Source organism: Pristiophorus japonicus, chromosome 20 (assembly GCF_044704955.1).
Source record: "Pristiophorus japonicus isolate sPriJap1 chromosome 20, sPriJap1.hap1, whole genome shotgun sequence".
NCBI classification, from domain to species: Eukaryota; Metazoa; Chordata; class Chondrichthyes; family Pristiophoridae; genus Pristiophorus; species Pristiophorus japonicus.
The window spans coordinates 13,872,615-13,931,962 of record NC_091996.1 but is presented as its reverse complement, the minus strand read 5'-3'; the positions used below and the strand labels follow the sequence as shown (position 1 = coordinate 13,931,962).

The window sequence follows — 59,348 nt, the reverse complement described above, 5'->3', positions numbered from 1 at the left end:
GATCACAACTAATGTCGTCTCACAGGGCACCGAACTGGTCGTTAAATCGACGTCCCGGTGACAGTGGCAAACCAAGCAAAGCGCACAATTGCCTCTTTGCAAAACACCTTCGGAAATGTCACTATGTTAGAGACGCTATACAAGTGCAAGCTGTCATGATCCGAAGGAACGGTCCCCAACACTCTGGTAAGTAGTTGGGAGGGGGTTTGGAAGGGCCTCGTGGATGGGAGAGGAAAGCCTGGGGCAGGGAAAGCTTGTGGTTTCCTTAAAGGGCCCAAAGAAGCACTCTGGTCCCACAAGGAAACTAAAAAAAAATAAAACCGCGTACCTCTTCTGGCCGTGGCCCACCTTGCCACCAGGTTGGCTTGCACGGAGCAGGCTTCCGGTTAAAATGGCGGTCAGGCACCGATGACGTCAACACAGCCTGGCCTACGTATTTAAAGCTGGCTTCTGACGGGTGTCCCTCTTGCCTACTCAGAAGAGCAGATCAAGATCGAAAACCCACGAGAATGCAACAGGATCGCATGGGCCATTTTAACTGCCCATCCGCCTGGGTTTCTGCCGGACAGTCAGGGTTAAAATCAGCCCTGTGCTATATTACAGAACTGCTTATTGAAGCCAATGTACAATGAAATAAGTGCCCGATTTGAATTGTTGCCTTCCAGCTTACAGTCTGAACAAGTTCCTTAAAAATCGATCATTGTTGTTGCTGCCTCAAAGACCACGATGAATTCTTTTTTAAAAAAAGACTTGCATTTATATAGTGCCTTTCACGACCACCAGACATCTCAAAACGCTTTACAGCTAATGAAGCACTTTTGGAGTGTTGTAATGTGGGAAAGTGTAATTTGATTAAATCTTTGAACAGGAAACACAAATCAAAATCAGTGGACAAACAACAATAAATTCAGTTAGAATACTAGTTGATAATTTTTAAAATGTAATTGAGTTTAGCGACAAAATTTGCTGATGATCAGGAAAATCTAACTAGTTGATGTGCAATCTTGGTCTTGAAGGCAGCACGCCGCTGCGATTTTGGGCAGGATCAAGGTCTGTGTTGCATGATCTGCAGTCGCCGAATTCTGCAAATAACAAAGGGGGGAAAAATATTATTTTCCTCTATTTTTTTAATCATTATTTAAAAAGTCCCAGGGGAAAGGCACAGTCCCACAGTGCAGCGCACCATACTAGCTCAGCCTGAGGACTGAGTGCCAAAATCCTGCCTTCACCATCTTTGCCCACACGTGCGTAATGGCCACTTGGTGAGGTACGGCAGGTAACTAGTGCCCCATGGAATGAGACCTGATCAATGAGCCAATGCTTTAAGGAGAGGAGACAAAATTGGCAAGGAAGGGAGGGGGAAAAAGAATGGCAGAGAGGATGGGATGAATCAGCAAGAAGTAGTGATTAAATGATGCCAAGTCTGAGATTTAAAATCCTGAAGATTACGTCAAACAAGTGTTTGACACAATGGCGGAGAAATTCGGTGATGCCTCAGTTGGGGCGGTGTCCCGGTCGGAGCGGTAAATTTTGCGCTGGCAAATGGTTTGCTTCTGCCGCCGCAAAATTCATAAGCTGGGCCGGAGTTTGGAGCGGGATGCTAAGGGAGATAAACAACCGGCCTCGGAGCGCCATCACAGAGGCCTGGGGGGGCGGGGGGGAAAAACCTGAAAAAAACCCCACTAAAAACATTCCCAAAACATCGCTCACGCTACCACAACATAAATCACAAAAATGTTTTTTTTTTTTAAATGACTTATCTCACTGCGGCCGCTACAGTTTGGAACGGCAGCTTTCACAGGTGCTCCCACCAGGGCGCGCTACGGAGCGCTAAGGGTCAGGTGGCAACCATAAACAGAGCCGGTGTCGCAACCAGGGGCGTGGCACACCATCTCGCCACTTCCGGGCGGTAATGCTCCGTGCCCCGTCGATTCCGGCACCGACTGTCCCGGCGGAGCGCTGGATGCTGGCCACCCGGGCGCAAGTGCTTTCCGCCGCCATTGCCGCATCTCAGGGGCGCTAAGAGGGGCGGCAGACGACGGAATTTCCACCCCAAAGACTTTGCAACAAATTCCAGGTTACTTTCAGTCAGTTGAGAGTTTTAGGCAAGTGTGCTGGGGGATACATCTCCTTCCGTTTCAGGCATTCCTTGTCAGAATTTGGCACCCCAGGTCAGGTACAGTTCAGTTCAGATGCAGCGTAAAGCTCTCTTTACATTGCCCCAAACAACGTGCCTTAGCCCCAAACACAGAAGAGAACATCTGACAGCATCAATGTGACATCATTCCAGCTCCCACACTGGCCATTCTGTGCCTTCTCCAAGAGAGTTTGAGGGTCAGTCCTTTGCCGTAGGCTCATGCCTCTTCCTAACAGTGTTTCAAACCACAGAATGATACTGCACAGAAAGAGGTCATTTGGTCCATCGTGCCTGTACCGGATCTTTCACAGAGCTACCCAACTAGTCCCACTCCCCCACTCTTTTCCCCATTGTCCTGTAAATTTTTTCCCTTCAAGAATTTAACCAATTCCCTTTTGAATGTTATGACTGAATCTGCTTCCACCGCCCTTTCAGGCAGTGCATTCCAGATCATAACAACTTGCTATGTAAAAAAATGTTTCCTCATGCCGCCTTTGGTTCTTTTGCCAATGACCTTAAATCTGTGTCCTCGGGTTTCCGACTCTTCTGCCACTGGAAACAGTTTCTCCTTATTTGCTCTGTCAAAACCATTCATGATTTTGAACACCCCCATCAAATCTCCTCATAACCTTCTCTGCTCCAAGGAGAACAACCCCAGCTTCTCCAGATAAATGAAGTCCCTCATCCCGGGAAACATTCCAATAAATCTCCTCTGTTCCCTCTCCAAGGCCTTAACATCCTTCCTAAAATGTGGTGCCCAGAATTGAACATAATATTCCAGCTGAGGCCTAACCAATATTTTATAAAGGTTTAACATAATTCCTCTATTAATAAAGTCAAGGATTCCATGTGCTTTTTTAACAGTCTTATCTGTATGCAAACTCCCAAGTCTCTCTGTTCCTGCACCCCACCTTAAAATTGTACCATTTAGTTCATATTGCCCCTCCTCATTCTTCCTACCAAAATGCATCACTTCATACTTCTCTGTGTTAAATTCCATCTACCATGTGTCTGTCCATTTTACCAGTCTGCTTATGTACTCCTGAAGTCTGTTACCATCCTCATTGTTTACTCCATTTCAGAGTTTCGTGTCATCTACAAATTTTAAAATGATGCCCCAGTCCAGGTCATTGACATATCAGAAAGAGCAGTGGGCCCCAACACCAACTCCTGGGGGACACCACTGTAAACTTCCCTCCAGTCTGCAAAGAAACTGTTGACCACTACTCTCTGTCCTGTCCCTTAGCCAATTTTGTATCCATGCTGCCATTGTTCCTTTAATCGCAAGGGCTTTAATTTTGCCAACAAGTCTATTATATGGTACTTTGTCAAACCATTATATGATGTTTTGAAAGTCCATATGCTCAACATAAATCGCACTACCCTCATCAACTCTCTCCATTACTTTATCAAAGAATTCGATCAAGTTAGTCAAACACGATTTGCCTTTAACAAATCCGTGCTTTCATTTATTAGCTCATACTTTTCCAAATGCCAATTAATTGTCTCTAAATGTTTCCCCAACACTGATGTTAGGCTGACTGGACTGTAGTTTGCCAGGTTCATTCCTCTCTTTTTTAAACAGGGTCCAACATTTGCAATCCTCCAGTCCTGTGGCACCACCCCTATATTCAAGGAGGATTGGAAGATTGTGGCCAGAGCCTCTGTAATTTCCGTTCTTACTGGCCAATGTTAATTCACACAAGGCCTTTAGAACCAGCACAGACAGAAGCACTCTTAGAAACATACAAAATAGGTGCAGGAGAAGGCCATTCGGCACTTCGAGCCTGCACCACCATTTAATGAGTTCATGGCTGAACATGCAACTTCAGTACCCCATTCCTGCTTTCTCGCCATACCCCTTGATCCCCCTAGTAGTAAGGACTTCATCTAACTCCTTTTTGAATATATTTAGTGAATTGGCCTCAACAACTCTCTGTGGTAGACAATTCCACAGGTTCACCACTCTCTGGGTGAAGAAGTTTCTCCGCATCTCGGTCCTAAATGGCTTACCCCTTATCCTTAGACTGTGACCCCTGGTTCTGGACTTCCCCAACATTGGGAACATTCTTCCTGCATCTAACCTGTCTAAACCCATCAGAATTTTAACCGTTTCTATGAGATCCCCTCTCATTCTTCTGAACTCCAGTGAATAACAAACCCAGTTGATCCAGTCTTTCTTGATATGTCAGTCCCGCCATCCCGGGAATCAGTCTGATGAACCTTCGCTGCACTCGCACAATAGCAAGAATGTCCTTCCTCAAGTTAGGAGACCAAAACTGTACACAATACTCCAGGTGTGGCCTCACCAAGGCCCTGTACAACTGTAGTAACACCTCCCTGCCCCTGTACTCAAATCCCCTCGCTATGAAGGCCAACATGCTTTCTTAACCGCCTGCTGTACCTGCATGCCAACCTTCAATGACTGATGTACCATGACACCCAGGTCGCGTTGCACCTCCCCTTTTCCTAATCTGTCACCATTCAGATAATAGTCTGTCTCTCTGTTTTTAACCACCAAAGTGGATAACCTCACATTTATCCACATTATACTTCATCTGCCATGCATTTGCCCATTCACCTAACCTATCCAAGTCACTCTGCAGCCTCATAGCATCCTCCTCGCAGCTCACATTGCCACCCAACTTCGTGTCATCCTCAAATTTGGAGATACTACATTTAATCCCCTCGTCTAAATCATTAATGTACAATGTAAACAGCTGGGGCCCCAGCACAGAACCTTGCGGTACCCCACTAGTCACTGTCTGCCATTCTGAAAAGTACTCATTAACCCCTACTCTTTGCTTCCTGTCTGCTAACCAGTTCTCAATCCATGTCAGCACACTACCCCCAATCTCATGTGCTTTAACTTTGCACATTAATCTCTTGTGTGGGACCTTGTCGAAAGCCTTCTGAAAGTCCAAATACACCACATCAACTGGTTCTCCCTTGTCCACTCTACTGGAAACATCCTCAAAAAATTCCAGAAGATTTGTCAAGCATGATTTCCCTTTCACAAATCCATGCTGACTTGGACCTATCATGTCACCTCTTTCCAAATGCGCTGCTATGACATCCTTAATAATTGATTCCATCATTTTACTCACGACCGATGTCAGGCTGACCTATCTATAATTCCGTGTTGTCTCTCTCCCTCCTCTTTTAAAAAGTGGGGTTACATTGAATCAGTTCCTATGGAGTGGAGGGTAGCCAGAGTCTATGGAATGTTGGAAAATGACTTTCAATGCATCTGCTATTTCCAAGGCCACCTCCTTAAGTACTCTGGGATGCAGACCATCAGGCCCTGGGGATTTATCTGCCTTCAATCCCATCAATTTCCCGACAAATATGGATTTCCCTCAGTTCCTCCTTCTTACTAGACCCTCTGACCCCTTTTATATCCGGAATGTTGTTTGTGTCCTCCTTAGTGAATACCGAACCAAAGTACTTGTTCAATTGGTCTGCCATTTCTTTGTTCCCAGTTATGACTTCCCCTGATTCTGACTGCAGGAGACCTAAGTTTGTCTTTACTAATCTTTTTCTCTTTACATATCTATAGAAGCTTTTGCAGTCCGTCTTAATGTTCCCTGCAAGCTTCCTCTTGTACTCTATTTTCCCTGCCCTAATCAAACCCTTTGTCCTCCTCTGCTGAGTTCTAAATTTCTCCCAGTCCCTGGGTTCGCTGCTATTTCTGGCCAATCTGTATGCCACTTCCTTGGCTTTAATACTATCCCTGATTTCCCTTGATAGCCACGGTTGAGCCACCTTCCCTTTTTTATTTTTACGCCAGACAGGGATGTACAATTGTTGTAGTTCATCCATGCGGTCTCTAAATGTCTGCCATTGCCCATCCACTGTCAACCCCTTAAGTGTCATTCATCAATCTATCCTAGCCTCATACCTTCAAAGTTACCCTTCTTTAAGTTCTGGACCATGGTCTCTGAATTAACTGTTTCATTCTCCATCCTAATATAGAATTCCACCATATTATGGTCACTCTTCCCCAAGGGGCCTCGCACAACGAGATTGCTAATTAATCCTCTCTCATTACACAACACCCAGTCTAAGATGGCCTCCCCCCCTAGTTGGTTCCTCGACATATTGGTCTAGATAACCATCCCTTATGCACTCCAGGAAATCCTCCTCCACCGTATTGCTTCCAGTTTGGTTAGCCCAATCTATATGCATATTAAAGTCACCCATGATAACTGCTGCACCTTTATTGCATGCACCCCTAATTTCCTGTTTGATGCCCTCCCCAACATCACTACTACTGTTTGGAGGTCTGTACACAACTCCCACTAACGTTTTTTGCCCTTTGGTGTTCTGCAGCTCTACCCATATAGATTCCACATTATCCAAGCTAATGTCCTTCCTAACTATTGCATTAATCTCCTCTTTAACCAGCAATGCTACCCCACCTCCTTTTCCTTTTATTCTATCCTTCCTGAATGTTGAATACCCTTGGATGTTAAGTTCCCAGCCCTGATCATCCTGGAGCCACATCTCTGTAATCCCAATCACATCATATCAGTTAACATCTATTTGCACAGTTAATTCGGATACTCCTTGCATTAAGACACAAAGCCTTCAGGCTTGTTTTTTTAACTCCTTTTGTCCTTTTAGAATTATGATGTAGTGTGGCCCTTTTTGTTTCTTGCCTTTGTTTACTCGGCCTTCCACTATTGCTTTTTACCTTTCTACCATCTGTTTCTGACTCCATATTACTTCGCCCTGTCTCGCTGCATAGGTTCCCATCCCCCTGCCATATTAGTTTAAACACTCCCAAACTGCATTAGCAAATGTTACCCCCAGGACATCAGTTCCAGTTCTGCCCAAGTGCAGTCCGTCCCTTTTGTACAGGTCCCACTTCTCCCAGATCTGGTTCCAATGTCCCAGGAATCTGAATCCCTCCCTCTTGCACCACTGCTCAAGCCACGTACTTATTCTAACTATCCTGCTCCCTCTACTCTGATTAGCACGTGGCACTGGTAGCAATCCAGAGATTACTACCTTTGGGGTCCTACTTTTTAATTTAACTCCTAGCTCCCAAAATTCAGCTTGTTGGACCTCTTCCCACTTCTTACCTATATCGTTGGTACCTACATGTACCACGACATCTGGCTGTTCACCCTCCCTTTCCAGAATGCTCTCCAACCGCTCCGAGACATCCTTGACCCTTGCGCCAGGGAGCCAACATACCATCCTGGAGTCTCGGTTGCGGCCGCAGAAACTCCTATCTATTCCCCTTACAATAGAGTCCCCTATCCCTATAACTCTCCCACTCTTTTTCCACCCATGGTGCCATGAACCTGGCTGCTGGTGCCTTCCCTTGGTAAGTCATCTCCCCCAACAGTATCCAAAACGGTATATCTGTTTTGGAGGGAGATGATCGCAGGGGACTCCTGCACTACCTTCCTGCTCTTGCCTTGTCTCTTGGTCACCCATTCACTATCTATCCTAGCCCTTACCTGCGGTGTGACCAACTCACTAGATGGGCTATCCACAACATTCTCAACATCGCGCATGCTCCAGAGTGAGTCCATCCGCAGCTCCAGTGCCGTCATGTGGTCTGTCAGGAGCTGCAGCTGGACACACTTTCCGCACACATAGTAGTCAGGGACACTGGAAGTAGTATAGGCCGGATTTTAACCTGCATCCCAGAGATGAGAGGTTAGTGTCACTGAAGCAGCCTTGAGCCCACGTTACATCTTTTCAGAGTGAATGGAGATTTACCTTATGCAAATGACTCATTTGGGTTGGCGCTGATTTGCAAAATGGTCTGAGCAAACCAAGACGCGTTGTCTTCGACAGCTGGCCCACTTTGTCAGCGACGTTGGGAGTCATTGGCTTGGGCCGTGGAACCAGACCCAGGTCACCTACTTTATAGTGGGGCAGGATGCCCGGTCCTTTGATGAGAGGAGAGGCAGCATTATATCTGTGGAGAAAAGGGGGGAGTGGGACAAGATTTGTTACTGAAAGTGCTATGGGTACATGCAAATTGCTGCCAGGCAAAGAGTACCGACACAGAACTATGTAAAAAGGTGCCCCCAAGACTGGGTGGATAAAGGCAACGCAGGAACATAGGAGCAGCAGTAGACCATTGAGCCTGTTCCACCATTCAATGAGGTCATGCAACCTGACTCCATGTACCCGCCTTTGCCCCATATCCCTTAATACCTTCGATTAACAAAAAGCTCTGATTTAAAAATAACAATTGATCTAGCATCAATTGCCGTTTGCGGAAGAGAGTTCCAAACTTCTGCCACCCTTTATGTGCAGAAGTGTTTCCTGATTTCACTCCTGAAAGGTCTGGCTTTAATTTTTAGAGCCTCTTAGTCCTAGCATTCCCAACCAGCGGATATAGTTTCTCTCTATCGACTCTATCTGTTCCCCTTAATATCTTGAACATTTAGATCAGATCACCCCTTAACCTTCTAAGTGCTCGGGAATACAAAACGAATTTATGTAATCTCTCCTCGTGGCTTAATCCTTCACAAAATTAATTGGCATCATTCTGGTAAACCTACGCTGAGCTCACTCCAAGGCCAATATATCCTTCCGAAGGTGTAGTGTCCAGAACTGCTCACAGTGCTCCAGGTGTGGTCTAACCAGGGATTTGTACAGCTGCAGCATAACTTCTACCTCCTTGTATTCTAGTCCTCTAGATATAAAGGCCAGCATTCCATTAGCCTTTCTGATTATTTTCTGTACCTTTCTGGTCAAACACTGGGCCATACAGGCCAGAACATCTCGGGTTTGAGTCCTCTACTGTGCTGAGTTAGCTGACCTCAACTGGAGCAGTAGTTTTACAGCACCATTGGTCTCAGCCCCCTTGAGCAAGGGCGAGGCGGGTGAAATCAGACAGGATTTCGGGCTCCTGATTGCCATCAGTGACTCCTGCTGAAAAGTGTATGTGTATAGATTTTAGGATCGCACCGAGGTGTGATGCCTTCAGCAGCTAAATAACCTGCTGACATGGAGGCAATTTTAACCTAAAGCACCCGGCAGAAAACAGACCGATCGGGTGCAACGCTGGTTTCACACCCCGCCCAACTTTACTCTAGATTGAAATAAGACTTGCATTTATATAGCGCCTTTCACGACCACTGGATGTCTCAAAGTTCTTTACAGCCAATGAAGTACTTTTGGAGTGTAGTCACTGTTGTAGTGTGGGAAACGCGGCAGCTAATTTGCGTACAGCAAGCTCCCACAAACAACAATGTGATAATGACCAGATAATCTGTTTTAGTGATGTTGATTGAGGGATAAATATTGGCCAGGACACCGGGGATAACTCGCCTGCTCTTCTTCAAAATAGTGTCATGGGATCTTTTACGTCCGCCTGAGCAGACCAGGCCTCGCTTTAATGTCTCATCGAAAGGGAGCACCTCCGACAGTGCAGCACGAGCATGCGGGGGTCGGGCGCAGTCAGCGGAGGGAGCATGCGGTGGGCCAGTCCCACCCACCCTTTCCCAAAGCGACTGCCGTGGAAGCAAGTCTTCCTCGATTCCGAGGGACTGCCTATGACTGACTGATGGACTGACTCCCTCAGCACTGCACTAGTGTCAGCCTAGATGTTTGTGCTCCCTTCCCTGGAGTGGGATTTGAACCCACAACCTTCTGATTCAGAGGCGAATGTGCTACCCACTGAGCCACAGCCGACACGACAAAGGAGACAGTGGGGAGTATTTTCAGGCAGGGTGTACAAAACAGTTTTCCACCAATGTTCCTGTAAGCTGTGCTTCGTTCTGCGCAGTCTGTTTCTTTTAATGCACGGTCTCTCGATATTTCTACCCATGCACGGTGTTTACAATGTAAAAGACGGTGAGCGACCTGCGCGGGACCCTTCAGATTAAATCGCGGCTTAGCAGGAACGCGGCTTTCCACCCGATCCCATGGGTATCCCACCCCACCCCGACGAGTTAGGTTAACGTTACCCAGTCACTTTCAAGGATCTAGAATGACTCACTGATCAAAACTTCCTGCACCCGTAGACTGTTATCCCAAGATAAATCAGCACCTTCAGCGGTGGAGGAAGAAAATGGGCAACGAGAAACAAAATGACTAAAATCTAAGAGTAGTAATTACCTCAGATAGGTTTTCAACTGCTAGTCTGGGAACCTAACACTTTATTTCAGGGAGTCATTTTTAATTGCATATGCATAGGGTAATAAAACTATATAAATAAATTAGAAGGCTGTGTTATTTCCTTAAATTCACTTACAATTACCAGTTCTAATATAGGGCCCAAGTTTCCACATGATTCGCGCCTGATTTTTAGGAGCAACTGGTGGAGAACGAACTATTTTAGAAATCGCAATTCTCCACATTTTTTTTTCTGCAGTTCTAGTCAGGTAGAACAGTTCTAGTTTAGAACAGAATTTTTTCTTCAAAAGGGGGCGTGTCCGGCCACTGACGCCTTATTTCAAAGTTTCCACAGTGAAAACGTACTCCAAACTAAAGTAGAATGGAGCCAGTGAAGATTTTTGTAGAACTGAAAAAACCTGTTTACACATTAAAAAATCAGGCGCAGGTTACAAATTAGGCGTCCAGAACGAGGTGAGGGGAAGGGAACTCATTAAATTCGACAATAAATCCTTATTTATACTTATACAGATATTATACAAATAAATCCAACCTGAATAAACATTTATAAGCCAAGAAAAGATTAAATAAACCATCTTCCTACCTGTGTGAAAGTGCTTCTGCCAGGGAGAATTCTGCAGCCGTTCGTGTCGCTGAGCAGGAGGGGGAGGGAGAGAGGGAGGGAGAGAGAGAGGGGGGAGAGAGAGGGAGGGAGAGAGAGAGGGGGGAGAGAGAGGGGGGAGAGAGAGAGAGGGAGGGAGAAGAGAGGGGGTGGAGAAGAGAGGAGAGGGGGGGAAGAGGGGGGAGGAAGAGGGGGAGGAAGAGGGGGGGGAAAGAGAGAGAGGGGGGGTCGGGGAACAGGAGCGGGTGTCGGGGCGGGGGCCTCGGGTCGGGGGGGGGGGGGTGGAGAGAGCGGGTCTCCGGTCGGGTCGGAGGGGGGGGAGCGGGTCTCGGGTCGGGGAGCGGGCCTCAGGGGGGGGGAAGCGGGCCTCGGGTCGGGAGCGGGTCTCGGGTCGGGGCGGGGGGGGGAGCGGGTGTCGGGTCGGGGCGGGGGGGAGCGGGTGTCGGGTCGGACCGGGGGGGGGGGTGGAGCGGGTGTTGGGGCAGGGTGGGAGGGGGGAAGCGGGTGTCGGGGCGGGAGCGGGTGTCGGTCGGGGAGGGGGGGTGGGGCGGAGCGGGTGTCGGGTCTCGGGGCGGGGGGGGGGGGGGGGGAGCAGGAGCTGGCCGTGGGAGGAGCCTCATTAACGCAGCCCCAGTGAGGCCATTCAGCCAGGGCTAGGGGCTGCGTGCTTCGGGCCCCTCCCACACAGTTCGGCGCCTGGAGCTACTGCACTTGCGTGCCGACTGTAGCGCGCATGTGCAGAGGTCCCGGCACTGTTTTCAGCGCCGGGACCAGGCTCTGCCCCCCCACAGCTCGTGCTGGCTGCGCCGAGGGCCACAGGACCTGTAAGTAGGTGGAGAACACCGAGGATTTTTTTAGGCGCCGTTTTAGGCGCGAAAAACGGGCGCCCAGCTCGGAGGGGCGCCCGTTTTTTTTCTTGTGGAAACTTGGGCCCATAGTGTTTTTAAAAGGATTGCACGTGTGCTCTCCCCGAGAACGCAGTTGGTAGAAACATAGAAAATAGGAGCAGTAGTAGGCCATTCAGCCCTTCGAGTCTGCACTGCCATTCAATATGATCATGCTTGATCCTCTATCTCAACACCATATTCCCGCTTTTTCCCCATACCCCTTGATGCCTTTTGTGTCTAGAAATCTATCTATCGCCCTCTTAAATACATTTAGTTAGCACACAATGTGTAACTGAACTCAGAGGGCTGTGAATCTTTGGAATTCTCTACCCCAAAGGGCTGTGGATGCTGAATCGTTGAGTATATTCAAGGCTGAGCTGAATAGATTTTTGGACTCTAAGGGAATCAAGGGATATGGGGACAGTGCAGGAAAGTGGAGTTTGAGATTGACGATCAGCCATGAAAGGGGGAGGGGAGGAAAGAACAAAAGGGAAGGTCTGTGATAGGGTGGAAGGCAGCTGGTAATTATTCCACTATTCACACCCCATCTAGACTCATCTTTTGTTTCCTAACTTGTGCCATTACCATCTCAATTTGGCCCATCATCACTTTTCTCTCTCAAATCTCTCCTGCCTTCTACCCTATCACAGACCTTCCCTTTTGTTCTTTTCTCCCCTCCCCCATTCACTCATTCACTGCCCCTTGCACTTCCTTAAGAATCTGTTAATTTCAAACTTTTGCCAGGTCTGACGATGGGTCATTGACCAGAAACGTTAACTGTTTCTCCAACGATGCTGCCTGACCCACTGAGATTGCCAGCATTTTCTGTTTTTTATGACCCAGCAGCTTCGGGGCAAGGAAGAACATTGGAGGGAATCTGGATGTTAAAATGAGGATGCAGTGAGTAATTAAATCAATGAATATCTTTTTAAAATCACAAACCAAATGCGGGTAGAAAATTCTAGCGAAATACATGCTGACCCTTGTTTAATAGTTAGACTCGATACATAACGTACCTCCCCAGAACGTTCGCAGGTTTGTGTTCTAGGAAAGGCAGCTCGTCTTTAATAAACTCGCCCAGCGAAGGCCCAAGTCCGAATACGGCTGCACTGTTCAGCAAGAACAGCAGTTTCTGCATCATTTGGCCGCGATGAGCGTACAGCAGCACCTCAGAATCAGTCTTTTCTAGATTGGTTGCAGGAAAGGTTTCGTCTGCACATTTTGTACTTTCCTGCAGAGAAAGGGCCCTGCACAATCAGAACATGCTCGAGAATATATCCATTCCCAATTCTAGAAATGTTCATGCCAACAGTTGCTGAGGGTTCAAAAAGCAATCCAATCACCAGTGTAAGAAAACTGGGATAATTACAAGAATATTCAGCAAAAGCACCAGCTAAATCCTTAGCCAATTATCAAATACGTCAGACAACAAAGTTGCGAACTAACAAATTGTTTATTAACCTTGGAAGCGTTGAAAACATTGAGTCTGCAAATAATTAGTCAACAACTTGAATTTATACAGGAGTAGTATGAGATTAAAAACTTGACACTGAGCTGCATAAGTAGAAATTAGCGCAGGTGACCAAAAGCTTACTCAAAGAGGTAAGTTTTAAGGAGCTTCTCGAAGGAAGAAAGAGAGACGGAGAGGTTTAGGGAGGGAGTTCCAGAGCTTTAGGCCCAGGCAACAGAAGGCACAGCCACCAATGGTTGTGTGATTATAATCAGAGATGCTCAGGTGGGCAGAATTAGAGGACGCAGACACCTCGGGGTTTGTGGTGCTGGAGGAGATTACAGAGATAGGGAGGGGCGAGGCCATGGAGTGATTTGAAAATAAGGATGACAATTTTGAAATCGAGGCGTCGCTTAACCGGAAGCCAATGTAACAAACTAACAATTGTTTATTAACCTTGGAATCATTAAAAACATTGCAAGTAATTAGGCGACAGGGTTAATTGACAAAATAAATAACAAAAGCTGTTCAATAATATTGCTGAGCATTAACTGCTTGCTGATTATAGTTGAGATAAGTGATTGAGATGATATAAATTTGGTGAGATTAATTTAGGATTAGATGCTTTAGATAGCTGACAAGTTAACAGCGTTAGACAGCCAATCTATTGAATAGATTCAAGTGTCTATGGGCTGGAGTTTCGGCTTTGATGTTTTTGGGGTGATAATGGCGGCGGGGCGGGAAAGTTAGCGCCCACAAATATATTCCCAAATCATTGCCCACACCACCACAACACAAATTGCAAAAAAAAATTGAGAGAAAACAATCTCACTTACCTTAGGGGTTGATTACTTACCTCTCTGCTACCGGTAGCGTTGGACCCCCTGATTCCCCACGCGGTTAGTGCGAGGTGCGCTTTGGGGCACACTGATCGGGCAAGAATCAAAACTCGCGCCGGCGTCGCAACCAGCAGCGTTGCATACCGGGCGCAGCTCTTTCAGACGGTGCTGCTCAGTGCCGCCGCTAAACCAGACCTGAGGATCGCTGCGGAGCGCTGGAGGCTGACCGCCTGGCCAAAACACCTTCCTGCCGCCATTGCCGCTGCTCCGGGGTGAAAAACAGAGTGGATGAGAGCTGAAAATCCAGCCTTGTTTCCAGAATTTATACGACCTTGTCCTTACGAGCTGGCATGGATGAACTGGTTGCCTCACTTTCCTCTGGGTGGATGGTGTTAACCTCAGCATCAATTTTAACTCCAGCTGGATTATTCCCCGCTCAGGCCAGAGTTAAAATGACACTCGGGTCTCAATGATGTCATTGGGCCGCAACATGGAGATGTAAAGAAGGACCCTGTTGGCTCCGGCTGCATCTCTTTGCGGCCTGCTTAGGAAAGCAGATTAAAATTGCAGATCTTGTGATCATTGCGGCTTTCGGACAGACAAGAGCCAGGGCGCTTTTAAATGCCCACCTGCAAGGTTTCTGCTGAGCGGGTAGGGTTAAAATCGCCCCCGAGATGTCAGAGTGACTTGAATGGAAATAAAAACGGGGAGAGATGTAAAACAGGCTGGCGATTTGCTATCGCTCCACTGGGTTTAGAAGAGGAAGTGGGAAAATTGAATGCCAAGTGACATAAGCTGGAGCTCACCTTGCTGCGCTTTCACGTGTAAGGACATGGCTTTGTGCCAACAGTTAGCAACAGGGCAACATCCTTCAGGACAAGGAGTAGGGCAAATCAGAGAGTTGGGAGAGAGTTATTATTCACTCATGCCCTGGCCAGCTAGGGACAGGTTCTTTCATTCTCTTGTTCAGGATAAGAGGCACAGTAAGGAAAATTAAAGTGAAAGGCAGAAAATCTTAAGGGTTTCAATTTACTTTTGCGCTAAATAACAGTATTAAATTCCAACATTGTTTTTTAATGCAGTCATTAACTTATTCTGCCTTCACATAAACAAGCACACTCAGGAGTGTAGCACGAATAACTAGCATGCAGAACATAGTACATGGATGAAATGAAGCAGTTAGAAGAACTAGTTAGGCCACAGCTAGAGTACTGCGTGCAGTTCTGGTCACCACATTACAGGAAGGATGTGATTGCACTAGAAAGGGTACAGAGGAGATTTACGAGGATGTTGCCAAGATTGGAAAACTTTAGCTATGAGGAAAGATTGGATAGGCTGCGGTTGTTTTCCTTAGAATAGGAGGAGGCTGAGGGGAGATGTAATTGAGGTGTATAAAATTATGAGGGGCCTAGATAGAGTGGATAAGAAGGACCTATATCCCTTAGCAGAGGGGTAAATAACCAGTGGGCATAGATTTAAAGTAGTTGGTAAAGGATTAGAGGGGAGATGAGGAAACATTTCTACACCCAGAGGGTGGTGGGGGTCTGGAACTCACTGCCCGAAAGGATGGTAGAGACACGCTCTCTTCCTCAGGCGACCGAAGGCTGCACTGGCACACTGAAGGCGGTGTTGGACCTCGTCGTCGATGTCTGCCTTTGTTGACAGTAGCCTTCCGAGGTATAGAAATTGGTCCACATTGTCCAAGGTCTTGTCGTGGATTTTGATAACCCGGGGGGGGGGGGGGCAGTGCTGTGTGGCGGGGTCAGGTTGGTGGAGGACCTTTGTCTTACGGATGTTTAGTGTAAGGCCCATGCTCTCGTACGCCTCGGTGAAGGTGTTGACTATGGCTTGGAGCTCGGCCTCAGAGTGTGCACAGACGCAAGCATCGTCTGCGTACTGTAGTTCGATGACAGAGGATGGGACGACCTTGGAACTGGCAAGGAGATCTGCGCAAGGAGTGCGTGGCAACCCAGGCACCCCACCCACCCGTCCCTCCAACCATCGTCTGCCCCACCTGTGACAGAGACTGTAGGTCACCCACTGGACTCTTCAGTCACCCGAGAACTCATTTTTAGTGTGGAAGCAAGTCATCCTCAACTCCCGAGGGACTATCTAAGGAGGTACAGGCAGAAACCCTCATCACTTTTAAAAGGTACTTGATTGTGCACTTAAAGAGCCGTGACCTACAGGGCTACGGACCTAGTGCTGGTAGGTGGGATTAGGCTGGGTAACATTTTTTCGACCAGCACGGATACAGTGGGCCGCATGGTTTCTTTCTGTTTCATAATTTTCTATGATTCTATGAAGCACGTGACTGGAGTAAATAAAAGGCTGCCTTTTCAAAACTGCCCAATGTACAACTGATGCTCTGCCACTTGGTGGCACCAAATGTTTTTCTGGACTTCCGAACCAACGGCATTTTATTTACTCTTTTTTGGGGGTGGCGAGGTAGCAGAAGATGAAAAGGTGGGAAAATACAATCCCATTAATAAGCATGGCGGAGTGATTTTAATAGGGTCCGATAGGTGCAAGCATTTGATCAGCGAACATTAGTGAAACCAAAAAGAGACAGTGATGAACTTGGGATAATCACGAAAGGAGTTTAAAAACAAGATTAGAAACATTTCTTTGCAGTGAAGGGATTAGAATGTGGAATTTTCTGCTACAAATTGATACGGTTCCGCAGAAGAGATTATATCCTGGTGTTTCCCCAGGGATCTGTACTGGGCCTCAACTTTTCACTATATACATAATATATATATATTCAATGTGGGGAAGTGTGAGGTCATCTACTTTGGATCTGAAATTAGCTGCTGAATGCGGGTCTCTAATGTCGATTAACCTAACCTAGGGGCCCCCTTTTAACCTTTTCGCACGTACAGGCAGAGCGCAACAGGGAACTGAAAACCACAAGGCGGTCCCTGGATAGTACAACAACAACAACTTGTACCTAGACAGTGCCTTTAACATAGTGAAATGTCCCAAGACACTCCACAGGAGTGTTACAAGGCAAAAATTTGACACTGAGCCACATAAGGAGAAATTAGGGCAGATGACCAAAAGCTTGGTCAAAGAGGTAGGTTTTAAGGAGCGTCTTAAAGGAGGAAAGAGAGGTGGAGAGGCAGAGAGATTTAGGAAGGGAATTCCAGAACATAGGGCCTAGGCAACAGAAGGCACGGCCACCGATGGTTGAGCGATTATGATCAAGGATGCTCAAGGGGGCAGAATTAGAGTAGCTCGGAGGGTGTGGGGCTGGAGGAGAATGTGTGAATGTTTAAAACTGTATAGAGACATTGAAGTTGAGAACGTGGGAATTGTATAGGGACAGTATAAGCTAACAAAGAATTCATGGAGGAATAGCCATGACATCTCAGACTCGAGACTGCGAAATGTTACAACACTAACACATATTGAAACAAAACCCACAGCTTGCAGAAAAACCTCAAGGTCTTATTAAATCATGTTATTAACCTGAAACATTAACAGAAGGTCTTTGTTTAAAATCGGACCATGCTTGGGTCGGCTTATGAGTGGACAAAGGGAAAGAGGGATCAAAAGAGATGGGCTGAGCTGGGATGTTACTCTGGCCCTATCTTGTTATCTTTTGCCGAAAATGTATAACCATCGTCCCTTTACAATGTAACGTCACTTTGTCCGTAGGAAGTGAGTGCGTTCGAACAGACTTGCATTCCTTCTGTCTGATAAAGTCCCCGATCGGGATTTGCTTTTTAAATAAAAGCTTGCTTTGTTTAAAGCACAAACGGTATTCGTTTCAGTAATTTTGCTGAACCAGATTGAGGTAAAAGAATCCAGGAATCAACATTTGGTGTCAGAAGTGGGATCTCAACGGACGACTGCCGAAAACTTGCGAATTAAGAGCCAGACTAGCCTTGGACGAGACGAGGGGAAAGTGGCCACTGGAGTGAGTATGATTTCAATACTGCTCCAGTTTCCCCCGGTTTCAAAAGTCTGAGGAAAGTTTAGCCACTCGCTGGTTCTCAGGTAGTGTCTGAACGAGATCCAGGACAATCTGGTGAATAACTTTCAAACTTAGAATAGGGATAGAGATAGGGAAATTGCGCGATGACGCAAACCAAGCGGTGACTTGGAAAGATAGGTTATAGTTAGAGCTAGATAGGGATAGATGATCAATCATGGATCCAAAAATTAATAGGAAAGTAAAGAGACTCTTGTGAACGTCTGTTTAAATGAGAAATGCTTCTGTGATTTTTACTGTAAAAAAAAAAGCCGGGGAGTTGTGGTTTGTTTTATCTCCACCTACTTTTTCAAACAGAATGAAAGTTTTTTTAACCCTTCGTAGTGTTGTCCTGTATGTGGGAAGTTTAAGAGTGTGAACCTTATTGAATTACGTATATTCGGATAAGTTACAGAGCCAGGAAATGCACAAAGGATAGGTTTGTTGAGTAAAAAAAAAGAAAAAATTACATGGTCCCGGTGGTTAAAAAAAAGGATTTAACATGCTCACTTACTTGTCGAAAGAAAACATTCAGAGAAGGCACAGCAAAACAACTGAGATGGATTCAAAAGGATTCAAAAAAAAAAATTATATTAAATAACACGACCTTGAGGCTGAAACAATTGAGATAACGAAAAGCAGTCCACAGCCTACGTGCCAGACTTCTCTAGTTATGGAAAAGACAAAAAAAAAAGTAACGTACTAAATAGGTGCTGGAAAAAAAATGTTCTGAGATTTTAAAATTATGAGAAAAGTTCCACTGCAGTCTAAGAAAAAAATTACTCCTGTCCAGTTGGCAGAAAAACTCCATTAAATTAGGGCTTTCATTAACTGATTGGATTTAAACTGCGCAATGACGTGAAAGGATAGGGAAATTTGGAGACTAAAAGAAATTAAATAAGGCTCATAAGAAATCAAATTTGGAAAATTAGGCTCATAGGGAATTAAGTAAGGCTTATGGGTAATTAAATAGAGGATAGGTGTTCAAGTCAGGTGTGACGTCGACCTCGTATATCACTTGGCCCGTCTAGGCACTGATTGAATTTAAATCACGCAGCAACTCGAAAGGTAGGGCTGACGCAGACATGCAGCGGCGCGAACGCGTAGCGACGCGAGCGTGCGGCCGAGTGAAGGAGGGCTGACGCAGACGCGCAGCAGCGTAAAACGCATAGCGACGCGAGACGTGCGGCGGCGCGAGCGTGCGGCTGAGTGAAGGAGGGCTGACGCAGACACGCAGCAGCGTAAAGCGCGTAGCGACGCGAGACGTGCGGCGGCGCGAGCGTGCGGCCGAGTGAAGAAGGGCTGACGCAGACGCGCAGCAACGTAAAACGCGTAGCGACGCGTGACGTGCGGCGGCGCGAGCGTGCGGCCGAGTGAAGGAGGGCTGACGCAGACGCGCAGCAGCGTGGAACGCGTAGCGGCGCGGGACGTGCGGCGGCGCGAGCGCGCGGCCGAGTGAACGCAACGACGCGAACGCGCAGCAACGCGAACCGCGGGGTGATATCAAAGTCAGTGCTGGTTTCAGTAAGTCTCTGTTTATTTTAAGTATTTTAAGTGTTTTAAATCGCGCGGCGATGCGAACCGCGGGGCGATGCGGAAGTCAGTGTTAGCTTTAGTAAAGTCTGTTTATTTTGAGTTTGTTCAAAGTCAGTGTTAGTTTCAGTAAAGTCTGTGTTTATTTTAAGTTTGTTCAAATTGCACAACGACACGAACGCGTAACGACACGGTAATACGAGGGGCAGCGTGAAAATGGGTAATCAGTTGGATAAAACAACGGATGCGGATAGTCCGCTACAAAAGTTATGTGAGGAATTCCCTGAAAGAGCTGAAGACTTTAGAAAATTATCAGGAGCCCTGAACAAATTATTAGGAGATGACCAGTGGCCTCTAGGTGGCACTAGACGCGTAGAGGTAGCAAAAAAAAGCACAGGGATTGTCAAAAATTAAAAGATGCATCACTTCTGTCAAGTTGGCAAATAAATGCTATTAAATTGGGACTCTCATTGACAGAGGGAACACATGTTAAAACTGTAGATGTCTTTAAAAAAAAAAGAATGTGCGCACGAGAAACTTACTAAGAGATCCTCTGGGACCTCTGAGAAAGATATTGACCGACTATGTAGTCAAATGGCTGGCTTTGTGTTAACCGAGGCTGATGATGGAATTGATGAGTGGTCATTGGCTCAGCGCCCAACGGCGCCTCCCGCACCCCCTGGCCCCTTGCTCCAGTCCTCTTCCCAACACCCTCCACCTTACACTCCGGCAAGAGGAGTTAAAAATAATCCCATACCACCAAAGCAAAAACCCAAACTGACTCCTCATCCTCTGATAGCGATTCAGATCCCCAGTTTACAAGCAATATAGCCGAAAGGACCAGATCTCACACTCGAAAGGGCAGAACTATATTTCGATTTCAGTTTAGAATGCAGAATCAAGGGATCTGTGGGCCTTGGTAAAGCAAACCTTGAGCCCAACTGAACACACCCGATTTACTCATGATGCATTGTTGGTTGCTCACCCTAACGATATCCAGGATCGCCTAAACGCTATTTTCAATTCTCTCACCACGACCCTTCAGAAGCCCATCAGTATGGCCACAGTATTAGAAACTAAACCCAAGCGTGAAGAAACTGCCGATTGAAATATACGGGAGTCAATCAGGAGATAATGCCTTCAGGGCAGGAGAGAATTCTCCTCAATTCTGCGCTATCCTACTTCAGTGCCTGCCCTATTCAGTTGCTCACGCTATCCGGACAAATAATTGGGCAGATAATAGTAAAGCCCAGATGGAAAGGGCGGTTAAATATTATTGGCAGGAAAAGAAAGGAGAGGGGGGAGGTGCGCCCCCAACCCGGGTCAAGACTGAATACGTGACTAGAAAGGAAGAGCCGCCTCGGGTGGAAGGACCAAAACCCGACCCAAGGGGTTACCAGATGGAACCGCAGTATTGCGTGCAGGGTTGGGTGGATAAACAGGGATACGGTTATATCAAACACCCAAATGGCCCGGGCCCTGCTAATTACAGACCGCCCTACTGTCCCCGGCCTGGTATGGGAAGAGGTCGGGGCTGGGAAAGACGAGATGGATGCTTTATTTGTGGGCAAGAAGGACATTGGAATAGAAATTGTCCCTCCCGTCAGCACGAAAAAAGGAGGAGGAGGAAGAGGAGGGGGGCAAGGGGGGAGAGGACGGGGATCTTACACTAACTTCTCCCAGAACAACCCCTTTGGCCAACCGTCCCCCGATTCGTGTTGACTACGCAGGGACCCTCCCCGGATGACGAACCGATGATATTGTTAAAAATTCGGAATGAGTGGCAACCATTCTTGATAGATACGGGAGCCTTCATGTCTTCTGTACAATCAAAGCTTAAACTCCCTGCCTCTACTGAAACACAGGAACTTTCAGGATTCCTGGGACAAATCTCGACATTCCCGGTGTCAGAACCGGTTAAAATGGGTTACCAGGAAGAATCGGTGGAAAATCGATTTGTTATCACAACCAATCTGGACTGTAACTTGATGGCTAGAGACCTCCTCTGCAAATTCCAGTTGCATTTGGAGTGTGGAGATGATGGGATTATTGTAAAACAGGGACCCTTAAGCGGCAGTATTATACCACTAGAACCCCTCAGTGGTGGTCTCAGGGTGCCTGCGGCAGGTCCAATCACGTGACCCTAGCATACGATCCCAGTGGAAAGAATCAGGACCTGCAGAACTTTTATCAGGATCACGAAGGGGAAGTGAAGGAAATTCTATTAAGGGCTAGAGTGACTGGACCGGAAGGGAAGGCAGATTTTGTGGAAATGGACAGCCCCCAACGGTGGCACCACATATTACTCGTGAAGTATTACCTCCCCACCACGCTAAAGATTTGGGAGTTATGGTGCGCCAGGCTATAGACGAGGCTGACCCTACCAGCCGGGATGTGCAAATTGTAAAACATGGCCGAACAGTCCAATTCCACGGGGACCCCGAGAAGGTCTTAACGACTCTGCAGCATCATACTGGCTCTGACATACCTGACTATGTGGATCCTCATGTGTGGGCAGAGGACCCCTCCCAAGTGGGTTATCACAGGCAATACCGAGTATCCACCGAGCTTTGGAGGCTAGCCGAGTCGAACCAATTTGCCAGTTTCCAGTCCCTAGCACGGCTAAACAAATGCGACAGTGTTTGGGGATGATCAATTACTGCAGATCCTGGATCCCTAATGTTGCCCTGATGACTAAGCACCTCACCCCGTATACAAATAAGTAAGGCAGCTTTGAAATAGAAACCGTAGACGTCCAAGCCTTTAAGGAACTAAAGACAGCCCTGCTGCAAGCTCCGGCTTTGGGCCGGCCCCTCTATGACCGGCCCTTTCAACTGTATTGTACAATTCTGAAAGACTGTGCTACCGTTGTCTTAACGCCTCTCACTCCGTAGCTGCCCTCCTAGGCCAACTGCAGACTCAACACCTTACCATGGCCAGGCAAAGCAGATATGAGATCTACTTACTAAACAATCCTAAGCTGACCTTTCGGCACTGTGCTGCAATTAATCCGGCCTGTTTTCTTACTGAGCCACCCAAAGATGAGGAAGAACCCAGTCATGATTGTTTATCTTTAATTCAAGAGGCCACATCAGTCAGGGAAGATGTTGACGGAAGTTCTTCTATTAATCCAGAAGGTACACGAATCTCAGGATACGCCATAGTAAACCAGGAGAATCAGGTCTTGGAATCTGCCGCTTTTGAAACCGCCTATTCTGCCCAACAAGCTGAACTATTCGCCCTCACCCGAGCCTGTATCTTGGCCAAAGATCTCAAAGTCAATATCTATACCGACTCTAGGTATGCCTTTGGGGTGGCCCATGATTTCGGACAATTATGGAAAAATAGGGGATTCCTAACCTCACAGGGGAATGAGATATCCCATAAACAGCTAGTATCTGATTTGTTGCAAGCCCTCATGTTCCCCAAACGCATTGCCATTGTCAAATGTACTGCCCACACTACCAGAAATTCTCTGGTTGATATAGGGAATCGTTGTGCTGACCAAGAGGCTAAACAGGCCTCTCGTGACCAACAGATGGTAGTGCCCAAAATGATGAGTCAGACTAAAAAAATCCTGCGAAGGATAAGTTAGCCTCGGAAAAACCAATGCCAACCATCCAAGATGTTATAAAAGCACAGGAGGACGCTCCTGAAAAAGATAAACTGTTGTGGAAATATTATGGATGTACTTATGACAATGTTTCTAAACTCTGGACCACTCCCGCAGAACAGACTTGCATGTCTGACGAGTTGGCTCTATGGGTTATTGAATGTATGCATTTTGCTACTCATTGTGGAGCAAGGACCACGAGTGACACACTTTTGGCTACTTGGTGGCACCCTAAACTCCAGGCGCTCACCCAGAACATCAGTAGTTGTTGCCTGGTTTGCCAGCAACATAATCCAGGGAAGGGAGTCCCCTGTGATTGGGGTAAAACGCCCCTACCCGAAGGTCCCTTTGAGACATTTCAGTTGGACTACATTGAGTTGCAAAAAGTTCAGTGTTACAAATATGTGTTAGTAATAGTAGATGTGTTTAGCAGATGGATTGAAGCCTACCCTACCCTGGACAATAAGGCTCAAACTGTTGTTAAGGTGTTAATGAGGGAAATTGTTCCGAGATCTCAGCTCGACTGATGACCACCTATGTTCTTTCTCTGACTCAGGCTCTGCGACTAGCTCACAACCAGGTTCAAGATGCTCACCCAGACCTCCCAGTTTTACCCGAATTGTCCCTCGTGGCACCAGGGAAGTATGGATTCGGAAGGGATTAGAGCCACAATGGGAGGGGCCTTTTCAGGTGTTACTCACTACCCCCACTGCAGCCAAGGTTGAGGGGAGGGGTGCCTGGGTTCACTTGCACCACTGCAAGCTCACCACCCTCTAACGAACCTATTTTACTGGTTATTCTAACTCCTGTTTCTGTTCCAGACTTCCTCTTCTCCATAGCTGAACAAGGCCGTTGGCATCCCAATTGGAACGTGGACCAGTTTGAACTTTTACCCGTAGTGATAGACAGCCAGCTACACCGACGGTGACCTGAGAAGAGAGACGGGAAAACTGAACTCTTTTAATCAGCAAAATAATTGGACTATTTATCTGAATCCTGAGCCATAAGATTAAACTGTCTGTATGCCACAGTCTGTATAATAGTGTTGATATATGACAGTTTCGGCGCATGGGAGGGGAGACAGAGACGAGAGCTCCATGTAAACACCTTTTTGTACATGTCTTATGTTTATGCGCAAAATGGGAACTTTTCTAGATGTTGGGTGTGTTCACATTCCCTATACATTCCCTATACATTCCAAAGGGGGAGTTCCTCTAACCCTAACTGATGGATTCAGAGCAAAACTATCACGAGAGGAGGGGGGCCAATACAATACTGCTGAAGCTCTGGAGGGCATCACAGCTGAAATGGTAGCAATAAGGACCGTAGCATTACAAAACCGAATGGCCCTCAATTACCTGTTAGCTGAGAAAGGGGGAACGTGTGCCCTGATAGGATCTGAATGTTGCACTTACATTCCTGATAGTTCAGAAAACAACCAATCTTGCTGATCACATAAGAAGGAAGGTGAAGAAGTTATCCACACCAGCAGAAGGATCTAGCTGGTTTGATTGGCTATCAGATGGATCTTGGAGATCCTATCTAATTGTGGGTTGCCTTAACCTTTGTTGTAAAGTAATGATGGCAAGGTTAGCAAACCCTCTTGTGGTCAAGGGCTCCCGAGTTATGATTCAACGAACTAAAGAACTACTTGACACTAACAACAATATGATTCAGGAAATAGAGTGTGAACGGATGAATGCGATACTCCTAGAATGATCCTATGTGTTATCATGGAATGATAAAAGGGGGGAATGTGAATGTTTAAAAATGTATAGAGACATTGAAGTTGAGAACGTGGGAATTGTATAGGGACAGTATAAGCTAACAAAGAATTCATGGAGGAATAGCCATGACATCTCAGACTCGAGACTGCGAAATGTTACAACACTAACACATATTGAAACAAAACCCACAGCTTGCAGAAAAACCTCAAGGTCTTATTAAATCATGTTATTAACCTGAAACATTGACAGAAGGTCTTTGTTTAAAATCGGACCATGCTTGGGTCGGCTTATGAGTGGACAAAAGGAAGGAGGGATCAAAAGAGATGGGCTGAGCTGGGATGTCACTCTGGCCCTATCTTGTTATCTTTTGCCGAAAATGTATAACCATCGTCCCTTTACAATGTAACGTCACTTTTTCTGTAGGAAGTGAGTGCGTTCGAACAGACTTGCATTCCTTCTGTCTGATAAAGTCCCCGATCGGGATTTGCTTTTTAAATAAAAGCTTGCTTTGTTTAAAGCACAAACGGTATTCATTTCAGTAATTTTGCTGAACCAGATTGAGGTAAAAGAATCCAGGAATCAACAAATGCAGAGATAGGATTGTACGGGAGTAAAACAATGTAAAAAGTAAGCTTTGAAGAGCGTCCTTAACAGACTGTACATCATGCCAAACAACTTGTTAAAGGACCAGAAAACGAGCACCATCCTGATCATGCCTACACCTTCCCTGCAATAGTCCTCGACAGCCAATAAAAGGAAACAGCCAGCACTAAGTGGAATTCACACAGAATAGCAATGCAGGAAATAGCAATGTGGACACAATGTGCTGGATTTTGTGTGGCCTGATATATATTGAAACAGTAAAGAAAACCCATTTAGGGGCATTGCTCAGATTGTATACTGCCACAAAAGGACTTCCTCGCACAAAGCATCGGCAATTTTTTTCAAATTCAACTTTACCCTATTTAAAACCGTAGGAAGAAAGAGAAAAATTTCACCTTTTGACATTAAGAAATGCTCGGAAAGTTTGCCTGTAATAATAGTATTTTTTTTATTAAACTATTCCAGTAAGAGACTGTTTTTTGGGTCCAACCTCTTACTTCCACTTCAGAATATCTCCAGAAAATATTAGTCTGCCAGCTATTGTGTGAAGGAATAGAGGGATGGTTATTTTAGCAAAGCACTCAAGGGTTAATGAATGAAAAGCCTGTCTATTGAGGATCGATGTGGTGTGCGAAGAGGGAGGGACAAATCAGACACTGCCCACTATCTCCCCGTGCTTATTTATTGAGGCTCCAAGGCCTGCAATGGGACACTTCCAAACAGCTGCAACCTATTTCACGCAAATGCTAAGCAGGGAGCCTGAATCCAGTTGCGCAACACAACAGCTAAAACCTGGTAATAGCTGCATTCTTGCAGCAGATGTGAAAATGGTCAGTGTCTACAAGCAGGAAACTGAAACCCTTCCTCATAGTTGGGGGGAGTGGGGGCAGAAGAAAATGAGTTTGAAAATGGGTAATCTCAAACGATGCATTGTGCAAGTGACTACACGCCCCAAAAGTACCATAATAGTTCCTTACATGCTACTTTACAGAAACTGCATTATGGGCTGCATTATGGGCTGGTAACAGTATGCAAGCTCCAGCTGTGCTAGCCTTTAACCTCATGAGGGCCTTTCACAGTTGCCAAAGTGCAGATGGTTCCGATTACGAACCAACTCGTGAAAGTTTTGGAGCTGAAGAAATTAATGTTCTAATTCCAACAGGAAGAACCGTGTAATTATCCCCCTGTGCAGGCGCTGAGTCACGCTACCATATGGTTTCTAGGGCTCTGGCAGCCCTTCGGTACCGAGTCTAAGCTGTGAGCTTCAACAGCGAGCGTCGGCAGTCTATTTATTCATGACGAGCCCCCTGCCAAACCCAACCTCTCACATCCATATGCATTTTTCTGCAGGGATCGCTGGAGAGTGATCAGGAGCAGGAGGCCTTCCCTGGGCTAGGGATGCTGAGGCCATTTGTAGCATTCTGGTCAACTAGTGCAACTCAGTTCAGGCCATGGATCAAACGTGGCACTTTCCTACACATCTTGGTGGCCTCTACTCTGTACCTTGACACACTAGTACTGCCAAGTTCAAAGCCCGTGACATGGATGAAGCAAGGGCCCAAATATACATAAGCAGCAATCCATGGTGCAGCTTGCTGGGTATAGAAATGACCCTCATCACTGGACAAATAATAGAACATTTCAAAGAATGTCAGGATTCTCACAGCAAACAGCAATAATTCAGGTTTCGAAATGGACCATGCATTTAAAAAAAATTATTATTATTCATTCACTGGATGTGAACATCGCTGGCAAGGCCAACATTATTGCTTATCCCCAAGTGCCACGTTGGGATGGTGGTGGTGAGCCACTATTTCAGAGGGCAGTTAAGAGTCAACAACATTGCTGTGGGTCTGAGGTCACATACAGGCCAGACCAGGTAAGGATAACAGATTACCTTCCCTAAAGGACATTAGGGAACCAGATGGGTTTTTAACGACAATCTGATAATTTCATGGTCACCATTACTGACACTACATTTTTTTTTTAATTCTAGATTTATTTAATTAACTGAATTTAAATTCCCCAGCTGCTGTTGTGGGATTTGAACTCATGTCCCCGGATCATTAGTCCAGTCCATCCAGTAACATAACCACTGTGCTACCATACTCCTGTAACCAGAGGGCAGCTACAATGACTCGACTCTCAAAATGGAAGCAATTGTCTTACCTGCAGGGCATCCTTCAAAGCATAGGCAGCATCGGACAGGACTTGCTCCACCTGTTTCCTGTGCTTTTCCTGTTGCTCCATGAGCGTCCTCTGATTCTCCAACTGAGATTGCTTTGCCTCCAGCTCCTTCTGAAGGCAGGTTATTTCATTCCTGAAGATTATGTGAGGGGAGATTATAGCAAGTGATCTTTGAACGTAACTACTCAGGCACAAGTTTCAGTAATCCCCATTTCCTGTGGTCACCACGGCCCAATCCTCCTCCAATCACTAGACTCCAGCACTCCCCTAACCAAGGGAGCTTAACTCTCTCCCACTGGGTCCCTGAAAGGCACAGAAATCCATTACCATGTTTTAGAGTCACTGTTTCTGCTTGCTCACACTCGTAGGAACATACCCCACTTAACTGTGTCCAGGGAGCTTAGGCTCAGATTGGATGGGCAAAATTTAGGGACCCCCCATGTGAGTGCTGGCGTTAAAGCAACTAATACAGCAGAGCTTACTAGCGCAGAGCACTGGTCAACTTCCTGCAGCCAGTCCAGATAGGACCATCCTAGCCGTTGGGCCACTGGCTTGCAAGATTATCTGAAGCCAAATGCCAACATTTCCAGTTCCCAGTGACAAGTCGACAGCTCCAGGTCCTATTTATAAACCAGGCTGACTGGTCAATCAACAACAGTGCCCTGGAATATTGCAGATCTGACGAGCTCAGTATATTGGAGTACGGAGTCAGCTACAGGGGGTTGACTTGGATCCAAACTTGTACAGCCAACGGAGACATTGTTGGTGCCACACCTCAACTCCCCATTCCACAGCAGTCATTTCTTGGTCATGAGACAATTGACAAACACAGGTTTGAACCCTTGTTGAGCATAAAATGCATGGGTTTAAGCAGCCAACAGGTCCTAGGAGTTCATCAAAAGTGGCAAGGTGAACAGCACAACACAGCGTAAAATGTGTGAATGCATTGCCACCATTCTCCTAACCATGACACTTACCATAATCACATCAGGCTGTCGTTTCACCTATTGGACGTGCAGAATTTCTGCAGCCACTGCTTACCTGTCTGCAGTCCAATCCTGGTAGGTACTGAGCGCTGCACATACGAGTTCATGTGTTCATACCTGGCCTCCAGCAGCTGCAGTCCCAAGTCTCAATAGTTTCCTCATCTGGCTCAGCATGGCGGAAGAACCTATGTAGGGCAGCCTGTGACATGCTACCGAATTTGACGTTTTACATGTCCAAGTCAGGTGCTGCATACTAAGCTCACTGGGCACCAATTGCTTAAACCAAGTCGTCATGTGAGGGGCTTTAGCAAAGAAATATGCCTGCTGATTACCTGTCTCTCCCTCCAGGGTCGTCATCATTATCATCATCATCATAGGCAGTCCCTCGGAATCGAGGAAGACTTAGGTGGCTGAACAGTCCAATACGAGAACCATAGTCCCTGTCACAGGTGGGACAGACAGTCGTTGAGGGAAAGGGTGGGTGGGACTGGTTTGCCGCACGCTCTTTCGGCTGGCTGCGCTTGATTTCTGCATGCTCTCGGCGATGAGACTCGAGGTGCTCCGCGCCCTCCCGAATGCACTTCCTCCACTTAGGGCAGTTTTTGGCCAGGGTCTCCCAGGTGTCGGTGGAGATGTTGCACTTTATCAGGGAGGCTTTCAGGGCGTCCTTGTAACGATTCTTCTGCCCATCTTTGGCTCGCTTGCTGTGAAGGAGTTCCGAGTAGAGCGTATGCTTTGGGAGCCTCGTGTCTGGCATGCGAACGATGTGGCCTGCCCAGCACTGACCACATTCCCTCCAGGGTACTCAGTGGCAGGAAGCTCTACCTCCCTCCAACAGTTTCCTTTTTTTGCCACAAATTTACCTCCGGATTGGTCTTAGATCTGAAGGAACTCCTGCATACTTAGGAGTTCGCAATCATGAAAGATAAGTGGTTGAGCCCAAGTCTTAGACATCATAAGCTTAACTGGGACTTTGTTGTCATTGAATAAAGACAAGAGACACCAAAGTGCCCTTTGCCCACAAAGGACTCTGTCCAGGCTGAAGGTGACATCCACAAGGACCCCCAGATACTGAGATGGATCAACAATTGGGGCAGCTGGCATTCAATATCTTGGAGATACCATCTCAAGGCATGCAATGCCATAATATCACATCTGGAGGCACCAACCACCATATATGTAATTCTATTCCCACTGGCTAGCCCATAAATCAAGATGGAGAATAAGAAATACTAGATTCCCAGGTGAATCAGCCAACAACACAATATCACGAGGCGGGGCACCATAATTCTTCCATAACGCTTGGAACAGACACTCTGAGGCCATCTCTTACGATCCCATCTAATATACTCTGCCACCCTCCAAATCATCCAACCCAAGTGCCATGACTACCTGAAGAACCACCTTATTTTGGCAAAGGTTATTCATAGTTTTGGGGCTTCTGTAGAAAAAAAGCACAACTGTGCTCTGGAACACTGATAATATTTGTTCCTATTCACCAGGCTTACCCCCCACACTATAGGGCCTTATCCCCAACCCACCACTCATTAATACAACACTCCACACTCACCAGGGTGTTCAGTTACTTCCCATTAAAAAAGATTGATAATCCAAAAATCTTCAGAAAGAAAAGGATCAACATGATGCAACTGACATGAACGTGGATCCATTGTTCTTGGTGAGACGCCACCTTCTTAGGTGTCATAGAAGCCTTCAGGTAAGTGAAGCGACCGGGTCTGGAGGCAACAAACCGATGGGGGGTTGGAGAGCAGGCAGCGTTTAGCATTCTATGAATGTGAGTTCGGGAGGTGCATGCTTAAAAACTTACCTTGTTGGTTACCACCTAATAGGTGGTTCCTTCAAGGACCGCCTTTAAGATCATGTGTAGACTTAGGGCAGGGTAAATCAACCTCGCAGTGGGGGCCTCCAATAGCCATTAAGCCATTTATTTGCATATGCAATGGGTATAATAGCTGTTTTGGACATGGTCACTGTACTTTGATTTTTTGGCCTTTACCAATATGGCGGGCACGCACATCCAGCTCATAATGAGCGTGCGCTTCCTGCCTGCCATATTGGAGGCTAAGAAGGCCATTTAATGCCGAATTTCTAGGTTATTATGTTTTCCATTGTCTCATGCTAATATCTAAAGACTTTACAAGTCATTCTACTGCTTGTGTGTGTGTGTGTGTGTGTGTGTGTGTGTGTGTGTGTTTCCCCTCCCCTTACTCTTTGTTCTGTTCCTTTTTTAGTGCTGTTCACCTGTAATTTCTTCCAGTTCTGATGAAGAGTCTACACCTGAAATGTTAACTGTGCTCCCAACAGATGCTGAAAGATCTGCTGAGCGCTTTCAGCCATTTCTATTTTAGATTTCTAGCATCTGCAGCTTTTGATTTATATAATGAAATAATTTTATGTCCAAAAACAGCAGCGATTGTTCACTAATGAGGTTGTCACGAACAGAAATCAGAGAGTCGGGATAAATGGGTCATTTTCCGGTTGGCAAACAGTGACTAGTGGGGTGCCGCAGCGATCGGTGCTAGGTCCTCAACTCTTTACAATCTATATTAATGATTTGGATGAAAGGACCGAGTATAATGTAGCCAAGTTTGCTTATGATACAAAGATGGGTGGGAAAGCAAACTGTGAGGAGGACACAAAAAATCTGCAGAGGGATATAGACAGGCTAAGTGAGTGGGCAAAAATCTGGCAGATGAGAGTATAATGTGGGAAAATGTGAGGTTATCCACTTTGACAGTAAAAATAGAAAAGCAAATTACAATGTAAATGGAGAAAAATTGTACAGAGGGACCTGGGGGGGTCCTTGTGCATGAAACACAAAAAGTTAGTATGCAGGTACAGCAAGTAATCAGGAAGGCAAATGGAATATTGGCCTTTATTTCAAGGGAGATGGAGTATAAAAGCAGAGAAGTCCTGCTACAACTGTACAGGGTATTGGCAAGGACACACCTAGAGTACAGTTTTGGTCTCTGTATTTAAGAAAGAATATACTTGCATTAGAGGCTGTTCAGAGAAGGTTCACTAGGTTGATTCTGGAGTTGAGGGGGTTGACTTATGAAGATAGGTTGGGCCTATACACATTGGAGTTCAGAAGAATGAGAGGTGATCTTATCAAAACATACAAGATAATGAGGGGGCTCGACAAGGTGGATGCAGAAAGGATATTTTCACTCAGAGGAAACTAAAACTAGGGGACATAGTCTCAGAATAAGGGGCTGCCTATTTAAAACTGAGATGAGGAGAAATTTTTTCTCTCACAGGGTTGTAAATCTATGGAATTCTCTGCCCCAGAGAGCTGTGGATGCTGGGTCTTTGAATATATTTAAGACGGAGATAAGACAGATCTTTGTGCGATAAGGGTTATGGGGAGCGGGCAGGAAAGTGGAACTGAGTCCATGATCAGATCAGCCATGATCTTATTGAATGGCGGAGTAGGCTCGATGCACCGAATGGCCTAATCCTGCTCCTATTTCTTATATTCTTATGTTCACCTTTGGAGTGAAGGGGAGTTGGAAGGTCCGGTATATCCCCACCACAGTACTCCAGGCTTCAGTGTTCTGTGCCAATGGTGCCAGCAAACACAGGGCATTTCTGTGAACTCTCAAACTTTTGCTCCCCATCTCTACTGAAGGCAGGGACTAATATTGGGATGCAGTTCCACACTCATCTAAGTTGGAAAGTCCATGTGTGGACCTTTAGCTAGGACAGGGTTGGGCTCTGCTCTTATACTCCTCGGCTGTAGAATGGAACTTTTCGTGAGGTATGGAGAGTGCCTGATGTCTGTGGAACCACATTCCAGCATCAGTCAGTGCCATGAAGGGAGGGAGAAAATTGAAAGTGGCAAGTATTGAGACAGATTTTCAACAGATCAGTCGGAACTATTAACAGAAGGGTAGGGATGTTTAAAATAAGCCTGTAAGCAGGTGTAGACTTCACAATAAGCCTTTTTGTTCTGCTGGAAGGTTTAACAAAACAACGTTGCCACTTTGGAAGATGTCAAGGCCTTAGAGGAGGTGGAGAGAGGATTTACTAGAATGGTACCAGGGATGCGGGACTTCAGTTACGTGGCGGCCCAAGTCAGCAGTCTTTCTGGGAGAAATATGCAGAAGACTCCATGGAAGGTTAGCAGTGAACCATTACATAAAGTTATGGTCGGGGACCTTGCCGCAGATCCAATTTGTTTTTTTCTCTGTTCTGAGGAGAAACACTAAAGTTTGTATTGGCTTTAAATCTATTTTATCTTGTATTTGCTACTGTTTACATATATATTTAAACACCGTTTCTAAATCGCTGATATTCTTTAGCCATGCTTTAATAGAGTGTTTATTCTACAACTGTCCAAAATCAAGGAAGTTACGTGAAGTCACATGGTATATCCCTCACGTTTCTATTTAACTTCTGGGCTCATTACAATCAACTGGATATTGGGCAGGTAAAGGCACACTACAGTTTGTAGGGAGCAAGGGCTTGCTTATGGAAGTGATCTTTGGGGCTAAACCAAAGAAAAATATCTAAGGGAACAGGCTAAAAAAACATAACGGGGGCTAATCCTGGTGAGACTCCCTTCTATCAAATATTAAAATCTCTCAAAGCTCAGTAGGCAAAAGCCCATGTGGACACAGTGTTGGACTGCACGTACCTTAGAGATTCATTCTGTCCTTCGAGTTTTGTGATTGCCAACTCAAGTTGCGGGACAGCCTTCTCTCTCTGCACAGAATCTTCCAGTGATATCCGCTGCTGTTTGCATTTCGCAGTCAACATTTCGATAACCTGAAATGCAACAAACAATTTCCTCCAGTTGGATGGCAAAAGAACCAGAGGCGACATGAGGGGGGGAAAAATTACGCAGCGAGTGGTTAGGATTTGGAGTGCACTGCTCGATAGGGTGGTGGATACAGATTCAATAGTAGCCTTCAGAAGGGAATTGGATAAATACTTGGATGGAGAAAAAATTGCAGGGAAATGGAGAAAGAACAGGGAAGTGGGACTAACTGGATTGTTCTTTGAAAGAGCTGGTACAGACTCGATGGGCCAAATGCCCTCCTTCTGTGCTGCACTATTCTATGATTCTAGGATGCAGGGAGGAAACTTGTGCAATGATTAGACCATTACAAATGAGAAATAGACCTTTCTCACAGACTCTGACTAAATGTATCCCATATTTGTAAAACTCGAGCTCGATCAAAATTCAAAGATTCCCCTCTGTATGAATAAACCCGAAGGAAGGATCATTTTGGACTCACTTAAAATGAACTATGGGATTTTAAAGGATGCGTGGGTCTGCAAGGGAAAAGGACTGCAAAAACCAGGGGAACATTAGTGTCATGTATCTTACATTATTATACATAACTGTATCCTAACATGCTACACATGACTGTAATAAGATATGACCTGTAACCACCAGTATACCTTACCACTAGGGGTGCACTTGCAAGAGACAGGTATATAAGGACAGGTCTCGGGCAAGTGCAGCATTCCAGAGCTGTGAAATAAAGGTGCAGGTCCAGTGACCTTGACTTCACTACATGCCTCGCGTGAATCAGTACTGAGGGGACAGGACTTTACAGTGGCGACGAGTTACGGGATTACAGAATCCACAGAATGGCGAACAACGGATCAGATGAAAAGTACAATGCGGAAGACAATTGGGAGGACTTTATAGAAAGGCTCCAGCAAAGCTTTGTAACCAAAGACTGGTTAGGCGACGATAAGGCAGACAAGAGAAGAGACCATCTCTTGACCAGCTGTGGCTCAAAAACATACGCCTTAATGAAGGATCTGTTGGCACTCGAGAAACCAGCAAGCAAGTTGTCTGAAGAATTGAGCACACTGGAAAGAGACCACCTGAAGCCAGCGAGCAGCCTACACATGGCCACACACAGGTTCTACAAGAACAGACGCTGTGTGGGCCAGAGCATACCCGACTTCGTGGCGGAACTTCGGAGGTTGGCTAGTTTATGTGAGTTCTCCGATGAACTGAGGAGACAAATGCTGAGAGACTTTTTCATTGAAGGAATAGGCCACGCAGGCATATTCCGAAAGCTCAGAGACCAAGAACCTGACCTTAGAGGCAGCAGCACTGGTTGCACAGACATTCTTGGTAGGGGAAGAAGAAACGAGGTTGATTTACAATGCAGGTACGACAACTAACGAAATATCGGAACAAGAAGTTTACAGCACTAAACAAGCTGCTACCCCCACACACAGACAAACCGGGAGAACAGGCTCTCGACAGCAGGCAGAAGCCATCAAGGGCCACAAGAATGGCCGTTCACACCTCATCAACCCACAATGCGAGCAATCAACTACAAACTGAGAGAAGCTCAAGAGAGATCAGCCAGACACAGCTCATTCTTTGGGAACACTTTGAACAATGGAACAGGTCTATGCTGGAGGTGTGGGGGTGGGCACTCGTCAAGGGGATGTCGATTTCAGCAGGCTGTTTGCAGAAATTGTGAATATACAGGGCATTTGGCCCGCATGTGCAAAAAAACGGCAGCTCGGCTGGTATACGAATCGGATGGGTCGGAAAGCGGACCAGAAGATGGTGGGGACAGTACCCGGGACACCGATGTACAGCGCGTCAACACGATCAATGGCCGCTGCTCCTACAACAGGACGCCTCCAATAATGACGAGGGTCCTACTCAATGGGATATCTGTCAACATGGAGCTGGATACGGGAGCGAGTCAATCTCTCATGGGCGCTCAACAATTTGAACAACTGTGGCCGCATAAAAGAGACAGACCAAAACTCACAAGGGTCGACACTAAACTAAGAACCTATACCAAAGAAATCGTACCAGTCCTCGGCAGCGCCATGCTCTCTGTCACACACAAAGGGACAGTGACCCTGTGGATTGTCCCCGGAGACCCCCCAGCACTGCTGGGGAGAAGCTGGCTGGCAAAACTAAACTGGAAATGGGATGATGTCCATGCCATGTCATTAGAAGAACGGACCTCCTGCTCAACAGTTATAAAGCGATTTGAACATCTCGTTCAGCCAGGTGTGGGCACTTTCAAAGGGGCCAAAGTCAAAAGCTACATCACACAGGATGCTAGACCGGTCCATCACAAGGCCAGAGCTGTACCCTATGTGATGAGGGAAAAGATTGAACACGAACTAGACAGGTTTCTGCGGGAAGGCATTATATCACCTGTGGAATTTAGCGACTGGGCAAGTCCCATCGTCCCAGTCATGAAGCCTGATGGATCCGTACGAATCTGTGGGGACTACAAATCTACCACAAACAGAGTCTCCCTACAAGACCAGTACCCGCTGCCCAGAGTGGAGGACTTATTTGCAACATTGGCTGGAGGTAAACTTTTCTCAAAATTAGACCTCACATCTGCATATATGATGCAAGAATTGACCGAGGAATCCAAGCTACTCACCACCATCAACACCCATCGAGGCCTTTTCATGTACAATCGATGCCCATTCGGCATCAGGTCGGCAGCTGCCATATTCCAGCACAACATGGAGAGTCTGCTTAAGTCCATCCCGGGGACGGTTGTATTTCAAGACGACATACTTATCACGGGCAGGGACACCGACTCCCATCTCCGTAATTTGGAGGAAGTACTAAAGCGGTTGGATCGGGTAGGCCTACGATTCAAGAAATCCAAGTGCCTGTTTCTCGCACCCGAGGTTGAATTTTTGGGCAGAAGGATTGCCGCTGATGGAATCCGCCCAACATAGTCCAAAACAGAAGCAATTCGCCTGGCACCCAGGCCCCGGAATGTCTCAGAACTGCGCGTCTTTCTCGGGCTACTCAATTACTTTGGGAACCTAATGCAGAACTTAAGCATGCTGCTGGAGCCTCTCCACGTGCTACTCAGGAAGGGGTGCGATTGGCTTTGGGGGGACGCCCAGGAACGCGCCTTCAATAAGGTACGCAACCTTCTGTGTTCCAACAGTGTTTTGACTTTCTTTGACCCAGGTAAAAAGCTAGTTCTCACATGCGATGTGTCAGCGTATGGGGTCGGGTGCGTTTTGCAACATGTCAATAGTGCGGGCAAATTACAACCCATAGCTTATGCCTCCAGGTCACTTTCGCGGGCGGAGCGCGGGGTACAGAATGGTAGAGAAAGAGGCGCTCGCGTGCGTGTACGGTGTCAAAAAGATGCACCAATACCTATTCGGGGCCAAGTTCGTGTTAGAAACCGACCACAAGCCCCTCCTATCCGAGAGCAAGGCAATAAACGCCAACGCCTCGGCGCAAATTCAACGGTGGGCACTCATGCTGGCGTCCTACAACTACACAATAAGGCACAGACCAGGCACAGACAACTATGCCGACGCGCTCAGCAGGCTACCCCTGACGACCACGGAAGGGTCTGACGAACAGGACTTAGAGATAGTCATGGCAATCAATGCCTTTGAGTCCACAGATTCGCCCATGACGGCTCGCCAAATCAGAGCCTGGACGGCCAGCAACCCCACGTTATCCTTAGTCAAAAAATGTGTCCTAACCGGTGACTGGGCAGAGGCTCGCGATGCCTGCCCCGAGGAATTAAAACCCATTCACAGGCGCATTCATGAGCTATCACTACAAGCAGACTGCCTGATGTGGGGCAGCTGAGTAGTCATGCCTCTGCAAGGCAGAGAGGCATTTGTCCGGGAACTCCACCGCGAGCACCCGGGGATCGTTCTCATGAAGGCCATAGCCAGATCCCACGTCTGGTGGCCTGGTATTGACGCGGACTTGGAGCTCTGCGTCCGAAGGTGCACCATTTGTGCCCAACTCAGCAATGCCCCCAGGGAGGCTCCACTGAGCCCCTGGCCCTGGCCTACCAAACCATGGTTGCGGGTGCACGTAGACTATGCGGGCCCATTCATGGGCAAAATGTTCCTCGTAGTTGTAGATGCATTTTCAAAGTGGATTTTAAACTCGAGCACAACCTCCACCACTGTGGAGAGCCTCGCAACCATGTTTGCAACGCACGGAGTCCCTGACTGAGAATGTATATAGCAAGGCAGCGAACGTGTTTAACACACGGAGTCCCTGACATATTGGTCAGTGACAATGGTCCGTGCTTCACCAGCGCAGAATTCCAAGACTTTATAATTGACCATGGCATAAATCACGTCAAGACGGCACCATTCAAGCAGGCCTCCAACGGCCGGGCGGAGAGAGCAGTGCAAATCATTAAACAAGGCATGCTGCAGGGTCGCCTGTCACGACTGCTGCTGGCATACAGATCTCGTCCGCATTCACTGACTGGGATCCCCCCCCGTGCAACTGTTGATGAAAAGGACTTTAAAAACAAGGCTCCCATTAATCCTCCCAGACATGCACAAAATCGTTGAGGCAAAGTGCCGTAAGCTGACTGAGTACCACGACAGAAATTCGAGGGGGAGATGGAATGAGCTAGGGGACAAAGTGTTTGTACTAAACTATGGCAGGGTCCCAAATGGCTTGCAGGGACAGTAACGGGCAAGGAAGGAAACAAGCTACTGGTAGTACAAATGGACAATGGCAAAACCTGCCGGAAGCATGTCGACCAAGTCAAAAGCAGATTTACCAACAACACTGCGGAACCAGAGGCAGACTACAATGTGGAACTCGCATCACACTTGGTGGACAGACAGAGGGAACAACCTGAGGAAAGGGCAATCCCAACAGACAGCCCAGGCGAGATACCAGCAACCACACCCAAAGAAAAACAGACACCAAGGCAAACAACTGAACCACAACTCAGACGCTCCACGCGAGAGCATAGACCACCTGAGAGATTGAACCTAGACCTTGGGGGAGGGTGATATCATGTATCTTACATTATTATATATAACTGTATCCTAACATGCTATACATGACTGTAATAAGATATGACCTGTAACCACCAGCATACCTTACCACCAGGGGTGCACTTGCAAGAGACAGGTATGTAAGGACAGGTCTCAGGCAAGTGCAGCATTCCAGAGCTGTGAAATAACGGTGCAGGTCCAGAGTGACCTTGACTTCACTACATGCCTCGCGTGAATCTGTACTGAGGGGACAGGACTTCACAATTAGCCTCTGAAAAAAACCAGTTTTGGGGTATTGGAGCTGTCTGGAATATTCAAGCTAAAACAAATTATCTGAAGAATTATGTAAACTACAAAATTCTGCTCCCCAGGAGACATTAAGATAGCAACAATTGATCCAGAGATAGCCCGCCATAGCTCCAAGCATGAAACCCATCCAGTGCATGCATAATGTTAATCACCCAACTGGCCTGCATGGAAAACCCAGGCCTAGGCAGACAACGTAAACACCGAATATAATTCGTACAATCACGATTCGAATTCAACCGATCGACACATCCTAAAACAAGTTACCGTTAACGAGCCCGCCAAAATCCAACAAAGAATTACCATGCCCGCCAAAATTAAGACAAAGATTCAGGTTTGATTTGGTGCGCAGATTAGCAAGGCTCTCAAGGTATAATTGAGGCCCTGTTTTACAGTGAAGTAGCCACATTTGCTCCTATACCAGCTTTGTATGCTTCAGACCTGGCAGACTTCAAGATCAGCACACCAGTTTGCGTTAATCTGGTTTCTTCAGAACATCGACCACGACAGCATCGCAAACAACCAGGACATCAAACATGGCGCGGCAGCAACCACCAAGATATTACCAGCAACCAAATTGGTAATATTGAGCCACCGCGACCAACGATTTTCAAACCGACGTCAACTCGCCGAAAACCCGAAGATTCACAAGCTGTTTCCACTCTACAAGCTATCCTGAGCTATCAATGGGTAAAACATTACCTAAAAGAACCTTAAAATCTACTCCTACCAGAAGAAAGTGGGTACTCACCCCATAAATCCAATACTCGCCCTACCGCATTAGCGGACACCACCCAAGTGAAGACTACGCAGTGAGAAGTCTTCCACGACGTTCGGGGTACGGCAAGCAGAACCTACAGAGTCCAGCGAACCCCGAAATCGCAAACCCACCGCTAACTGTGAATAAGAGGATTGGTGAGCATTATCCTTGTTGCCCTAGAGTTTAACCGAGTCAGATTTAGGTATTGGGAGGTGGGAGGTGTATTATCTTCTGTAACCCCTTTTGTATGTGTAAGGAAGTGTTCCTTATTCTAGAGATTGTAAGTTTTGACATTGTATTTTCTTTCCAAAATAAAATTAAAGTTTCTTGCACCAAAACCAGTTGTCTGCTGCGCTTTGTCACATCCCCAAATAAATCCAAAGTCTAGAACCCAGGGAGTGGGAGCGGTTCGAACTGCTCAGGTGGTCAAAAGTGAACCTGACCCCCGAGACCACCCCCTACATATTCAACCTTATAGACTGGAGGTGGGGAAGAGGCAGCCAATTGGCATTTTGTAGGATGCAAGTGGCTCTTCTGTAACTTTCAAAAAGCATTTGATAAAGTACCACATAATAAACTTGATAGCAAAATTGAACCCCATGGAATTAAAGGGACAGTGGCAGCGTGCATACAAATTGGCTAAAGGAAAGAAAGCAAAGAGGAGTGGTGAATGGATATTTTTCAGACTGGAGGGAAGTATACATGATATCCCCTAGGACCACTGCTGTTTTTGATATATATTAATGACCTGGACTTGAGTATACTGGTCATAATTCCAAAGTCTGCACTTGACACGAAACTCGGAATAGGAGTAACCAGTGAGGAGAACTGGAGCAGATGTCAGGAGGACATAAACAGACTGGGGAAATGGGCAGACATATGGCAGATGAAAATTATTGCATAGAAGTGTGAAGTTATGCATTTTGGAAGGATGAAGAGAGGCAATATAAACTAAATGCTACAATTCTAAAGGGTATGCAGGAACAGAGAGACCTGGGAGTTTGCGTACAGAATCTTTGAAAGTGGCAGAACAAGTTGCTAAGAATGTTCAAAAAGCATATGGAGTCCTTGGCTATGTAAACAGAGGCATCGAGTACAAAAGCAAAGAAGTTATGTTAAACCTTTATAAATCATTTGTTAGGCCTCAGCTGGAGTATTGTGTCCAATTCTGGGCATCACACTTTAGGAAAGATGTCAAGACCTTGGAGAGGGTGCAGGAGAGATTCCCACTCGCCTCTGAGTCAGAAGGTTGTGGGTTCAAATCCCACTCCAGTTGCAGTGCTGAGGGAATGCTGCACTGTCGGAGGTGCTATCTTTCGGATGAGATGTTAAACCGAGGCCCCATCTGGCCTCTCAGGTGGACGTAAAAGGTCTCATGGCCACTATTTCGAAGAAGAGCGGGGGAGTTATCCCTGGTATTCTGGCTAATATTTATCCTTCAATAACTAAATCAGATTATCTGGTCATTATCACATTACTGTTTGTGGGAGCTTGCTGTGTGCAAATTGACTGCCGTGTTTCCTACATTATAACAGTGACTATACTCCAAAAGTACTTAATTAGCTGTAAAGCACTTTGAGACGTCCGGTGGTCGTGAAAGGTATAATGTAAATAAAGTATAGGAGCAGGGAGGTCTTACTGCAGTTGTACAGGGCCTTGGTGAGGCCTCAACTGGAATATTGTGTTCAGTTTTGGTCTCCTAATCTGAGGAAGGACATTCTTGCTATTGAGGGAGTGCAGCGAAAGTTCACCAGACTGATTCCCGGGATGGCGGGACTGATAAATGAGAAGAGACTGGATCGACTGGGCCTGTATTCACTGGAGTTTAGAAGAATGAGAGGGGATCTCATAGAAACTTACAAGATTCTGACGGGACTGGACAGGTTAGATGCGGGAAGAATGTTCCCGATGATGGGGAAGTCCAGAACCAGGGGACACAGTCTTAGGATAAGGGGTAGGCCATTTAGGACTGAGATGAGGAGAAACTTCTTCACTCAGAGAGTTGTTAACCTGTGGAATTCCCTGCCGCAGAGAGTTGTTGATGCCAGTTCATTGGATATATTCAAGAGGGAGTTAAATATGGCCCTTACGGCTAAAGGGATCAAGGGGTATGGAGAGAAAGCAGGAAAGGGGTACTGAGGGAATGATCAGCCATGATCTTTTTGAATGGTGATGCAGACTCGAAGGGCTGAATGGCCTACTCCTGTACCTATTTTCTATGTTTCTAAGTCTTTCTTTCTTTTACTAGCAATGAAGGACTTCAGTTGCTTGGAGAGACTAGAAAAGCTGGGACGGTTCTCCTTAGACCAGAGAAGGTTAAGGGGAGATTTAATAGAGATGTTCAAAATCATGAAGGGGTTTAAGAGAGTAAATAAGGAGAAACTGTTTCTAGTGGCTGAAGAGTCAGTAACCAGAGGACACTGATTTAAGGTAAGTGGCAAAAGAGCCAGAGCTGAGGAGGAGAATTGTTTTTGTGCAGCGGGTTATTCTGATCTGGAGTGCATCACCTGAAAGTGTAATATATGTAAACTTGTATATACTCTGTACAGCCATCAGAGGGCTCATCCACTGGAGTCCCAAGGGATCCCATAATCCCTTGGGAGCACAGGTATTTAAGGAGGCCTCACAGGTTGGAGAGGCACTCTGGAGACCTGCAATAAAAGACTACGGTCACAATTTACTTTGAGCTCGCAGTATTCAGTTTGACTCTTTCTTCATACATAACAGAAAGTATGGTGGAAGCGGATTCAATCGTGACTTTCAAAAGGGAATTGGATAAATACTTGAATATGGAATATAAAAGCTACAACTGTCCAGGGCATCGGTGAGACCACACCTAGAATACTGCATACAGTTTTGGTCTCCTTATTTAAGGAAGGACGTACTTGCATTGGAGACAGTTCAGAGAAGGTTTATGAGGGTGATTCCTGAGATAAAGGGGTTGACTTATGAAGAAAGGTTGAGCAAGTTGGACCTATATTCATTGGAGTTTAGAAGAATGAGAGGTGATCTTATATAAGATACTGAGGGGGCTCAACAAGGTAGATGCAGAGAGGATGTTTCCACTACTGAGGGAATCTAGAACTAAGGGGCATAGTTTAAGAATAAGGGGTCGTCCATTAAGAACTGCGATGAGGAGGAATTTCTTCTCTCAGAGGGTCGTGAATCTGTGGAATTCTCTGCCCCAGAGAGCTGTGGCGGCTGGGTCATTGAATATATTTAAGGTGAAGATAGACAGATTTTTGAACGATAAGGGAGTGAAGGGTTATGGGAAGCGGGCAGGGAAGTCGAGCTGAGCCCAAGATCAGATCAGGGGGCCAAATGGCCTATTCCTGCTCCTATTTCTTATGTTGAAGGGGAAAAAATTGCAGGGCCACGGGGAAAAAGCAGGGGAGTGAGACTAACTGAACAACTTTCAAAAAGCTGGCACAAGCACAATATGCCGAATGACCACCTTCTGTGCTGTAAGATACTATCATTTCCCTCTCCTCCTTTAAGAACCTCCTTAAAAGCCACCTCTTTGACCAAGCGCCTGTTCAGCCAGCCGAATATCTCCTTTTTTGGCTCACATCACTATGAAACACTTTAAAGGTGCTGTAGAAATACACAAAGTTGTGCTGGCAGGCTAACCCTCTCCCTCCCCCCCTCCACTCACTGGAATACTTCCTCCCAGAGAAATATCATACCTTCAGGTTGCTGAGATTCTTTTTGGCCAGCTCCATCTGAGATTCCTCCAAGATGACAATGCTTCGCCACTGCTTCTTTGTTTCCAATTTCAGCTCTTCATTTTCCTTAATTATTTTCATGCTTTTGTCCGACATCTTGCCCAGCTGATTGGTGATGGTTATATTTTCACGAATAGCCCTTTTTGTCGTCTCTGCCACCTGCCTTTTCGAGATGAGACGGAACTCTGCAGCCACAGCGTTCACTCGGGAAACCATTTCCTTCTTTAGCCTATGGGAATAATGTCGTGAGCAACGGTTACAGATTCGACACCTGCTTTGTGCTGAATTAGCCGATGTTCTTTTTCCCAGGTGGTTAAATGACTCCAATTGGGATCAGTGCCCATGGGCGAGGGAAGGGAAAAGCCAACCAAGCTTCTCGCTTCCTGATCACTGTCCAGTTTCCAGCCTGCAAACAGGAGGGATGACAGTGCTTGTGGAACCATACCTCAACGAGAGTCAAGGGCCGAGAAATTGGATCGCACGGCAGCAGTTTTACAGGCGTAAAATGGCCGCCTAAGGGTCCAATATGGTGGGCGGTGGGCGCGTGGTCATTCCGTGCCGGAAGCGTGCCACCCACCATTTTGGTTAGGGCTCCTCCATAGGTGTCCGGGGCGCACCCGAACCTGGCACATGCACATAAGGGGAACAATACCCATTTGAAGCCTCCTTTGCAAATTGTGACCGCGACTGACCGCCGCATGCTGTGGTGAATTCAGGCACTCAGCGGTCCTTAAAGGGACTGGGGGCGGGTGCAGCATTGCAATGGGATCGCTCCCCAATTCGGCCACGATCCAGTTTCCAGGCCAGTGCTTTTAAGACAGCAGTAGAAAACACAAGAGAAAATTGTGGGAAAAAAGTGGAGTATCCAGGAAATGCACAAGTACTTTATTTTTTTGTTTGGCTCAAACTGTGGGATGTCAATTGTGGGAACTGGAACTTTCATTTCCATTTCCGGCAACCGGTCTTAGCATCACGTACTATCAGATCAGCTACAGCATGGATTTATACAAGCAAAAGCTCCCCAGTGCACCAACCTGACACCACACCAGCTATCCTTGTGAGCTTCACAGTGTATTGCCAAATTATGAGCGATAGGAGGAGTGCTGCAATTCACCTCAGCATCACTGGGCTGGGGAGGGAGGAAAACATTAGTCAGGGTTCTCACTCCTAACCCCTGGTGGTAGGCGTTTGCGTGTAGAGGTCAGGTGAGGACACGATCCGATTTAATTCTGATGTCCCACAGTCAAGTAGCTTATTACCATTCATTGGCTGTGCTCCTAAATGCAAAATGTCAACTTGGTAAGATTAGTGGAGGATTGCTGATACCCATGGAATAGGACCCCAACAAAACTCAACACCTTCAGGACAGGAAGGGCTGAGCTAGAAAACAAAACGGAAGACAAAAATGAAAGATCTTACCTATCTTTATCTACCACTGCTCTCCTCTCCAAGTTGTAAATAATGTCACCGTGCTCTTGCTGCTGATTCTTTAACTTTTCTTCTAGGGCAGCAAACTTCGCCATCAAATCATCCTTCTGAATTCGAAACTCCTCAAGTGCATCCAGCTTCCCAGCTATAAAACAAGAGTGGGACAGGATAGCAACCTTCCTAATAAAATTCCATCACAAGTAGGATCGTGGCACAGTGTACTTCTGCCTTAACAGAATTTGACATGGACTTGTAGGAAGCAGTTGCAGTTTCCTTCCCCGTTATTCTTGGTGAGCATCACGGCTTAGCACGTGCCATCAAGTGGATGCTCTGGGTAAAGACAAGGACTTCCCTTTCGGGAAGGAGATTACAACATTGATGACTCCCATCTGCTCTTACACACCTACATCCAACTCATTTGCACAATTGCTGGAGTAGTTTGCTTGCCTGATTGTGGGGCTGTAACCTCCTCCAGCCCCATCACCCCCTGCTCCCTCCCAGAGATTTCTGCGCTCCTCTAATTCTGCCCTCTTGAGCATCCCTGATTAAATCGCTCAACCATTGGTGGCCGTGCCTTCTGTTGCCTAGGCCCCAAGCTCTGGAACTCCCTGCCTAAACCTCTTCATCTCGCTTTCCTCCTTTAAGACACTCCTTAAAACATACCTCTTTGACCAAGCTTTTGGTCACCTGCACTAATTTCCAATTATGTGGCTCAGTGTCAATTTTTAAATCTCAAAGTACTCCTGTGAAGCACCTTGGGATGTTTCACTATGTTAAAGATGCTATATAAATAAAAGTTGTTGTCGTTGCCTGCCATTTTGCTTGGGAGTGGTTCGTAAACATTGCTTCTCTCTACACTCCATTGATTTATCTTATTTATAACCTCTGAAGGCTGCTCACACTTGTACATCATCCTAAGCTTCAAGGCAAGATAGAACAAATTGCAGACAGTTACCTATCCTTGGCTCCTTCCCATATAGCCTGAATCCAGTAGATCCGTGGATTTTCTGAAGCAGAAACCAAGAGAGTATTGACATGTGGATAGGCAGCCTTCTTGTATGCCAGAGTTCACTTGGAAGCCAGTCCTACTGTTGAAGTTTCCAGTTTGAGAAGATGGCAGATTGTATCTCCTCCCCTTGTCTGAATTTGACGATTTATATTGAGGCACAGTTCCCACAGGTAACCACTAGCAGGCTAGAACTTTGCAGGAACGAACAGTAAATGCTGACAAACTGCTCTATCATGAAACGCCTCATAGCTGGGTTCCATCCTTTCCTCATCCTACAATCAAGTCATCATTATCATCATCATAGGCAATCTCTCGTATCGAGGATGACTTGCTTCCACGTCAAAAAGTTCACAAGTGTTTTTCAATTAAGGATCTAAAATTCCAGGTCCCGAACTAAATCGTGAAGGGTGGAAGGTGCCTGTGCGTGGATTTTTTTACCGCGTGGTGGCCGTTGCACACCAGCCACCACTCGGGACAATCAAGTACAGTTCTGATGAAGGGTGTACACCAGAAACACGGAACTCCTACACGGCAAGCGAGCCCCAGGTGGGCAGAGGAAACGTTTCAAGGTCACCCTCAAAGCCTCCTTGATAAGGTGCAACATCCCCACCGAATCCTGGGAATCCCTGCTCAAAAACCGCCCTAAAGAGGAGCAGCATCCGGGAGGACGCTGAGCACCTCGAGTTTCATCGCCTAGAGCGTGCAGAAATCAAGCGCAGTCAGCGGAAGGAGCGTGCGGCAAACCAGACTCCCCACCCACCCTTTCCCTCAACCACTGTCTGTCCCACCTGTGACAGAGACTGTAATTCCCGTATTGGACTGTACAGTCACCTGAGAACTCACTTTTAGAGTGGAAGCAAGTCTTCCTCGATTTCGAGGGACTGCCTATGATGACGGACACCAAAAACAACAATTTATCTTTTATTTTTCATAGAAGCTGATGGACCTGCTCCGTATCTCCAGAATTTGCAGGGTTTTTTTTTGTTTTTATCCATAAACAAAAACTTGCATTTATACAACACATTTAACATAGAAAAACATCCCAAGATGCTTCAGAGCGGCGTAATCAAGTGACAAGGACAAGGATATTAGGTGACTAATAGTTTGGTCAAAACAGTGCGTCCTTAGGGAGGTGACGTGACAGAGGGGTTTAGGGAGGAGAGGTGCAATCTAGAGGCGGAGGAATAGAGAGTTTGGGAAGGGGATTATAGGACTGGAGGAGGATACAAAGATAAAAGTGTGTGGCCATGAAGGGATTTTAAATTTAAGTCGCTGGGGAACCGGAAGCCAACGTAAGAAAGACTTGCATTTATATAGCGCCTTTCACGGCCACTAGACGTCCCAAAGTGCTTTACAGCCAATGAAGTACTTTTGAAGTGTAGTCACTGTTGTAATGTAGGTCAGCGGGGACAGAAGTGTTGGGTGAGTGGGACTTGGTGTGGGATAGAATGCATGCGGCATAATTTTGCATGGGGTAAAGTTTATAGACGGTGAGAGGCCGGTCAGGAATAGTCGCGTCTGAGGCATGGATGAGAGTTGCAGCGGCGAAGGACTTTGGAGAGGAACGGGAGGTTAGAGATGGGGCCATAACTTGCAAGGACAGAGGAGTCAAAGTGAGAGGCAGTTTTGAAAAGAAGACAGCCCTTGAGGAGCGGGAATCATTTACAAACTCAGCTAGCATAGGGGTCAGGAAGGGAAGTTGGGTGGTTATCAGTTTAGTGGGAAAGGAATCAAGAGGTGGGTCTCATACACACTTTCCTGGATAGATTGTTGGTCAGTGATCAAGGGTAGGGGCCTTGGCTGAATACTTTCCTCTCTCTAGGTTGAAGGTATAAACCCCACGACTGGACTTAGTGAGATCTGCTAACTGAGCCCAGACTAGGTATTGCATTTGGGCAGGAACCAATTTGGGACCTTCACCCTTTGTACAGTCCAATACACTTCCAATCTTACTAAAGTAATATACTGCAGATGCTGGAAATCTGAAATGAAAAGAGAACACGCTGGAAATACTCAGCAGGTCAGGCAGCAATTGTGGAGAGAGAAACTGAGTTAACGTTTCAGGCCGATGACCTTTCATCAGAACTGGGAAAAGTTAGAGATGAGGCAGGTTTTAAGCAAGTACTGAGGCAGGGAAAGCAGGAGAAGAACAAAAGGAAAGATCTGTGATAGGGTACAAGGCAGGAGAGATTAAATGAGAAACGGGATGATGGTGCAAGGCACAGTAGTTGGACAAGTAAAGGAACAAAAGGTGGGTCTAGAGGAGGTGTAAGTAGCAGAATCATTACCAACAGCTGCTGTCTGTAAAATTGGGAGGAGTGGTTATGGTCTGAAATTGGTGCACTCACTGTTGAGTCCGGAAGGCTGTAAAGTGCCGAATCGAAAGATGAAGTGCTGTTCCTCAAACTTCCATTGAGGCTTTATTGGAACAGTGTAGGACAGAGTGGGAGTGGGCCAGAGTATTAAAATGACAAGTTACCGGAAGCTCAGGGGCATGCTTGTAAACTGAATGGAGGTGTTCCGCAGAGCAATCACCCAATCTGTGTTTGGTCTCCCCAGTGTAGAGGAGACTGCATCATGATCAGCGAATAAAGTACAAAAAAATTGTTGTTTCACCTGAAAGGAGTGTTTGGGGTCCCGGATAATGGGAAGGGAGGAGGTAAAAGGGCAGGTGTTGCATCTCCTGCGCTTGCACGGGAAGGTGCCGTGGGAAGGGGAGGGGGCTCTGGGGGTGACTGAAGAGTGGACCAGGGTGTCGTGGAAGGAACGGTCCCTTCGGAATGCCAAAAGGGAAGGGAAGGGGCGGGGAAGATGAGTTGGTGGTGATATCATTCTAGAGGTGGCGGAAATGGTGGAGGATGGCCCGTTGAATATGGAGGCTGGAAGGACAAGGGGAACACTATTGTGGTTCTGGGAGGGAGGGGAAGGGGTGAGAGCAGAAGCGCGGAAATGGGACCTGATCAACCACGGTGGAGGGGAAGCTGCGGTTGCGGAAAAAGGAAGACATATCGGAAGCACTGGTATGGAAGGTGGTATCGTCAGAACAGATCGACAGAGATGGAAAAACTGGGAGAATGGAACAGAATCCTTGCAGGAAGCAGGGTGGGAGGAAGTGTAGTCACGGTAGCTGTGGGAGTCAGTGGGCTTTTAGTAGATACTGGTCGACAGCCTATCCCCAGAAGTGGAGATGGAGAAGTCGAGGAAGGGAAGGGAAGAGTCAGAGATGGACCATGTGAAAGCGAAGGAAGGGTGGAAACTGGAAGCAAAGTTGATGACATTTTCCAGTTCGGGGCAAGAGCAGGAAACGGCACCGATACAGTCATCAATGTCAGAAAAAGGTGTGAGGGAGGGGACCCGAGTAGAACTGGATCAAAGAATGTTCCACATTTCCAGTGAAAAGGCAGGTGGAGCTAGGGCCCATGTGGGTTCCCATAACAACACCTTTTATTTGTAGGAAGTGAGTGGAGTCACATTCAGCCAGGCGGAGGAGGGTGATGGTGGATGGGGAATGGTTGGGCCTCCGTTCAAGGAAGAAGCATTCCTGGTGAGGAATGGAGGTGTAAATGGATTGGTGAAGAGGAGACGGTTACGGCCAGGAACAGGAGTAGGAGTAGGAGTAGGAGTAGGAGTAGGAGTAAATGGGTACTTTTCAGAATGGCAGGCAGTGACTAGTGGGGTACCGCAAGGTTCTGTGCTGGGGCCCCAGCTGTTTACACTGTACATTAATGATTTAGATGAGGGGATTAAATGTAGTATCTCCAAATTTGCGGATGACACTAAGTTGAGTGACAGTGTGAGCTGCGAGGAGGATGCTGTGAGGCTGCAGAGCGACTTGGATAGGTTAGGTGAGTGGGCAAATGCATGGCAGATGAAGTATAATGTGGATAAATGTGAGGTTATCCACTTTGGTGGTAAAAACAGAGAGACAGACTATTATCTGAATGGTGACAGATTAGGAAAAGGGGAGGTGCAAAGAGACCTGGGTGTCATGGTACATCAGTCATTGAAGGTTAGCATGCAGGTGCAGCAGGCGGTTAAGAAAGCAAATGGCATGTTGGCCTTCATAGCAAGGGGATTTGAGTACAGGGGCAGGGAGGTGTTGCTACAGTTGTACAGGGCATTGGTGAGGCCACACCTGGAGTATTGTGTACAGTTTTGGTCTCCTAACCTGAGGAAGGACATTCTTGCTATTGAGGGAGTGCAGCGAAGGTTCACCAGACTGATTCCCGGGATGGCGGGACTGACCTATCAAGAAAGACTGGATCAACTGGGCTTGTATTCACTGGAGTTCAGAAGAATGAGAGGGGACCTCATAGAAACATTTAAAATTCTGACGGGGTTAGACAGGTTAGATGCAGGAAGAATGTTCCCAATGTTGGGGAAGTCCAGAACCAGAGGTCACAGTCTAAGGATAAGGGGTAAGCCATTTAGGACCGAGATGCGGAGGAACTTCTTCACCCAGAGAGTGGGGAACCTGTGGAATTCTCTACCACAGAAAGTTGTTGAGGCCAATTCACTAAATATATTCAAAAAGGAGTTAGATGAGGTCCTTACTACTAGGGGGATCAAGGGGTATGGCGAGAAAGCAGGAATGGGGTACTGAAGTTGAATGTTCAGCCATGAACTCATTGAATGGCGGTGCAGGCTAGAAGGGCCGAATGGCCTACTCCTGCACCTATTTTCTATGTTTCTATGTTAAAGTGGCGGAGGGTGTCGAAAGAGTCACGGATATAGGTGGGGAGAGACTGAACAAGGGGAGAAAAAAAAAAAGAGTTGTTAGGAAGAAATCAGTTCTGTGGGGCAAAAACAGGCTGAAACGATGGGTTTACTTGGGCAGCCCTGTTTGTGGATCTTGGGTAGGAGGTAGAAGTGGGCTGTGAAGGGTTGAGGGACTATGAGGTTGTAGGCCATAGAAGGAGGATCTCAAGAGGAGATGAGGTCAATGACAATGGGAAACAATGGCTTGATTTTCAGTGGTGTTGTCATGGTCCAGGCAGAGGAAGGTGTCAGAGTTGGTGCTTGGCCTCCATAAGGTAGAGGTCGGTACGCCAAACAGCAACAGTGCCACCCTTATCAGTAGGTTTAATGACAATGTTGGGATTGGACTCGAGAAATCTCTTGGCTGTCCACGCAACTAAAATTATGGCTGAAAAATTCTACGAAAATTATTACTTTTTATTATGAAAGGTAAATCAAATAAACAAAATAAACCTCATTTTCTGCACCTAAAGCCATATTGTCTGCTATGAGCTGATCCTTAGTTTCCTGAAACTCTTGACGTAACTTTGTCAGTTGGGTTTCGTAGGTATCCTTCTCCGTTTCCTTGGCTTCCATCAAGCCAATCAACTTTTCGTTCAGATCGGCAATCTCATCAATTCTCTGATTCAGGCCCTTCTTCAGGTAGGCGATGACGTCATGCAAGTCTTTGCCAAACTGCTCATGCTTTTCGGCAGAGTCCAACTTTGCCACTTCTAGTTCATCCAATCTCCGTTGGTACCTTAACAGGATCACGCCATTATGCATTGATTAGATTCGATACAAAAAAAATACTGACTATATTTTCTGTAACCTTTACAGGATGTGGTATTTGTAAAATATTTGAGGATAGTGCTATTTTCTGGTATTCAACTGTGTGGACTACTGTACATGAAATGTGTGGCGGTTACTTCACAGCACCTAAACTGTAAACTTACTGGCTGTCAGATCTAATTGCCATTAAACTCTCTTTACCTTTATGCACAGATTCATACAGGGAGTTCCACTGGTGTCAGCCACCTTCCTGCATGTTGCCCAAGTAGCCGTTAAGCTTAGACAAGAAGTATTGGCAGACTAATGGCATTACAGCCAAGTCTTGTCTCCACCCAACATCCACATAGGTGCAGTTTCAAGTGTAAGCCACTATGTATCACTGTGTAGAATGGGAACACTCTGAATTTTTCCCCTGCAAGTCCAGGGGGCGCTGAAATTAATTATAGCTCCTGTAAGGCTAACCAGCAACATATTGGCCCGGATCTTGCGTTGAGAGTAACAGTGAGGCTAACAGCGCTCACCGTTATTATGAAGTAAATTGGACAGCAACGTCCAGAGTACTCACATGCGCAGGTAAATGTGGGAATCCGATACTTGCGGTTCAAGTTACCCTGATCTCCACAGGCTGAGCTATAACAGAGCCTCGACGATAGACTCGGCATTGAAATCAACGCAAGGACATGGTTATTGTTCTTACCTAATCCTAATAATAGGATTGAGCAGAGTTAATACGGATTTATGAAAGGGAAATCGTGTTTTTTGAGGTTGTAACTAGCAGAATAGATAAGGGGAACCAGTGGATGTGGTATTTTTGGATTTTCAGAAGGCATTCGATAGGGTGCCACACAAGAGGTTAATAAACAATAATCAGGGCTCCTGAGATTGGGGGCAATATACTAGCATGGATTGAGGATTGGTTAATGGACAGGAAAGAGAGAGTAGGAATAAGCGGGTCATTTTATGGTTGGCAAGCTGTAACTAGTGGTGTACCGCAAGGATCAGTGCTTGGGCCTCAGCTATTCACAATCTATATCAGTGATTTGGATGAGGGGACCAAATGCAATATATCCAAGTTTGGTGATGATATAAAGCTAGGTGGGAATGTAAGTTGTGAGGAGGATGCAAAGAGGTTTTAAGGGGATATAGACAGGTTAAGTGAGTGGGCAAGAACATGGTAAATGAAATATAATGTAGAGAAATGTAAAGTTATCCACTGGTTAGAAAAATAGAAAAGCAGAGTATTTTTTAAATGATGAGAGATTGGGAAATGTTGGTGTTCAGAGGGACCTGGGTGTCCTTGTACACAAATCACTGAAAGTTAACATGCAAGTACAGCAAGCAATTAAGAAAGCAAATGGTATGTTGGCCTTTATTACAAGAGGATTCGAGTATAAGAGTAAAGACGTCTTACTGCAATTATATAAGGCCCTGGTGAGACCGCACCTGGAGTATTGTGTACAGTTTTGGTCTCCTTACCTAAGGAAGGATATACTTGCCATCGAGGGAGTGCAGCGAAGGTTCATCAGCCTGATTCCTGGGATGGGGAATTGTCCTATGAGGAGAGATTGAGTAGACTAGGCCTATATTCTCTAGAGTTTAGAAGAAGGAGAGGTGATCTAATTGAAATAACAACATTTTTACAGGGCTTGACAGGGTAGATGCAGGGAGGATGTTTCCCATGGCTGGGGAATCGGAATAAGCCGTCAGCCATTTAGGACTGAGATGAGGAGAAACTTCTTCACTCAGAGGGTGGTGAATCCTTGGAATTCTTTACTCCAGAGGGCTGTGGAGGCTCAGTCATTGCATATATTCAAGACAGAGATCAATAGATTTTTGGGTATTAAGGGAATCAAGGGATATGGGGATAATGCAAGCAAATGGAGTTGAGGTAGAAGTTCAGCCATGATCTTATTGAATGGAGGAGCAGGCCCGAGGGGCCAAATGGCCTACTCTTGCTCCTCATTCTTATGTTCTTACCCACTAAACACACCAGAAAAATTTATGACTGGTTCACTTGTAAGTAAATTTATAATGGTATGATCAGTCATAATTACTGCCAAACAACCACTCTGGCCATGACAATTTAATTTTACAAGTGTGGAGTCTCATTCCTTCAGAATTTAACTAATGTTGGAGATTTCTTTAAAAATTAAATTATTTTTTTTACTTTATCTGTTTGTCTCTTTTCTCTCTCTCTTAATACCAATTTCCTTTCCCAATCTTTATTTTGCTTTCTGTACATTATTTAAATCTGATTTATAATTTCTGGTTTATACTCTGCGTGTCTCTGAGGACTCTTCAATTTGATTGGTTGAAGAGCTACGCTGTTTATTTGCCTGCTCACACATGCCACACATCCCCTGTAGAGGGCGCCACACTGCATCAGCCACACAATGACAGCAAGTATATGCTCAAAAGCCCACAAAAACCCAGTGGGCAGCTGTCAGTGTCGTGAACGGCAAGCGCCATTCCTTCGCCACTGACAGCAAAATCCGAGCAATTAATAAGACTGAACCAATCGTCTTTGACCCCGAACATACGCTCACCATTGATTTAATGCCCCTTCGGGGACAATGTCTCAGGCTGAACTATTCTATTCAAACTTATGGTGAGATTCCAATCCCAAATCCTCTTTGACACAAAGACTGCCTACTTCCTCAGTAAGATCACCATCTCCACCCTATCTCAGCCTATCTGCAGCTGAAACTCCTGTCCATGCTTTTGTTACCACCAGACTCGACTATTTGAATGCTTTCCATTCTCCACCCTCAATAAACTTCAGCTGATCCAAAGCTCTGCTGGCTGTATCCTTTCCCACACCAAGTCCTGTTCCAACAACACCCACGTCCTCACTGACCTAATTAATCTATTACAGTAAAAGTGTAATTATACTGTATAATTAATCTATGTCTCAAATTTAAAATTGTCACCCTTGTGTTTAAATCCCTCCATGGCCTTACTCCTTCCTATCTCGGTGTCAGCCGTGGCTCAGTGGGTAGCACCTTCGCCTCTGAGTCAGAAGGTTATGGGTTCAAGTCCCACCCCAGGGACTTGAGCACATAAATCTCGGCTGACACTCCAGTGCAGCACTGAGGGAGAATCTCTCAAGTGGACGTAAGAGATCCCATAGCACTATTTCGAAGAAGAGCAGGGGAGTTATCCACGGTGTCCTGGCCAATATTTATTCCTCAATCAACATATCAAAAAAAAAGATTATCTGGTCATTACCACATTGCTGTTTGTGGGAGCTTGCTTGTGCGCAAATTGGCTGCCGTACTTCCATTACAACAGTGACTACACTCCAAAAGTACTTCATTGGCTGTAAAGCACTTTGAGATGTCTGGTGGTCGTGAAAGGCGCTATATAAATCCAAGTCTTTCCTTGTCTGTAAATCTCCTCCAGCGCTGCAACCCTGCTCTCCGTTCATCCGACTCCCTTCTTTTATGCAACCCCCCTCACCTTTGTTCCACAATTGAGGGCCATGTTCTGCAGTCCCTCCCTAAACCCCTCCATTTCCTCTCCTCCTTTAAGATCCACCTGCACCTCTTTGACCAAGCTTTTGCTCACCCTTCCTAACATCAGAGGCAGTCAGAGGCGGGAGTTCGTGGCGTTCGTGAGGCCTACAAAAGGCCCAGCGGCAGCGAGAGGCGGCGGCAGTTCGTGGCGTTGGTGAGGCCTATAAAGGCCCAGCTTGTGCAGCTCCAGCTGGGAGAAAAAGCAAAAAAGAAGTAGAAAGAAATCAAAAGGTGACGTCACAGCCAAAGGGGTAAGTGATTGGCTGGTGATTGGTGAGTAGCTTTTCTTTTTCTTTTTTATATCAGTAAGTAACCTGTTAACATTGTTGTCACCAAATTAAGTGTATCTCAGGGTTAAGTCATGACAGGGTAGCTCGGACACATGATATGCTCCTCCTGTACTATGTGGGAACTCCGGGACACTTCCGGTGTCCCTGACGACTACGTGTGCAGGAAGTGTATCCGCCTCCAGCTCCTGACGAACCGCGTTGCGGAATTGGAGCTGAAGGTGGATTCACTCTTGAGCATCCATGATGCTGAGAATGACGTGATTAGCACGTGTAGCGAGTTGGTCTTACCGCAGGTAAAGGGTCCACAGCAAGATAGGGAATGGAAGACCAACAGGAAGAGTAGTGCAGGGGTCCCCTGCCGTCATCCCCCTGCAAAACAGATACACCGCTTTGAGTACTGTTGGGGTTGATGACATTATCAGGGGAGGGCAGCAGCAGCCAAGTTCAAGGCACCATGGATGGCTCTGCTGCACAGGACAGGAAAAAGAATGGGAGAGCGAGTGTGATAGGGGATTCAATTGTAAGGGGAATAGATAGGCATTTCTGCGGCCGCAACCAAGACTCCAGGATGGTATGTTGCCTTCCTGGTGCAAGGATCAAGGATGTCTCGGAACGGGTGCAGGACATTCTGAAACGGGAAGGTGAGCAGCCAGTTGTCGTGGTGCACATTGGTGCCAATGATATAGGTAAAAAACAGGATAAGGTCCTCAGAGACGAATTTAAGGAGCTAGGAGCTAAATTTAAAAGTAGGACCTCAAAAGTAGTGATCTCAGGATTGCTACCAGTGCCACGTGCTAGGAATCGCAGGATAGCTCAGACGTGGCTTGAGCAGTGGTGCAGCAGGGAGGGATTCAAATTCCTGGGGCATTGGGACCGGTTCTGGGGGAGGTGGGACCAGTACAAACCGGACGGTCTGCACCTAGGCAGGACCGGAACCAATGTCCTAGGGGGAGTGTTTGCTAATGCTGTTGGGGAGGAATTAAACTAATATGGCAGGGGGATGGAACCAATGCAGGGAGACAGAGGGAAGTAGAATGGGGGCAGAAGCAAAAGATAGAAAGAAGAAAAGTAAAAGTGGAGGGCAGAGAAACCTAAGGCAAAAAAGCAAAAAGGGCCACATTACAGCAAAATTCTAAAGGGGCAAAGAAAGACAAGCCTGAAGGCTTACGGCTAAAGGGATCAAGAGGTATGGAGAGAACTCATTGAATGGCGGTGCAGGCTAGAAGGGCCGAATGGCCTACTCCTGCACCTATTTTCTATGTTTCTAAAGCGGGAAAGGGATATGAAGTTGCATGTTCAGCCATGAACTCATTGAAGGGACGAATGGCCTTTACTCCTGCACCTATTTTCTATGTTTCTATCTCCTCTGGTGCAACATCCATTTTTTCCCTTACACCTCTGAAGCGTTTTTCAATGTTAAAGGCATGATATAAAACGCAAGTTGTTATGGTTTATAATACAGACTGTATAGCATAATTTTCAACTTGCTGTTTTATATTCCTTATACAGCTCAATTGTTACAATTACTTCCACACTTACTGTAATATATTCTTTATATAGCATAACAGTTGCTCTAATATGTATTCCTTATATTTACATTTTTGCAATTATAAACTTCGATAGTTACATTTTGACTGTAATATATTTCTTATAGTGTATTAGTTCTTTAATATATTTCTTAATACAGTATATTTACCATTTACTCTAATGTACTCAATTTACAGTGCATTATAGTTGTGTAGTATTTACCTCACACAGCATATTTACACTTTTACTGTAGTATATTCCTTAGTGTTATAGTTGCTGTAGTATTTTCCTCATACAGTATTTTTACACTTTACTGTACTATATTGTTGATAGTGTATTACAGTTGCTGTATGTTCATTATACAGCACTTTTAAACCTTACTGTATATATTCTATGCAGTATTATAGTTGCTGCTGTGTTTCCTTATACAGCACTTTTATGAGGAAAGATGATGGGTCTGTTTTCTTTGGAACAGAGGAGGCTGAGAGGAGACCTGATTGAGGTGTATAAAATTATGAGGAACCTGGATCGAGTGGATAGGAAGGATCTGTCTCCCTTGGCAAAGGGGTCAACAACCTGGGGGCCGTAGATTTAGAGTAATTGGGGGGAGGTTTAGAGGGGAGTTGAGGGGAAATTTCTTCACCCAGAGGGTGGAGGGAGTCTGGAACTCACTGCCTGAAAGGATGGTAGAGTTAGAAAGCCTCACCACATTTAAAAATGGCTTGGATGTGCACTTGAAGTGTCATTACCTACAGGGCTACAGACCAAGAGCTAGAAAGTAGCATTAGACTGGATAGCTCTTGAACGACCGGCGGGGACATGATGGGCTGAAATGGCTTGCTTCCGTGCTGTAAATTTCTATGATTCCATGATTCTGTAGTGCATCAGTCCTGATCAAAGTGGACAGTTATGACCAGCGGAGTATCTAAGGAACAGCACTGTTGATAATGTTGATAGACGGCCTTGATGAATATACTTGAAAGTGGAATATCTTAAGTTTTTTTTTCTAGACCTAGCTCTGTCAAGCCCGTGTGGTGGCCGGTGTGCGACAGCCAACACACGTTAAAAAATCCACGCACAGGTATCTTCCACCCTTCAACATGTAGTTCGGGATCTGGAATATCAGGTCCTTCATTGAAACACCTGTGAACTCATCCCTTTTTAGCGTGGAAGCAAGTCATTCTCGATATAAGGGATCGCCTGTGATGATGATTCCATGCAGTGTTATAGTTGCTGTAGTGTTTGCTGTTACAGTAGTTTTTACACTTTACAATATATATTCCACACGCAGTGTTATAGTTGCTGTAGTGTTTGCTGATACAGCAGTTTTTACACTTTACAATATATATTTCACACGCAGTGTTATAGTTGCTGTAGTGTTTGCTGTTACAGCAGTTTTTACATTTTACAATATATATTCCACAGGTAGTGTGTTATAGTTGCTGTAGTGTTTGCTGTTACAGCAGTTTTTACACTTTACAATATATATTCCACACAGTGTGTTATAGTTGCTGTAGTGTTTGCTGATACAGTAGTTTTTACACTTTACAATATATATTCCACACAGTGTGTTATAGTTGCTGTAGTGTTTGCTGTTACAGCAGTTTTTACACTTTACAATATATATTCCACACAGTGTGTTATAGTTGCTGTAGTGTTTGCTGATACAGTAGTTTTTACACTTTACAGTATATATTCCACAGGTAGTGTGTTATAGTTGCTGTAGTGTTTGCTGATACAGCAGTTTTTACACTTTACAGTATATATATTCCACACAGTGTGTTATAGTTGCTGTAGTGTTTGCTGATACAGTAGTTTTTACACTTTACAGTATATATTCCACAGGCAGTGTTATAGTTGCTGTAGTGTTTGCTGATACAGCAGTTTTTACACTTTACAGTATATATTCCACACTGTGTGTTATAGTTGCTGTAGTGTTTGCTGTTACAGCAGTTTTTACACTTTACAATATATATTCCACAGGCAGTGTGTTATAGTTGCTGCAGTCTACTCACTGTACAGCGCAGGCACTCATACCTTGCTGTATGTATGTATGTGGTGCCCAGCCGGTGGGGCACAGGGCTGCCCTGGCGCCACTTACCTGGTCACCTTGCCCTCCAGGTCCTTCACCTGGATGATGTACAGCTCCCGCTCCATGGCGGTCAGCGGCTCGACTTTGTCGTCGCTCAGGACGGCGCTGGCGACGGCCGGGATATTTTTCTCTTTCTTTTTGGGTGGCATGCTTGCGCTGCTGCCCGTGGGACCGAGCAAAGCCTCCCGCTGGTCCTGGCCCAGGCCCTGGCTCTGTCGCCCGTTGCTAGGAGCCGCCGGGCCATGGCAACAGAACGACCTGCGCCCCGGGCGCATGCGCGGGACCCGGCCCCAATCCCCGGAGAACTCTCGCGATATCTCATTCCCCTCCCCTCTCTCACCACGTGCCTCGCCATGCAGACTGCCATTGCTTGCAGTGTTGCAGTGAGGGTTGCATTTTTTGATGCATCTAGCAGAGCTGTCAACTTTAGGAAAATGTCCCCCTTAACCCCCCCAAAAAACTTGCATTTAAAGAGTGCCTTTCACATCCTCACCTGCACTAATTTCTCCTGATTCCACTCAGTGTCAAATTTGTTGTCTCATAACACTCCTGTGAAGCGCCTGGGGACGTGTCACTACATTAAAGGCGCTATATAAATACAAATTGTTATTGTTGATTCTATGGCAGAGTTTGTGAAATATCTCCAGCTGCCTTAAAGAAAAGAGAAAGACGTGCATTTCTGTAGCGCCTTTCACGACCAACCAACGTCACAAAGCGCTTTGCAGGCAATGAAGAACTTTTTGAACTG

The 59,348-nt window shown here is 46.2% G+C and overlaps 1 protein-coding gene across 1 annotated transcript; it reads right to left on the bottom strand.

The window, feature by feature from the left end:
* Positions 1 to 927: 927 nt before the first annotated feature.
* cfap157 (cilia and flagella associated protein 157) lies at positions 928 to 58,863 on the bottom strand. Its single transcript, XM_070863763.1, has 9 exons — positions 58,610 to 58,863; positions 50,873 to 51,144; positions 44,630 to 44,783; positions 43,172 to 43,439; positions 33,309 to 33,439; positions 27,645 to 27,795; positions 12,751 to 12,965; positions 7,874 to 8,075; positions 928 to 1,082 (listed from the first exon to the last, which is right to left on the bottom strand). Exons 1-9 carry the CDS (start codon positions 58,747 to 58,749, stop codon positions 984 to 986), a joined length of 1,632 nt encoding a protein of 543 aa, XP_070719864.1. The 5' UTR covers positions 58,750 to 58,863; the 3' UTR covers positions 928 to 983.
* Positions 58,864 to 59,348: the final 485 nt, after the last annotated feature.

Excerpts from the sequence above, each read along its gene's own strand:
- cfap157 (XM_070863763.1), bottom strand. The coding sequence starts at position 58,749 with ATGCCACCCAAAAAGAAAGAGAAAAATATCCCGGCCGTCGCCAGCGCC. Across the intron at positions 51,145-58,609 it reads CTGGAGGGCAAGGTGACCAG|GTACCAACGGAGATTGGATG; the intron begins GTAAGTGGCGCC and ends GATCCTGTTAAG. Across the intron at positions 12,966-27,644 it reads CTTTGAAGGATGCCCTGCAG|GAAAGTACAAAATGTGCAGA; the intron begins GTAAGACAATTG and ends CTTTCTCTGCAG.